At 33.0% G+C, this 72,089-nt stretch overlaps 6 protein-coding genes and 1 long non-coding RNA gene across 7 annotated transcripts in view; 4 read left to right on the top strand and 3 right to left on the bottom strand.

Annotated features, from left to right (window-relative positions):
* Window positions 1-822: 822 nt before the first annotated feature.
* LOC141720303 (cell differentiation protein rcd1-like) lies at window positions 823-5,343 on the top strand. Its single transcript, XM_074522646.1, has 8 exons — window positions 823-1,035; window positions 2,592-2,681; window positions 2,924-2,966; window positions 3,434-3,543; window positions 3,854-3,958; window positions 4,401-4,591; window positions 4,801-4,873; window positions 5,227-5,343. The coding sequence occupies exons 1-8, from the start codon at window positions 823-825 to the stop codon at window positions 5,341-5,343; spliced, it is 942 nt and encodes a 313-aa protein (XP_074378747.1).
* Window positions 5,344-10,000: 4,657 nt separating this feature from the next.
* Window positions 10,001-20,583, bottom strand: LOC141720302 (sorting nexin 2A-like). Its single transcript, XM_074522645.1, has 12 exons — window positions 20,464-20,583; window positions 15,016-15,538; window positions 14,566-14,701; window positions 12,788-12,854; window positions 12,397-12,657; window positions 11,431-11,526; window positions 11,052-11,135; window positions 10,875-10,946; window positions 10,717-10,776; window positions 10,577-10,621; window positions 10,379-10,471; window positions 10,001-10,096 (listed from the first exon to the last, which is right to left on the bottom strand). The coding sequence occupies exons 1-12, from the start codon at window positions 20,581-20,583 to the stop codon at window positions 10,001-10,003; spliced, it is 1,653 nt and encodes a 550-aa protein (XP_074378746.1).
* Window positions 20,584-20,667: 84 nt separating this feature from the next.
* LOC141720300 (cell differentiation protein rcd1-like) lies at window positions 20,668-25,606 on the top strand. The gene is made up of 8 exons (XM_074522644.1): window positions 20,668-20,880; window positions 22,855-22,944; window positions 23,187-23,229; window positions 23,697-23,806; window positions 24,117-24,221; window positions 24,664-24,854; window positions 25,064-25,136; window positions 25,490-25,606. Exons 1-8 carry the CDS (start codon window positions 20,668-20,670, stop codon window positions 25,604-25,606), a joined length of 942 nt encoding a protein of 313 aa, XP_074378745.1.
* Window positions 25,607-27,685: 2,079 nt separating this feature from the next.
* On the bottom strand, window positions 27,686-28,722 carry LOC141721869 (uncharacterized). The gene is made up of 2 exons (XR_012574914.1): window positions 28,066-28,722; window positions 27,686-27,921 (listed from the first exon to the last, which is right to left on the bottom strand). It is a non-coding gene; the product is annotated as an uncharacterized LOC141721869 (long non-coding RNA).
* Window positions 28,723-34,844: 6,122 nt separating this feature from the next.
* LOC141720299 (sorting nexin 2A-like) lies at window positions 34,845-42,777 on the bottom strand. The gene is made up of 12 exons (XM_074522643.1): window positions 42,751-42,777; window positions 39,865-40,387; window positions 39,415-39,550; window positions 37,633-37,699; window positions 37,242-37,502; window positions 36,275-36,370; window positions 35,896-35,979; window positions 35,719-35,790; window positions 35,561-35,620; window positions 35,421-35,465; window positions 35,223-35,315; window positions 34,845-34,940 (listed from the first exon to the last, which is right to left on the bottom strand). The coding sequence occupies exons 1-12, from the start codon at window positions 42,775-42,777 to the stop codon at window positions 34,845-34,847; spliced, it is 1,560 nt and encodes a 519-aa protein (XP_074378744.1).
* Window positions 42,778-44,570: 1,793 nt separating this feature from the next.
* LOC141720298 (cell differentiation protein rcd1-like) lies at window positions 44,571-51,619 on the top strand. The gene is made up of 9 exons (XM_074522642.1): window positions 44,571-44,679; window positions 46,834-47,003; window positions 47,708-47,779; window positions 48,917-48,974; window positions 49,726-49,835; window positions 50,146-50,250; window positions 50,687-50,877; window positions 51,090-51,159; window positions 51,512-51,619. Exons 1-9 carry the CDS (start codon window positions 44,571-44,573, stop codon window positions 51,617-51,619), a joined length of 993 nt encoding a protein of 330 aa, XP_074378743.1.
* Window positions 51,620-70,941: 19,322 nt separating this feature from the next.
* Window positions 70,942-72,089, top strand: part of LOC141720297 (cell differentiation protein rcd1-like) — a 4,926-nt gene continuing 3,778 nt past the window's right edge. Inside the window, exons 1-2 of the mRNA XM_074522641.1 lie at window positions 70,942-71,154; window positions 71,926-71,997. Of these exons, the coding sequence (XP_074378742.1) occupies window positions 70,942-71,154; window positions 71,926-71,997 (285 nt within the window). The remainder of the gene's footprint in view (window positions 71,155-71,925; window positions 71,998-72,089) is intronic.

The following is a 72,089-nucleotide window of genomic DNA, read 5'->3' as shown; positions in this document are numbered from 1 at the left end:
ATCTTGAATTAGAAATTCTCATTAAAATCTGCAAATTTTTAAAACAACATATCATTTAGGTTTCAAATTTTAAAAAAACTTCATTTTTTAAATATTTATACCATGTATAAACTTTATAGCCGTTTCTAAAGTTATTAATTGATTGTTACAAGTTGGTTGGAATAAATTTGATTTTAACGTTAAATTAACTGCAAAATACTGTAGTTTATTTAAGTCACGAATACGATCAAATATCATTACATATCTTGAAATATATGTATGTTGAAATTACATTATTACCATCATGTACGATTTAACTAATATAAGTTATTTAAAAAATCATATTTTCCAATTATTGTTTATTAATTACCGTGATGGTACGAACAATAATTGGTATAAATTTATACATGTATAAGATTGCTCCTAGATTTTAAAATTTTTGTGCAACCTTATTTATATACCATAACAATTTTCTTTTCCCAAACTATCCCAAATTATTTGATGCAAAACATGAAAAATCTTACAAATATTTAATCACAAATTTACAGGTAAAAGGTAAGGATGAGGTATGTAAAGTGTGGGTTTAGGCCCAAAACCATGAACCTCTAACGTCCCCTAGAAATTGTTTTTCCAAATAACCGCAAAAAGGATACGTCCAGCACCCAATCCTAGGTACACAGCAGTGACTCCAGCAAAATGAAAAATCTTATAAATACCGAAAAAATATTCATTCCTACAGCCTCCAATATATTGCCGCATCTTTAGTTCAGTGTTCTTTTCCTACACAACATAACAGCAGCAGCCATCTTGTTCGGTTCATATCTAGGGTTTTTGTCTGAAACAATGTTGAATCTCCCTGACTCTCTTTATCCTGATCCGATACAAGGTGACAACAGTGTTATGTCGAATGGTGGTGCACCTGCTAACAACAATGGTCCCTGTGATGGTGCTAGCAAAGCTATTGATTGGCCTTCTGCTAGTGTAGAGGACTTGGTTGTGTTGCTTCGAGAACCTGAGCATCGCGAAAAGGCCATTTCATCTCTTACTCAGATTAAGGTCCATTATTTTTCTTCATTTATGAAGATTTTTGTTTGTTTTATGTACATTTTTGTTTGTTTTTGTATGTTGTTAGGTGGAAATAAATTGATCTGTAATTGTAAATTCATAAATGATGTTTTTAATACATGATTGGATACATGAATGGAATAATACCCTATTATTCCATTTAGACAGGGGGAGTCAACAAGTGAGGGGGAGAAAGTGCTCAACATACAAGTTAGAAGTTTGCTTGTTAGAAGTTTAAAGTGCAGACTGGACTGCAGAGCCAAATTATTTACACTCTATGTTCTAATGTCTATGGCTGATATAGTATATTTCATTTCTAACATGTGATTTATCAATAGAGAAACAGGGAAGAATTCAAGATTTGGCCCTCCACATTTAGCGGTCAATCAGTACGGTTTTCTTACTCCTATCGGTATGCACAATGACTTGGGTCTACCAAATGCTTTGCATTGATCAAACTAAATGTATTTGTTTTAATAGCTTGCTTAAATTTATATCATGTCGTGAATTCTTTTTATTAACTTCTAATTTTGGTTAACATTAACAATAAAAGTTCCCTGTTTTGATTTGAGTTTCTTCCTCACATCTTAATACTGAAGTGGACTACTAAACCAAAATGGCAGTATCTAGGTTACATTGTTATATTTGATCTTCTCAAGTCCAGTGTCCCCCAGTTATATAGTATTTAATCAATATTTGGTGATTAATGATCCTTATTCTTTCTTGTCTTTTGAAATGATTATACTTGTTTGTGAATCCCTTGATCCTTGTGTCTGATACTATAACATGCACGTCCCCTCATCGGATAGGGGATTCATCCTCAATCCTAATTTTGATTCTTTCCCCACAATTTGTAATCAAAATTTCTGTTAACCGCCTATTTTCTTAAAATTAAGTATCAGTTTTTGTTAGTAAATACAAACGTATTATGCTAGTGTTCATTTTTGCATAAATTAAAATATTTTACCTGTATTTTGTGTTTTAGATCAATAAGTTATGCATTTGATTAAATTTGCTTATAGTTTGTGGTTTTTTTAACCAGATTGAATATATGTAACATCAAATCTAGAGAAAATCTATATTTCTATATGTCGTGTCCCCCGCAGCCGAATTCCCATATTATTATATTTATTTATTAGATTTTTGTCCACGCACCCCAGCACTTCTGCACCCGTATTTGCTTGTCAGTTGCCGAAGAAATCTTTCATTGAACTAATGAGAAGATTTGCGGAGATCTCAAATATTTTGGAAATTTGAAATTTTGAAACCCAAAAATCTGGAAAATAGGCATTGTAAGGAAGTTCTGCAACTTTTATGTAACACGTCTTAGAGAAGTCCTACCCTTAAGATCAAGTTGCATCACATCTGAATCAGAACTTGATACAATTTATGAAATCCGCACATGATGGTCATTGGAATCATTTAAATGATTTACTACTTTGTTTGACAAGCTCAGCCTTGTGGTTTGTATTGGCTATTCTATCTATTCAAATAAGAATGTTGTGTTTTACAGTTGGTGATTAATGGAATTATCTTCTTTATTGCAGGAAGTATTATCTATATACAAGTCATTAACACCTGAGAAACTTACTATGAAAGATTCAAGTAAAGTTTGTGATGTACTTGTTTTGTTTGAGGTCATTTCCGCTACTTTAATTTCCTTTTCTAGTGGTATTAACTTTGTAATGTATTTGCTTTATATGTTCGATTTCCTAATTTTCAAACTTTTTTCTTATCAAATTTATTTTTACTTATCAAATTTATTATCTATATACATCAAATTTATTTTTACTTATGCAGGAGCCATAGCTGGTCCTCTATGTACTAAAAAATTATGTATGCAACTCTAATATCAAAGTGTATTTTCTATTGAATGCAGTGCTTGGCCACTCACCCTCAAACGAAGATGCAGTTCCTTAATGGTATTTTTCTGAACTTTCTGAAAGCTATGTGACTTGTTTCTGCTAATGTATTCAGTATTTACATTAGTCTTCTTCAACATAGTTGGATGTATCCACAGTTATAGCTTCTTCTCACCAAATGATATAAGCTAATTTCATTCTATAACTTTTGCTGATTTCTTGATGTCTGAGATTGCTACTTAAAGACCACACAAGATATTGTCGAACTTGACGTGTTTTGATATATAAATGCATTCACTTTTTATTTCAAGCTGGTATGATTTGTTTATGTGAACACCAAAGAAACAGGACACTGAGGTGAAATCAAGGATTCAGTTGAAGTTACAAGTTTGTTACATAAATTCTGGGATGAGGATTTTGCATAACTTATTCAAATATTGTTATTAACTGATTTTAATAGGATAATTAAGGAGCTAGATAAGGTTAATCGTAGACAGACTTGTATTAACTTACTTCTGTCCTTGCAGTTCAGATACATTGTTACTTGTACCCTTTCTTGGAGACTGAAGAAACGAGCAAGCCATTCCAGTACCTAAGGCTAATGAGCTTGGGGGTCATTGGTGGTCTTCTGAAGGAGGTACAATTCCACTCTAAATCAATACATGATACCTTCAATTTTTTATACTTTTAGCCATTTGAATTATTAAAACAGCTAAGCACCAGTAACCTTGCATGGAAGTATTTTCTCATTGCTAGTTGCTACCCGCCCTTTCAAGTTTCAGCTCTGAATTGAATGCAATGTTGAGATGAATTAGCTTAATCAGAACAATAGTTGAAGAAAATGTCCATTATTTCTTACCAGATTGCATATCAATTTGCTTTAATATGATCTGATATGCCTATAAGGTTCTACTCCAAATATCATCGGAATCTTCTCTACTATGCAGGTAGGCGACCCTTCGACAAAGGTTGCTGTTCACTGTTTGCTTGAATCAGGACTCTTCCCTTTGTGTCTAAAATCCATAGAATATGGAAACGAACTTTCACAATCAGTAAGTGTCCATTAAAATTTGAACTCAACATTCTTTCGCTTCCAAGCATTTTTTACTGCAATATATCACCTTACATGTAATGTAAGACAGTACAGAGTATAAAATCTGGTTACTAAAAATTTCAAATTAATATCCCTTTCTAGTGTTTCTGCTAGGTGTTTATTGAAAAAGGGATTTTTAGTTAATACTCCATGTTTCGTATTAATACATATCAAGTCGACTTGATGAACATCTAATATTTTGGTGTTAGATGAACATTATTACCCAGCCATATATAAATCATAAGGTTTATATTGCATGGCATAGACTTGATCGTCCTAGTAAGAACCTGAGCAAATAATTCTGAAACAATTCCGGTACACCATGAAAATATAAATAGATCGACACCCATAGTTAATTGGCTCTTTAAACTCACTCTGAACACTTGTATATGGCTATACAGACTGCATCTTGGATAATGTCAAGATTAATGATGCAAGAGCAGGGACTACAGTATTGCTGTGAGCCTGCAAACCGGTTGTGTGCAATCATGAAGGTTTTTAATGACGTAATTGAAAAGATGCAGGATGAACCGTCTACTACAGTTTTGAAGAATATTATTCAATGTTATGTCATACTGTCCGATGATCCAAGGTTAGCCAGCAACCTTTGTAAGCATATCTTCCAAGCTGTTGTGTGTTTCTATTCTTATATCGTTCCTATAGTTATTGTATTATTGATTTAGAACTTGTGTAAAAAATGTCTCTGACCAAGCACCGGATAGCTTGAGAGTGGTTTTATGTCCCTTGGGGCGGTCTGGTTGTTGTACTTAACAAACATAATTTGATGTGATTCGAATGCAGCAGGGGTTGTCTCCTCTTGAGAAGCTTCATTCCGCCAATACTGACGACTGCCCCATATATTGAAGCCCTTCGTGTAAGTCCATCCAGATGATCTCTTATATACATGTAAAAATGTGGACTCTATTGTGGCACAAAACAGCAAATTTCACTACCAAAATCCAAGTTTATAAAAAAAAGTATCTATATTACGCATAAATACTGGAGGCACACAGTATTTGCAATTTTGTATGCCTCAGCAACTTCTATGGGCATCTCTAGTTGCACAACAAAACCGACATCAATACTTCTAGATACACGACTCCTCGTTTTGAATATTACATAATTTTTTACATGAGTTTTTGTGGCGAGGACAGAGTCACAAGTACACACACTAATGTATCTTAAATGTTCTTATCTAATATCTAATTTTCTATACATATTATGCAGGCACGCCCTATAACCTTAAAAAATTTACAAGATTTGTTTCAAAAGTTATCGATGGGATGCGGGCCAAATGCAGAAGCCGTTGGTGATGTTGCAGGTTCCTCACATCTTGATCGCTAGCTGATATTTGCTAGCTCTTTCCTTTCGTTATACAAGGGAAATTAAGAATTCTCTTATAGATCTCAGAAACCTTTTAATTTTAGCTATGATGTTAACAATATTTTTTGTAGAACAATTATATCTCCAAGTTGCAAAATAATACATGATAAACAATCATAAAATGCCCTATCCAGATTCATGTGGTTAGCTGATGATATTTTGGTGTTTAGTTTTCTCCTTTTACGCATTTTTTTATTTTCTTTACTCATCTTCTTGAATTACAGGCATGAACTCATTGAATGTCACTATTGATCAACGCTCTCTGTGAACTCTGATGATTAAGATCTTGAAAAAATATTGTTATGTTCAAAGATTAAAAAGATTAGATATAGTACATAAAATATTATTACCATTAATAAATTTCTTTATGATTTATAAACAATATGTTGAGATTTTCTAAACTAAAACCATCTATTGAGGACTTGAGATGTCAAGAAACAAAAATTCGTTTATTTGCATCAAACTTTCGGTCTCAAGCATGTAAAATAGCTGTTACATTTGAGACATCAAGACCTGTGCATCTTTTCCTACCTATCTCTGTCTTCTATTTTTCCAGTTTGCGCAAATACACTAGAATCTTCATTCACATATTGCTGTGTGCGCATCATCAACCTTATAAAAACAAAATTGGCGGCTAACGAGTAGATGGGAAGAAAAATCTCTAGTTTAAATTGTGCAATTTGTTGATATGAACTTCAAGTTTCTACAACTGGAAGCTAAAAAGAAAGACATTGAGCTGTTGATTGTTTATTATGCAGCAGGCTCTGCATAAAATTTTAACTCTGATCATACATACCCGTACAATTGTCTATATGCTCGAAGAAACTATCTGTGTGCTTGGTACTAGACTGAAAACATTGAAAATTGAAGTTAAAATGGCATATATAACAACCAAAAAAATTGCATATTAAACTGTTATAATGCTAAAAATTGCTGCATAAAGTTATTTAATGTATGACATATGTATAATATATTTTACATTATGTTAACATACAGTACATAGGGCAAGAAGTTTTTACAGAGCTGGTAGACAACTGTCTAGCCATCAGTTTAAAAATAACGTAGTTTAGGCATCGGAGTTATCACAAAGTACAAACTATTCTCCCTCCCTCCCTCCCTCTCCATGTCTGTGTGTGTCTGTGTGTTTAAATATATAACACTACATTTCGTTTATTTTGGCCGGGACAGGTTAAAGCTATCTTCCCTTTGACATTGTAGGCAAAAGCAAAATGCCACTATTTCTGTCATGAATGAAAATGAGAAGCTCTCAACTGTCTTAGAATATAGCTTGCTTGTCTTATGAAATAAAGTCCTAAACGTGAATTCTCTTTGAAAATAACTCAACATTCCCTGAACCGAAACGGCTATTGTATAACTGCTAGACACCACACAGTTCATACACTATTGTTCTATTTGGTTGAAGGGAATACAAACAATATATTTGTTAACAAACTTCAATACAAAAGAAAGGTTGTAACTTGTAATTGTAAGAGGGAAGAATATAGAAAAAAGACGAGGATGTACAAATTGTTCATAATGTAACTAGGTAAATATACCCGCCCAGTTCACAGAAACTATTTAAAAATAAAAATAAAAATAAAAAATATTATTTACAGCAATTTTGTTGAAAATTAAGATTCCTAAAACTAAAAGAGTCGCTAAAAATAATGTTATAAAAATATAACATATAATTGGAGAGTTGATGAGTGTACCTAAAATTTTAAGGAGTTATACACATTAGAAGTGGTACAATGGTACTTTATATTTTAATTTTATACTTTTTTTTGTCAGATGTTCCAATGTGACATCTTTTTTCCAACTAACATTTCTTTATCCTTTCAAAAAAAATACTACTTATAATAAGATTATGCATACATCATTTTCATATATATGTTTACTCTTTCATTGCTCTAAATATAATTCATCAAGCACGTATAATTTAACCTATCTAAATAAATGTTGAATAAATTTAGTACTTAAATTACAATAAACATTTTGCATCATCCAGGTGTAAGAGAAGCTAGAACTCCATATATAATCCATATGTGCACATTTTTAGAATTAATTTTGTTTTGCAAATAGCAGATACCAACATGATTGTAGACAAAGAAAAAATTGATCATACTTTAATATTAAAATAATAAAAAATGACTGGATCTGAGCATGTGTTTTGCTAAAAAAAATTATTTAATATATAAAAATCTTATATTGAAATTGAGATGACTAATATTACTTCCCAGTTTTTTTTAGCATAAAACAATTAATTTGAAAATTAGTCAGTCATCCATGTAAGTCATCCATGTAAGTCATCCATGTAATTCAATTATCTAGAATATATTGGAACAACCATGTACCTCAATAACTTGTGAAATTAAAATGTAGTTATAGATGGGGACTTGCATCTCCTCTTTAATGCCCAGGCTACAATTTTATATATACTATCACATTAAATCTTGAAAGAAACTCATAAACATCATAAAAATATACACCGCATTTCTTTGTCAAAATTATCATCCTCAATGTACACAACCATATCAATCAGCAACTCAAAAACCAATGCACTTAAGGGCTAGATGGATTATTAGATGGATTATTATGAGTACCTACGCGAAAGCAGCATTTCAGACCTAAAAGCTCATACTTTCTGACTTCATCATTTTTTTTAGAAAAGAACTCTACCAGCTTGCGATCTCGTTATTTTCCAAAATTCTGGTGTCTCATTATCCTTGAGATGCTCGAATGGATAGCAAACCTGTTTAAATTTCTCTAACCCAAAATGAAAGTCCTGCAATAAATCATAAATAATTAGAATATAGGCGTATTTGTAAGGGGTTAGGGAACATAAGACATTGTCTTCTTTGTTGCAACATGTACATAATTTGGGATGTTATGCAGATCCGCTAGAAGAGAAGTGGGTAACATAACTCATTTATTCTCACTGTTATCCAAATTGAAAATCGAACCTTGTTTCATAGTGGGAGCTTTTGCAAAGCAACAAATTAATGTCAAAGTAAAAGATAATTAATTATGTAAATTTTTGATTTTTTAAAGATTTGGTCATAGGGAAATGGTTGCTAACTTGTAAAAACCTATGATTACAGTGTGAATTTAACCCTACACTTTTGTTACAATTTAATCTCATAAAGTAAACCGGATTAGCAAAAAAGGCTTTGTAAATAAGAGAAAGTCACATATAATGTACACAAGTTCAAACTCTCCATTAGCAGGTAGGAAAACAAATTCATTAGCATTTTATAGCATTCAAGAATGAAAGTATTGGCCAATTCAAGTACATTCAAACAAAAGTTATACTCATTATGTTAAAAGGTTATTACTCGTATTTCTACCGTACATAAAAGATTTTCACATTATTCTATAACTTATATGTACATACCTAAATTTTAGTCATTAGAGTAATCACTACGCCATAAGTGCACATAGGCAACCCCTACTATACAGTTGCATAAGGCCCAAATGGTGTTGCATAAGGTAATAGGCAACACCAGAGGGGGGTTGCCAATGTGGAAGTGGTCGTAGACACCTAATGCAATATTTTGTGCAAAACTTGAAAGTAATGCATCAGGTGGATTTTGCAACAGTAAATCACCTATTGGCAACAACAGAAAGTGTTGCATTAGACCTGACAGGATAGTACACTTGGTCCTACGTGGCAACTGACACATCAGATGCCATGTCAGCAACAGGGGGTCCCCAGAGTCACATCAGCATGCCACGTCAGCACGCCACGTCAGCTGGGTCTCATCCTGCCACGTCAGCATGTGGGGGCCCGCAATATCACGTCAGCAGTGGGGCCCTTTTTCCACATCATATGTGGGGGCCCATATTATTTATGCAACACCATTTTGATGCATATGCAACACTATTTTCATTCAATTGCAACAGTATATACCACATTATGCAACACCATTTTTAAATTGCAACAGTATTATAATCAAATGTAATACAGTGAAAAGCAATATGCAACATCATACTATGGAATATGCAACACTAGAAAACATAAAAATTTGGCTATAATTTGTCTGTTTTTACATGATACCTGCCATAAGTGGCATCCAACAAAAACAACCATATCAGGAATTCAACAAGTTTTAAATATACAAAAAATACTAAAATACATACGCCCAATTCTAAATTTAAAACACCAAAAGTACATCAAATCTTTCTTCAAATGAACAAAGATACCAAAATGAACAAAGATACCAAAGAACTAAGTCACTAAGAAGTTGCGCCTTGAGTGCTTGAATGACTGTAGTACCGTTTTCCTCTTGATCACTGGAAACTGTGGTACATCTTCGAATAAAAACCTTTTAAAAATAGACCCTAAGGCGATGTTGATGCAAGGAAGCTAAATGGAGCTTTTAACCTAGAAAATAAAAATGAATAGAATAAGAATAACAAGATTTGGGCCTTAAACTTAAGTAATGAAAGCAGTTGGACTTAACAGGTCAATCACTCAATATTATGGTATTGATTTGGGCCTTAAACTTTCCATTATTAATTTACTACTTATTTAACACAACGCAATTAAACCCAACCAATAAAGTCAATAATTTCATTTTTAGAATTTATTACGAGCTATGGGCTGTAAATACATGCATCAAAAAATGTACTTCTGCCTAGGAACAGATTGAGCATTTGCCCCAAAAAGACGCAAAACAGATAGTGTACAAAGCGTAAAAGATTTAAGATTTATCTGCCAAGAGAGACTAAAACAAAGAGCTAAATACAACCATAAAAGCAACTGGACTCAAAAGGTAATTTTTTTTGGAGTCAATATAGGCCCCGACATTTCCTTTAACGAAATTACTTGAAACAACTTGCAACTAGACCAAAAAAAATTCATTCTAAATTTATATTTAACAAATCGATAATGTGCTATATAGTCTACATAGACATGCATAAAAAATGTACTTCCAGCCAAGGTTACAGAGAAGCATGTCCCCAAAAAGACGAGAAGCAGATGAAGTAAACTTACAATCCAAGGTTGCTTTGAGGATCTGTAGGGCATCCTCTCCTTGATTACTTTTTCCAATCTCAGTGGTGCGAGGGGAACTAAATCAGCAATTTCCTTTAAAGCAGCATGCACACGACAAAGAATTTGCTCTTTTTTTGCAAGACCACGTGGCTACTGTAATAGCCTAAGGAAAGATAAAGGCGGCACAAAATTTCTTACAAGCATATCCAAGCATAGATGGAGGTATTTTCCGCTCACTGCAGCCTACAATGTAGTAAAAGCAAAACTAATCCTTGACAAGAACAAGCAATGATAATCATTATTGTATAGTGAGTAGCATTACATATCAAAGCAACAACCAACTCAACCAATACATCCATCACATCTGGACCATAGTTCCACAAGCTCATGCCACTTATCTGAAGGTAACAAACTTTCTTTAACAACCAAAAAACTAAAATCCGAAAAAAAGAATGGAAAAAGAAATGAGCAAAAATATTAATGCACTATTACTTACAGAAGAAAGAAGCATTTTGTGGTGATCAGAATCTATGTAAGAAACTGCTCCAGACAGGGCTTTCAAACTTGTCTTTTAAATTATAAAACAACATTAGGTAAGCCTTTACAGAAGTAATAAGAGGACATAAAGTTTACACATTTTAGTGCATATACTTTACAAAAACACTCAACCTACCACAAGCATGGCCACTTCATCTGGTGCTAGGCATTCAGTATGGTGCGGATTCCCGATCAACTCGTGATAACTGTCAGGTTGACCCTGAAAACTTATAAATCACTATTAATCAACCATAAGATTGATCTTCAAACTGAGAATCAATGTCAAATGATTAGAATTTATAACATATAAAAATCCATTATCTACTTAAATGTTTGAAGCTGCAAACGAGCCTGTATGATGATTTTCTCTCCATAGTTCTGCTTAACAGTAGACATAAACTCCGCCAGAAGCTCGGCAAATTCCTTGATGCAGGTGAATGCATACAAAATTAGTTTTTAGTTGTAGACCGCAAGTAATTATATCTATGAATTACAGAAAGGAAGATAAAAAGTACCTGCCCAGTTGCCCTCTTTTGTTTGAGCCCAATAATGAACTCATCATCCAGCAACTTTTGGTTATTTGTGCCGACGTCGATGGTAATAGGTAAGCACTGCAAATACAACACAAATATACAGTTTAGAATAAGAATTAACAATAATGTCAGAGTATAGATAGGAAGCTTCATGTAACCCAGGTTGCCTTGTTATCTAATTGAATAGAACCATGAAAAGTGGTTAAGGGACAGCACGGATATACTCTACGTTCCCATATCGCTAGCAGTAACATCCATAACATACCACCACAGTCTGGTAGCCACAATCAAATAAAAGACCCTAGAACTTATATTCAGTGTTTCTAAATAATGATTACTGGGATTGATTTTGGTGACCCCATTGCTCATGACCGACTTCGCTTCTATTATATACTCAGTGTTGCACATTTATGCTCCTTCTGTGTTAATTACTTTGTATATTTTTGCTAAATACTTCATCCTATTATGTTTTCTTGCTTGCTTCTAAAAATCTGAGGTGCTTAACTCTTCGTTGCTTATAATGCTACATACTAAGCAATAAGTCTGAGTGACTATGTACTGCTAACTATATTTTATTTGGTAAAAAATTAAGTCCTCATTTATAAGAATATCAAGATCCAATTCAACAGAATGAATAATTATTCTATGTTTAATTTGTCAGCATAACTCAAGCAAGGGCAAAGCTTATGCACATTTACTTTATAAAGCAATTGAAGAAATAGTTCTAATATCCACTTAAGGACACACACAATTAACTATTTTTCTTAGTGCAAGACCCTCCTATTGTATTCAGTTTTTCATAATGATTGTTATTGGATGAAGAAAAAACTACTTAAAGTATATATTATCTCAGCTCAAAAACTAGTTAAAGAATTTATGAATAACTGGTGTCACTAAAATTTCTGAAGTGTTCGTGTAATACATGCACTAGAAGGAAGAACATGTTACCTTGATCCGTTCATATTCTCTGACTGCATAGGTTTTAGCTTCCTCTGTTACTCTTACAGTTTCTTTCAACTCATCTATTTTGCGAATTCTAGACCTGTCACCACAAAAATTCTTTGATGAAGCAGCTTCAAGATTTTCAATCCTTACATTCAAGGAGGCCAGTTCGGATAAAAGAGTTTGCACCGTCAACAAAGCATTCGCGCGGTCAGAAAATGCATTGTTAATTGCCAACATCACCCCAAGATAGTCATGAAGCTTATCCTGCAGTATAAGAATAGAGCATCTGTAAATATCTAGCACTTCGAGTGGAACAAGATGCTTGAAAAGATAAAGGATCATGATTAAAGTTAGCAATTCAAGTCTGGGAAAGTACAACAATCCAGTAACTTACCAGATGCTTGACAGTTTGTGCATTCAACTCCCGATAGAGTCTGTTAGCTTTGACAGCAGCAGTAGCTGAAAGAGATATGTCCTAAGTCCAATCTTGTATGAGGATTTAGGAATAACTTTTATGTAATATGTTTTGATTTCATTGATATTAATAAAAGGCTTGTTTTGTTTTTATTGCGAGCTCTATCTATTTAAATGTTTAAATAAGATATACCACAGTTTAGAGTAAAGCTTTTTATGGATTGTGATGAGATCATAATAATGAGACCTAAAAGATGATAATTCTAAACTTAAATAGTTCCTGGTCGTAGAATTATAACTGGTAATTAATAATCCGCAAAGATGCGGTACATACTATGCTTGATTCATTATGAAGGATGTCTGTTCTCATAGACATTTATTGGTGACACTATAGCTAGTATGTAGGTGCTTATTATAGAATAAGTTCACTGAACATGACTCACACAGCTGAACAACTAATGGAGTTCACTCACGTGTCAGCAGTTGTTCACATAGTGATAGTTGTACAAGTATCCTTAGACTTGAGGTCATCATAGTCATCTTGTGTACACTGAACTATGCTTTGGTTTAGTTCTTAGTCTCAAGGGACAATTATAAGGGCTCTACTGGGTATAGGAATTTGTACACGAAGATAGGGTATGATCAATAAAGGATCTACCCCTTCCAGTGTAGGAAGAGAATGTTCAATGCGGATCCACTTATGTTAATCCAGGAATCTCTGGCCAGAGTGAATGAAATTAGAAAGGAGTTTCTAATTTACATTAAATAGAACTAAGCATAGTGAATGGGAAAGCAAGTGATTAAATAAGATAGGCTTGACACAAGTTTTATGCCTTGTATTTAATCGTGATATTGCAGGGTAGAAGGAATTAATTGTACGGTAACTACTCACTGAATAGGTTCTTGGTATTCTAAGCAGTGAATTCGTATTATCCGGATAGTCGCGATATGCTGAGAAGTATCCCTCACGATGTAGAATAAATATGATTAATTTATTAATCATATTTAATGAATTAGAGAATCTATATTAATAATGATATAATAATTTTATTATTATTTATTTCTACAACCGCTTAATATTGAACCTATAGGGTCACACCATAAAAGATAATGATTTAATGGTGGAGGAATTAATTAATAATGGCTGATAATTATTTATTTATGAAATAAATAATTAATTGGCAAATTTAATAATTGATTAAATAAGATTTAATTGATTATAAATTAATTAAGAAAAGATTCTTAATATTATTAGTTAAGAATTTAATTTTTGGAAATTAAATCAAGTGAGAGAATTATTTCTAAAGAATTTAGAAAAAGGATTAATAATTAAAAGGTGTTTTAATTATTAGTGAGAATAATAAAGGGTTAATAATAATAATATTTTATGGAAAAAATTTCAGCTGAAGATTTTGCCTATAAATATACTATTATAAACCCTATTTTTGCCTTAACCAAAAAGATTGACAAAACCCTAATTATCTCCATCTCCTCCTCCTTCATTACATCGTTTTCTTGGTGGATACCGGTGGAGTGCTTCACACTTGAGGAGCATCTGCTAAGGATCTCCGTTTATCGTTCTTGGATCGCTATTAAAGACCTCCATCTTTCCATTAACGTAAAGCTTCTTAAGGTAAACATACTGAACTACGAATTAAATATTATTTTTTCGCATGGATCCTGCGGAGGGTTTCGGTTCTTTTTAAGAGTAAATTTACATTTTCGCTGCGTTTATGTGCTAAAAACCCTTCAGTAGCCACATTTTTCATGTCTGCAGATCTCACCCTTTGAGAGTTGAACATTGCCTCATCCGCCTCAAACTTCGTTAGCTTGACAAAAGCCAACCCCAGTTGCCCCATCGTCTCCCCAATTTCTTGCTGAGCTTTAATTTCATGTCAATAGCATACGTCCCATTTCATTATACATATTATTAGTACCTAAATCAACTACATGACAGTAATAAATATTACAAATTTACATATAACACCGAGGCAAATATCGATATTTCCTTTATTGTATGGAGCTAGGAAATTGATTAACATACATTTAAGCTTAATCAAGTCTGAGATGTCGTAACTCAAAATGCTCTCGCTAGATCAGCATTATCAGACAAATATCAATACATATTTGAATCGAGAAACATTACTAATTATATAAACCGACAAACATAGCACTCAAAATTTATAATTTACATCAAAAGAGTTAAATAGACCTGCTGAGAAGCAATACCAATCTGATTCTCGAAATCCTGCAACTTACCCTTCCTCTTGAAAAATTCCTTATCTTCCTCCACAACCGGTGGCTTAACCGCACCCCAATCATTCGTAACCGACTGCTTCAACTCCTTAAAAATCCTCAACAAATCCCTCCCTCCTTTCGCAGGCAACGCAACCTCATTCACATCCAATGCACTCCCTTGCAAACTCTCCCTCCCAAACAACTGCCAAGGCAACTTCACCGCCCCATCCAACATTCTCGACGCCACATCCGTGGTCCTCACCAACGGCAACTTCCCATTCGACACGTCTTGCTCCTTCTGAGGATCCGAAACCGTGATTCGCACATACTTCGCTCCGGAATGTGAAGTCGAAGTTGCGAACAAATCATGACCGTTGACTCCACTTCCTCCGTTGCTATCTTCTCCATCGAATGATCGAAATATTGCTTCAGCATACGAAGGCGGTTCGAGAAACGTGTTGTACGGATTAGGTTGTTGATTTCTCGATTGTTTCTACACATCTCGGATCGAGATGTGTAGGAGAATATAATAAGAAGGTGAGCGGAGGAGAGGATGGTGGAGGTGAGAAGGGGTCTGAAGATCTGAGTGAAGAGAGGGGTTGAAAGACGAGGCGGCCACTGCTAATGATTTATGTTTGTTAGGGTTTTATATAAAAATGATAAATTTTTAGGGCTTGTCTGTTAACGGGCTGGGCCTTGACTTAATTAAGTCTTTACAATCATAATTTCTTAATTATTTTGATAAATATCTTGTTGCTTTTCTGTAAATTATTTTAATATTATTTTAATTTTCGAGTATCAGCTCAGATTTAGAGAGAAAGAGTGAATTTTTGTTAAGGGGGAAATAACCACCCAATTTTTTGGCCTGGGAAAGTGTGCAGATCTGTGTCTCAACATCATTTAATTATTTTTTTAGTTTTTTATTAAATATTTACAATTTTAAATATTATAAGAAAATTGTATAACTAATGTAAAATATATGTCAAAATAACACGACAATGATAAAATTAATCGGAACAATAATTTGTATAATTGAATTGTCGAACAAGAATTTAAAAAAAAAATAGAAATCATTCGGGACAAGAATCTACATGAACCCGTGTTGACCGTAATTTGACTATTATAAAAACACATAATACAAAATCTAATTTTTTTAAAAAAAATTACACAACTTAAAAATTAGTAGGTAATATCATCCGTATGGTTGGATCGTTGAACAAGAATTTTAAAAAAAATAGAATCACCACTCGGGACAAGACTTGGTTATAGGACCTCGTGTTGACCGTAATTTGACTATTATAAAAACACACGCTATAAAATCTAAATTTAAAAAAAAAATTACACATTTTTAAAATAAGTTGGTATCATCATCCATACGGTTGGATCGTTGAACAAGTATTTTAAAGAAATAGAATAATCACTCGGGACAATACTAGGTAACAGCAACCCGTGTTGACCGTAATTTGACTATTAAAAAAGCACGTGATATAAAATCTAATTTTTTTAAAAAAAAAAATTAAACATCTCTAAAATTAGAAGGTAACATCATCTATACGGTTGGATCATTGAACAAGAATTTCAAGAAAATAGAATCACCACTCGGGACAAGTCTTGGTTATAGGAACCCGTGTTGACCGTAATTTGACTATTATAAAAACATACGATATAAAATTTAATTTTTTTAAAAAATATTTAGACATTTTTAAAATTAGTAGGTATCATCATCCGTACGGTTGGATCGTTGAACAAAAATTTTAAAAAAATAGAATCACCACCCGGAACAAGACTACTTAATGTGAACCCGTGTGCACCGGGGTTTGACTATTAAAAAAGCATGTGATATAAAATTTATTTTTTTAAAAAAAAATTACACATCTCTAAAACTAGTAGGAAACAAAATTTGTACGGTTGGATCAATTAAAAATATTTTAAAAATAATTATAACATAAATATAACAAATAAATTTTAAGAATAGTACAATAACTAATGCAACACTAAATAACCTACTGCAACACCATAAAGCAAATACAACGCCTGAAGTGCCACATCAGCAAGTGGGCCCCACTGTGTGCCACGTCAGCATGCCACGTCAGCATTTTGGGCCCCCATGTGGGTCCCACTAATCCCATGTCGGCATTCCACGTCACCAATGGGCCCCATATGTGGGGCCCAAAATGCTGACGTGGCATGACATGTTAACATGCCACGTTAGCACCCGTGGGTCCCCAGCACGCCACCTCAGATTTATTTTCCACGTCAGCATTTATTAAATAAAAAAAATATCTAATGCAACGCTATGACCTCTACTGTTGCATGCTGCACAACACTAACAGTTATTAGCAATGGTAGCTTCAATGTAATGAAACGCTTTCACCACTATGTTGCAATAAACTGAAAATTTTGTAGATAATGCAACGCTTTTTGTGCAACGCTGGATAAAAATCGTTGCCTATGTGCACTTATGGCGTAGTGAATGTTCATGACCGATAAGATGATGATGCCTAAAACTTTTTTACCTATGGGAGGATTAGCTAAGAATGTGATCGCTATCCAACCTGAAGCTTGATAAATAGACCCTACTTTAATAATCACTTTGTACTTTACATATTTTGTAACTCTGATCCAAGATATAAATTAATCACCTGGTTCCTAGCGTGCAAAAGACTCAGAAAAGCTCATCTTAGTTAAAATTATGTACATGCCTTCAGGAGAACATATTGTAAAGGCTAAAATCTAAATTCCATGAAAAGAGAAGTTGAAAGGAGAAAAAATACGACAAATATAAAAGTAATAGGAAGAAATAAAGGGAGAAAATCATTAATCCTTGAGATGGATGGCATGAGAGATATGTTCACCTCCACTTGAAACTCAAAAAAGCTCATCGTTCATTAATGTTGTAGATCCATGAGAGCACACCTTACACAAGAGATAACAATCCAAAAAAATTAAAGATTATGATACAATAATTGGTGGAATAATATCAAAAATTGCACATGAACTACAACTTTAAGTCTCTCGTTCATTAATGTTTATAACGGGTTTTCAAAAAGTAAAAAAGGCACTGAAGTGGAATATCGATGACAGATCCTTCCCCGTTATGCAAGCACTTTAAATACCTGTTAATAAACCAGGTAAAATTGAATTCCTGAAGAAAAAATAGTTACTGAAACTTCAAGAACTAATATGGCCAAATAATAAAATTATCAACATTGTTCTAGAACACAATTAAGGGATGTCAGTGAGGCTGAAAAGAAATAGCTATTTCAGCAAGATTATCAAGCTATCTTAGACTCTGTTTCTTTTAAAGATGAGGCATTTACTCACCATATTCCAGCTTATCAAGTTCTAGCTGAACAGGACAATGTGGCTTCTGAGAGAATTCTCAACTTGGTGCACACAACTGCTTCTATGCAAAGGGCCAAGGATGCAATCACTACCATGCCCTTCACAGCTGGTGATGAATTTGACTATCTAGCTGGTGGTTCTGAGGAGTTTGGGGATGAAGATGATGATGAAGAAGATTTCATGCACACAGGGGGAGAAGCAGGCCATAGCTCAAGTACAAACACTCCATCTTGGATGTTTAGCAAAGATTGTGATGAGCACCATTTCAAATCAACTCTCTTTCACATCATTCAACAAACTCAGACAGCTCTTCAAGCCACTACAAATTCCAACACCAAGAGACTTTTTCATTTACTTTATTTTCTTCTATTTTCGTTAGTAATTTACTGAAATGTCCCTACTTCCGTTAAAGTTAACGGTTATCTTGGATGGAAAGTCATTAACGGGGTGCAAATAGAAGAGAAATCAATTTTATGGGGTGCAAGTTGGCAGAGAAAATAATGTAGACTGAAATTGCAAAAATAAAAATAAAAGTGGATTACGAACTGCCAATTACTAAAATAAAAAGAACTTATTATTGAATAACACACAAGTCAAAGATTTTTAAAATTGAAATCCAAATTAAATATGTCGATCCATTTATATCAATATATTTGACTTTAACAGCTTGCTTTAAAATATTATAATCCATGATTTTAAAATGAATTGGTAGCGGTTAAAATTTTCGTGAGACTGGGCTGTTGAGTTCTCGTTAATTTTAGGCCTTGTGACCACATGGGTTTTCTAGTCTGGGTTTAACCATCTATCACTAGATCTATATTAGCAAACAAATTAAAAAAAGTGCATTTCAAAAGCAAAAAAAATTGAAAAATAACATTGACGAGTACCCCCGTCCTACCCAATTATTTACATCGGGTTTGAGTACGAAGGTTAAAAAAATTATAAATTAATGATAAAAAGTAATATTCTAAAATTCTCGATTAGACCCATCAATCCACCATTAATCCTATACAAAGTACTACACTAATTGATTTTTGAAATATTTGAATAGAATCCTCACATAATGTGTTGGATTCATCAAATTTTGATTGGAAACTCTGGTTCGAATCTGCGAATTTATTAAACATGTTAGTATAGTTCAAAATTTATATGTGTTAAACCTAAATTTTTTACAGTTGTTTCCAAAATTATTGTAACTATTGATAGCTGAAAATAAATTTATCTTTTACATAAATTTTAAGGCAAAATAATAGATTCCATTTATGTCATGAAATACAATCAAAATGTCATTGAAATCTCACTTTTATGTATTTTGAAAAATTAACTTAAATATTATCATTAACGACTTTACTTCCATAGGTGATTAAGAACATTATAATTTATTAATTACTTTGTTTGAATAAATAATAATTACTACAATTTTCAAATTTTTTCCATATATTAGTATTACTTGGAGATCTTGAATTAGAAATTCTCATTAAAATCTGCAAATTTTTAAAACAACATATCATTTAGGTTTCAAATTTTAAAAAACTTCATTTTTTAAATATTTATACCATGTATAAACTTTATAGCCGTTTCTAAAGTTATTAATTTATTGTTACAAGTTGGTTGGAATAAATTTGATTTTAACGTTAAATTAACTGCAAAATACTGTAGTTTATTTAAGTCACGAATACGATCAAATATCATTACGTATCTTGAAATATATGTATGTTGAAATTACATTATTACCATCATGTACGATTTAACTAATATAAGTTATTTAAAAAATCATATTTTCCAATTATTGTTTATTAATTACCGTGATGGTACAAACAATAATTGGTATAAATTTATACATGTATAAGATTGCTCCTAGATTTTAAAATTTTTGTGCAACCTTATTTATATACCATAACAATTTTCTTTTCCCAAACTATCCCAAATTATTTGATGCAAAACATGAAAAATCTTACAAATATTTAATCACAAATTTACAGGTAAAAGGTAAGGATGAGATATGTAAAGTGTGGGTTTAGGCCCAAAACCATGAACCTCTAACGTCCCCTAGAAATTGTTTTTCCAAATAACCGCAAAAAGGATACGTCCAGCACCCAATCCTAGGTACACAGCAGTGACTCCAGCAAAATGAAAAATCTTATAAATACCGAAAAAATATTCATTCCTACAGCCTCCAATATATTGCCGCATCTTTAGTTCAGTGTTCTTTTCCTACACAACATAACAGCAGCAGCCATCTTGTTCAGTTCATATCTAGGGTTTTTGTCTGAAACAATGTTGAATCTCCCTGACTCTCTTTATCCTGATCCGATACAAGGTGACAACAGTGTTATGTCGAATGGTGGTGCACCTGCTAACAACAATGGTCCCTGTGATGGTGCTAGCAAAGCTATTGATTGGCCTTCTGCTAGTGTAGAGGACTTGGTTGTGTTGCTTCGAGAACCTGAGCATCGCGAAAAGGCCATTTCATCTCTTACTCAGATTAAGGTCCATTATTTTTCTTCATTTATGAAGATTTTTGTTTGTTTTATGTACATTTTTGTTTGTTTTTGTATGCTGTTAGGTGGAAATAAATTGATCTGTAATTGTAAATTCATAAATGATGTTTTTAATACATGATTGGATGCATTTTTTGTGTTTAAGCTTGTTTAACGTGGCTGGTTAGAAATGATTGATGATTAATTATGATTAGAGTTATCTTTTATATTTATGTGTCTTGATTAGAAGTAATTGACAATAGATCTGAGTTTTTAAAGAGTTTAAATTATGCATTCATATGTTGAAATACAAGTTAAATTGTGGCCTTGTCATGATTTTATGATGTCTATGCTGGTCATTTCATTTTCATAAAGTGTGGTTTAATCCACCAGGGATTATGTAAACCAGATATACTCATTCGTTTGATTTCATTCTTTATGTGGTTCATACACAAACATAGATTGATATTTATTTGTAATCAGTCTCATTTATGAAAGTATCTCTTCAATCGGAATGTGCAAATATATATCTTTGTATGCACCAAATGTCACTTTTACGTGGATTCTTTCGATATTTTGTAGTTTTATATTTTATTTAGAACAATAAGTATGTGCAGAGAAATGATGATCTTGACTCGCCTAAATGACTGTATAGTATCATTTAAGTTTGCTTGTTAGAAGTTTAAAGTGCAGTCCAGCCTGCAGAGTCAAATTATTTACACTCTATGTTCTAATGTCTATTGGGTGATATAGTATATTTCATTTCTAACATGTGATTTATCAATACAGAAACAGGGAAGAATTCAAGATTTGGCCCTCCACATTTAGCGGTCAATCAGTACGGTTTTCTTACTCCTATCGGTATGCACAATGACTTGGGTCTACCAAATGCTTTGCATTGATCAAACTAAATGTATTTGTTTTAATAGCTTGCTTAAATTTATATCATGTCGTGAATTCTTTTTATTAACTTCTAATTTTGGTTAACATTAACAATAAAAGTTCCCTGTTTTGATTTGAGTTTCTTCCTCACATCTTAATACTGAAGTGGACTACTAAACCAAAATGGCAGTATCTAGGTTACATTGTTATATTTGATCTTCTCAAGTATATATAGTATTTAATCAATATTTCGTGATTAATGATCCTTATTCTTTCTTGTCTTTTGAAATGATTATACTTGTTTGTGAATCCCTTGATCCTTCTGTCCGATACTATAACATGCACGTCCCCTCATCGGATAGGGGATTCATCCTGAATCCTAATTTTGATTCTTTCCCCATAATTTGTAATCAAAATTTCTGTTAACCGCCTATTTTCGTAAAATTAAGTATCAGTTTTTGTTAGTAAATACAAACGTATTATGCTAGTGTTCATTTTTGCATAAATTAAAATATTTTACCTGTATTTTGTGTTTTAGATCAATAAGTTATGCATTTGATTAAATTTGCTTATAGTTTGTGTTTTTTTTAACCAGATTGAATATATGTAACATGAAATCTAGAGAAAATCTATATTTTTATATGTCGTGTCCCCCGCACCCGAATTCCCATATTATTATATTTATTTATTAGATTTTTGTCCACGCACCCCAGCACTTCTGCACCCGTATCTTTGCTTGTCAGTTGCCGAAGAAATCTTTCATTGAACTAATGAGAAGATTTGTGGAGATCTCAAATATTTTGGAAATTTGAAATTTTGAAACCCAAAAATCTGGAAAATAGGCATTGTAAGGAAGTTCTGCAACTTTTATGTCACACGTCTTAGAGAAGTCCTACCCTTAAGATCAAGTTGCATCACATCTGAATCAGAACTTGATACAATTTATGAAATCCGCACATGATGGTCATTGGAATCATTTAAATGATTTACTACTTTGTTTGACAAGCTCAGCCTTGTGGTTTGTATTGGCTATTCTATCTATTCAAATAAGAATGTTGTGTTTTACAGTTGGTGATTAATGGAATTATCTTCTTTATTGCAGGAAGTATTATCTATATACAAGTCATTAACACCTGAGAAACTTACTATGAAAGATTCAAGTAAAGTTTGTGATGTACTTGTTTTGTTTGAGGTCATTTCCGCTCCTTTAATTTCCTTTTCTAGTGGTATTAACTTTGTAATGTATTTGCTTTATATGTTCGATTTCCTAATTTTCAAACTTTTTTCTTATCAAATTTATTTTTACTTATCAAATTTATTATCTATATACATCAAATTTATTTTTACTTATGCAGGAGCCATAGCTGGTCCTCTATGTACTAAAAAATTATGTATGCAACTCTAATATCAAAGTGTATTTTCTATTGAATGCAGTGCTTGGCCACTCACCCTCAAACGAAGATGCAGTTCCTTAATGGTATTTTTCTGAACTTTCTGAAAGCTATGTGACTTGTTTCTGCTAATGTATTCAGTATTTACATTAGTCTTCTTCAACATAGTTGGATGTATCCACAGTTATAGCTTCTTCTCACCAAATGATATAAGCTAATTTCATTCTATAACTTTTGCTGATTTCTTGATGTCTGAGATTGCTACTTAAAGACCACACAAGATATTGTCGAACTTGACGTGTTTTGATATATAAATGCATTCACTTTTTATTTCAAGCTGGTATGATTTGTTTATGTGAACACCAAAGAAACAGGACACTGAGGTGAAATCAAGGATTCAGTTGAAGTTACAAGTTTGTTACATAAATTCTGGGATGAGGATTTTGCATAACTTATTCAAATATTGTTATTAACTGATTTTAATAGGATAATTAAGGAGCTAGATAAGGTTAATCGTAGACAGACTTGTATTAACTTACTTCTGTCCTTGCAGTTCAGATACATTGTTACTTGTACCCTTTCTTGGAGACTGAAGAAACGAGCAAGCCATTCCAGTACCTAAGGCTAATGAGCTTGGGGGTCATTGGTGGTCTTCTGAAGGAGGTACAATTCCACTCTAAATCAATACATGATACCTTCAATTTTTTATACTTTTAGCCATTTGAATTATTAAAACAGCTAAGCACCAGTAACCTAGCATGGAAGTATTTTCTCATTGCTAGTTGCTACCCGCCCTTTCAAGTTTCAGCTCTGAATTGAATGCAATGTTGAGATGAATTAGATTAATCAGAACAATAGTTGAAGAAAATGTCCATTATTTCTTACCAGATTGCATATCAATTTGCTTTAATATGATCTGATATGCCTATAAGGTTCTACTCCAAATATCATCGGAATCTTCTCTACTATGCAGGTAGGCGACCCTTCGACAAAGGTTGCTGTTCACTGTTTGCTTGAATCAGGACTCTTCCCTTTGTGTCTAAAATCCATAGAATATGGAAACGAACTTTCACAATCAGTAAGTGTCAATTAAAATTTGAACTCAACATTCTTTCGCTTCCAAGCATTTTTTACTGCAATATATCACCTTACATGTAATGTAAGACAGTACAGAGTATAAAATCTGGTTACTAAAAATTTCAAATTAATATCCCTTTCTAGTGTTTCTGCTAGGTGTTTATTGAAAAAGGGATTTTTAGTTAATACTCCATGTTTCGTATTAATACATATCAAGTCGACTTGATGAACATCTAATATTTTGGTGTTAGATGAACATTATTACCCAGCCATATATAAATCATAAGGTTTATATTGCATGGCATAGACTTGATCGTCCTAGTAAGAACCTGAGCAAATAATTCTGAAACAATTCCGGTACACCATCAAAATATAAATAGATCGACACCCATAGTTAATTGGCTCTTTAAACTCACTCTGAACACTTGTATATGGCTATACAGACTGCATCTTGGATAATGTCAAGAATAATGATGCAAGAGCAGGGACTACAGTATTGCTGTGAGCCTGCAAACCGGTTGTGTGCAATCATGAAGGTTTTTAATGACGTAATTGAAAAGATGCAGGATGAACCGTCTACTACAGTTTTGAAGAATATTATTCAATGTTATGTCATACTGTCCGATGATCCAAGGTTAGCCAGCAACCTTTGTAAGCATATCTTCCAAGCTGTTGTGTGTTTCTATTCTTATATCGTTCCTATAGTTATTGTATTATTGATTTAGAACTTGTGTAAAAAATGTCTCTGACCAAGCACCGGATAGCTTGAGAGTGGTTTTATGTCCCTTGGGGCGGTCTGGTTGTTGTACTTAACAAACATAATTTGATGTGATTCGAATGCAGCAGGGGTTGTCTCCTCTTGAGAAGCTTCATTCCGCCAATACTGACGACTGCCCCATATATTGAAGCCCTTCGTGTAAGTCCATCCAGATGATCTCTTATATACATGTAAAAATGTGGACACTATTGTGGCACAAAACAGCAAATTTCACTACCAAAATCCAAGTTTATAAAAAAAAGTATCTATATTACGCATAAATACTGGAGGCACACAGTATTTGCAATTTTGTATGCCTCAGCAACTTCTATGGGCATCTCTAGTTGCACAACAAAACCGACATCAATACTTCTAGATACACGACTCCTCGTTTTGAATATTACATAATTTTTTACATGAGTTTTTGTCGCGAGGACAGAGTCACAAGTACACACACTAATGTATCTTAAATGTTCTTATCTAATATCTAATTTTCTATACATATTATGCAGGCACGCCCTATAACCTTAAAAAATTTACAAGATTTGTTTCAAAAGCTATCGATGGGATGCGGGCCAAATGCAGAAGCCGTTGGTGATGTTGCAGGTTCCTCACATCTTGATCGCTAGCTGATATTTGCTAGCTCTTTCCTTTCGTTATACAAGGGAAATTAAGAATTCTCTTATAGATCTCAGAAACCTTTTAATTTTAGCTATGATGTTAACAATATTTTTTGTAGAACAATTATATCTCCAAGTTGCAAAATAATACATGATAAACAATCATAAAATGCCCTATCCAGATTCATGTGGTTAGCTGATGATATTTTGGTGTTTAGTTTTCTCCTTTTACGCATTTTTTTATTTTCTTTACTCATCTTCTTGAATTACAGGCATGAACTCATTGAATGTCACTATTGATCAACGCTCTCTGTGAACTCTGATGATTAAGATCTTGAAAAAATATTGTTATGTTCAAAGATTAAAAAGATTAGATATAGTACATAAAATATTATTACCATTAATAAATTTCTTTATGATTTATAAACAATATGTTGAGATTTTCTAAACTAAAACCATCTATTGAGGACTTGAGATGTCAAGAAACAAAAATTCGTTTATTTGCATCAAACTTTCGGTCTCAAGCATGTAAAATAGCAGTTACATTTGAGACATCAAGACCTGTGCATCTTTTCCTACCTATCTCTGTCTTCTATTTTTCCAGTTTGCGCAAATACACTAGAATCTTCATTCACATATTGCTGTGTGCGCATCATCAACCTTATAAAAACAAAATTGGCGGCTAACGAGTAGATGGGAAGAAAAATCTCTAGTTTAAATTGTGCAATTTGTTGATATGAACTTCAAGTTTCTACAACTGGAAGCTAAAAAGAAAGACATTGAGCTGTTGATTGTTTATTATGCAGCAGGCTCTGCATAAAATTTTAACTCTGATCATACATACCCGTACAATTGTCTATATGCTCGAAGAAACTATCTGTGTGCTTGGTACTAGACTGAAAACATTGAAAATTGAAGTTAAAATGGCATATATAACAACCAAAAAAATTGCATATTAAACTGTTATAATGCTAAAAATTGCTGCATAAAGTTATTTAATGTATGACATATGTATAATATATTTTACATTATGTTAACATACAGTACATAGGGCAAGAAGTTTTTACAGAGCTGGTAGACAACTGTCTAGCCATCAGTTTAAAAATAACGTAGTTTAGACATCGGAGTTATCACAAAGTACAAACTATTCTCCCTCCCTCCCTCCCTCTCCATGTCTGTGTGTGTCTGTGTGTTTAAATATATAACACTACATTTCGTTTATTTTGGCCGGGACAGGTTAAAGCTATCTTCCCTTTGACATTGTAGGCAAAAGCAAAATGCCACTATTTCTGTCATGAATGAAAATGAGAGGCTCTCAACTGTCTTAGAATATAGCTTGCTTGTCTTATGAAATAAAGTCCTAAACGTGAATTCTCTTTGAAAATAACTCAACATTCCCTGAACCGAAACGGCTATTGTATAACTGCTAGACACCACACAGTTCATACACTATTGTTCTATTTGGTTGAAGGGAATACAAACAATATATTTGTTAACAAACTTCAATACAAAAGAAAGGTTGTAACTTGTAATTGTAAGAGGGAAGAATATAGAAAAAAGACGAGGATGTGCAAATTGTTCATAATGTACACTACAAGAAAAAAGGCTAAATTCGACCGAAAAAAATCGGTCGAATTTAGCTTAATTCAACCGTGCGCGGTCGAGTTTAACTAAATTCGACCGATTTTGAATCGGTTGTAATAAAGGGAGTTGAATTTAGGAGTTCGGTCGTATTTAACTAAATTCGACTGGCTAATTATGACCGAATATTTACGACCGCTTAAATTCAACCGAAAAAATTCGACCGAGGACAATCGAATTTAATTTTTCACCTAAAATTTATAAATCATGCCCAAATAATTAAATATTTTGAAAAAAAATTAAAAATCCCGCCCAAACAATTAAATTTTTCGAAAAAATTTAAAAAACCCGCCAAAATATTAAATTTTACCGTATATGATCGAAAATTAATTTAAACGTAAATTCAACCGAATTCGATCAATTTAAACTAACAACAGATTTTTGAAAAAACGGCAAAATGCTGCTCAATTCCATTTTATAATTTCAACCTAACCAAACTAGAACATCTTGGAACGTATCATTTCAACAACCGGAATTCTACATAATATTATCTGCAACTAATACAATACAAATTTAAAAAACAGTGTCAACAAACAAATTTAATGGCTCAAAAAATCCGATAATTACTATTACAATATACTAAAACCTATCTCTATTTTTCAGCCAAGCATTGCATCAAACTTCTTGTGTGCGCTGACGATTCTGGTGAATCTGCATCCTTGACGCTGCTAGTACTCCCGCAGCTACACACATCAGACAAAACAGATCTAATTATAATTACTCATTCACCGCTACTCAAACCACCAAGTTTAATGAAGGAAGAGCTTAACATTCTCAAAGTGAAAATATTAATCTCTTTGAAACCTTATTTCTAACAAGATCATAACCTTACAGACTCATCACAAATCTCTTCAGTGTGGTTAAAGCAAATCATTCATCATAGAGCATCTTCAAATATCAATACTATAACATAATCCTCTCTATTATTAACAAGAAATTATTAAAATTTATATATACTATTGAACTGAAAACAAGATAGAAAAATGTTGAACCTACGAGAAAATGCCAAAAATCCAGAGAGATAAAGAGGAAGATGCAAGTCCATAGGGCCTGTATGTTTGATTTAGCATCTTTATATGATTGTTTAAGCATAATTCCTTCTGTTTATTGTATCGAAACAGAGGAATTTGCACGAGATGCTTTAACTTTTAGATTTGAAATTAAAAAAGAAGAAAATATAAAAACTGAAAACTAAGAAGAGATCTTGTGCGGCTGAGGAAAGGTATGGATGATATTTGTAGAGTTGGTTTAGGGTTTTAAGTGGATGTTTGTTAGAGACTTGGACTAAACTGTGGGTAAAGTGAGCCCAAATCCGTTAAGTGAGCAGACCTCAGTACATCACCATTTTAAAGTATTGGGCTGACTAAATTAAAAATTGAAGAACACTAAATAAAAATTTAATAGAAAATACAGAATACTAAATATAGTTACAGAACGTGTAAAATTTTTACTGGACATGTAATAAAAGATACTAAATATATAAATTTTTGGTGTAGAAAACTAGATAATACAAAAAATAATTGACCATAATACAAAAATAATTATAATCTAGTGTGTAAAAATAATTATGTAGAAAACTAGTAAATAATTTTTTGTTTTCCGAAAAGCACTTGTAAAGAATATATCACACACAAAAATAGTTAAAGAACATTAAAATATATATTTACAGAACACATATTAGCACAAAAAATTTAAAGAACACTCCTTATGAAAATATAAATATTTAAAATAAAAAGAACACGCATAAAAAAATATATAAAAAGTACATGATAAAACTATACATAAGCACTAAAAAAGTTTAGGTGTAAACGTGCCATTAAAGGTGATGAATGTGTGGCCTATCATAATTAGTTACTTAGTTACCGAGTAATATCAGTTACCTATTGAATCTGACCCTACAAAATAATATGTAAATATTTTAACTTCGTTAATCTATATTATATTTAATTATTATTTTTTATAATTTATATTAATAAATTATTAAAATAATAAAATTACAAATGTTATAATCAGTATGTGTATCGCATGGGTTATAGGCTATATATTTATATATATATATATATATATTAGTAATATAACCAAACTTTCAGCTCAAAATAATTTTATTTAATTTGCCATTTTAATAGTCAGACATTAGTTTACCAGCAAAGTTAATTAGTGTTAGTCCTCAATTGGTGTTTCGATTTTTTTAAAATATTTTTCAGGGATCTCACTATGTGGATGTCAATAAATATATATATATTGGTGATATAACCAAAGTTTCAGATCAAAATAATTTTATTTGATTTGCCATTTTAATAGTCAAACATCAGTTTGACTATTACAACTAATTAGTGTTTAGTCATGAATTGGTGTTTCGATTTTTTCAAAAATATTTTTCATAGATCCAGCCATATGGATGTCAATAGATATATATAGTAGTGATATAACCAAAATTTTAGATTAAAATAATTTTATTTGGTTTGCCATTTTAACAATCAAAAACTAGTTTGACTAGTACACCTATCTAGTTTTTAGTCCGAATTGGTGTTTCGATTTTTTAAAAATATTTTCAGGGATCCAACCGTATGGATGTTAGTAAATATATATTAATGATATAACCAAAGTTTCAGATCAAAATAATTTTATTTGGTTTGTCATTTTAACAATCAAGTATCAGTTTTACTAGTACAATTAACTAGTGTTTAGTCATGAATTGGTGTTTCAATTTTTTTCAAAAATATTTGTCATCGATCCAACTGTATGGATGTGAATAGATATATATGTTAGTGATATAAGCAAAATTTCATATCAAAATAATATTATTTGGTTTACCATTTTAACAGTCAAACATGAGTTTGACTAGTACAACTAACTAGTGTTTAGTCATTAATTGGTGTTTCAATTTTTTAAAAAATATTTTTCATCGATCCAGCCGTATGGATGTCAATAGATATATATAGTAGTGATATAACCAAAATTTTAGATCAAAATAATTTGGTTTGGTTTGCAATTATAACAGTCAAACATTAGTTTGACTAGTACACCTAACTAGTTTTTAGTCCCAATAGGTGTTTCGATTTTTACAAATATTTTCAGGGATCCAACCGTATGGATGTCAATATATATATATATATATATATATATATATATATATATATATATATATATATATATATATATATAAGTGATATAACCAAAGTTTCAGATCAAAATAATTTTATTTGGTTTGTCATTTTAACAATCTAATATCAGTTTGACTAGTACAACTAACTAGTGTTTAGTCATGAATTGGTGTTTCGATTTTTTCAAAATTATTTTTCATCAATACAACCATATGGATGTCAATGGATATATATAGTAGTGATATAACCAAAATTTTAGATCAAAATAAATAGTTTGACTAGTACTCTTAACTAGTTTTTAGTCTGAATAGGTGTTTTGATTTTTACAAATATTTTCAGGGATCCAACCGTATAAATATATATATATATATATATATTAGTGATATAACCAAAGTTTCAGATCAAAATAATTTTATTTGGTTTGTCATTTTAACACTCTAATATCAGTTTGACTAATACAACTAACTAGTGTGTAGTCATGAATTGGTGTTTCGATTTTTTCAAAAATATTTTTCATCGATCCAACCGTATGGATGTCAGTGGATATATATATATATATATATATATATATATATATATATAAATATATTAGTGATATAACCAAAATTTAAGATCCAAATAATTTTATTTGGTTTGTCATTTTAACAGTCAAACATTAGTTTGAGTAGTACAACGAGTTTTTAGTCTGAATTGGTGTTTCAATTTTTATTAAAAATTATTTTTGAGGGATCCAACCATATGGATGTCAATAAATAAATAAATATATATATATATATATATTGGTGATATAACCAAAGTTTCGGATCAAAATAATTTTATTTGATTTATCAGTTTAAAAGTCAAGCATTTGTTTGACTAGTACAACTAACTAGCATCAATTTTATTTTTTAAACAAATAAATTTAACTAATTTTTTTTATTTGGATAACTTTTATTCTCTCCCATATTCATAATTTCAAAATAGTTACTAACATTTAAATAAATTTTTTTATTAAAAAATATAATTTTTTAAAAATCATAAATACAACTGAATTCCATTGAAATATAACTTCGAAAAGGGCGGGAAATTTCCCTCACTTTGTTTTTGAAAATTTTAAAAGTGTGGGTAAATTTCCTGCCATTTTTAAATATAAAATTTGACTAAAATCGGTTGAATTTAGGAGTGCCAAATAAATAGTTTTGGGGGAAATTCCCTTCATTTTTTTTTATTGGGGCTAAATTCGACCGAAATTCTTTTTGGTCGAATTTAGGGGCAAAATTCGACCGGTTTAATTTCGACCATTTTAATTTCAACCGTTTTCAGTTAAAACTGATTATAAATACGACTGTTTAAATACGACCATTTAAAATCGACCGAGGCCGGTCGAATTTAGCCCTGTCCAAAGAATTCGACCGCATGCGATCGAATTTAATCCCGATCGAATTTAAATCAGTTGTATTTAACCTTGTTTTCTTGTAGTGGTAACTAGGTAAATATACCCGCCCAGTTCACAGAAACTATTTAAAAAAAAAAATAAAAAATATTATTTACAGCAATTTTGTTGAAAATTAAGATTCCTAAAACTAAAAGAGCCGCTAAAAATAATGTTATAAAAATATAACATATAATTGGAGAGTTGATGAGTGTACCTAAAATTTTAAGGAGTTATACACATTAGAAGTGGTACAATGGTACTTTATATTTTAATTTTATACTTTTTTGTGTCAGATGTTCCAATCTGACATCTTTTTTCCAACTAACATTTCTTTATCCTTTCAAAAAAAATACTACTTATAATAAGATTATGCATACATCATTTTCATATATATGTTTACTCTTTCATTGCTCTAAATATAATTTATCAAGCACGTATAATTTAACCTATCTAAATAAATGTTGAATAAATTTAGTACTTAAATTACAATAGATATTTTGCATCATCCAGGTGTAATAAGAGAAGCTAGAACTCCATATATAATCCATATGTGCACATTTTTAGAATTAATTTTGTTTTGCAAATAGCAGATACCAACATGATTGTAGACAAAGAAAAAATTGATCATACTTTAATATTAAAATAATAAAAAATGACTGGATCTGAGCATGTGTTTTGCTAAAAAAATTATTTAATATATAAAAATTTTATATTGAAATTGAGATGACTAATATTACTTCCCAGTTTTTTTAGCATAAAACAATTAATTTGAAAATTAGTCAGTCATCCATGTAAGTCATCCATGTAATTCAATTATCTAGAATATATTGGAACAACCATGTACGTCAATAACTTGTGAAATTAAAATGTAGTTATAGATGGGGACTTACATCTCCTCTTTAATGCCCATGCTACAATTTTATATATACTATCACATTAAATCTTGAAAGAAACTCATAAACATCATAAAAATATACACCGCATTTCTTTGTCAAAATTATCATCGTCAATGTACACAACCATATCAATCAGCAACTCAAAAACCAATGCACTTAAGGGCTAGATGGATTATTAGATGGATTATTATGAGTACCTACCTGAAAGCAGCATTTCAGACCTAAAAGCTCATACTTTCTGACTTCATCATTTTTTTTAGAAAAGAACTCTACCAACTTGCGATCTCGTTATTTTCCAAAATTCTGGTGTCTCATTATCCTTGAGATGCTCGAATGGATAGCAAACCTGTTTAAATTTCTCTAACCCAAAATGAAAGTCCTGTAATAAATCATAAATAATTAGAATATAGGCGTATTTGTAAGGGGTTAGGGAACATAAGACATTGTCATCTTTGTTGCAACATGTACATAATTTGGGATGTTATGCAGATCCGCTAGAAGAGAAGTGGGTAACACAACTCATTTGTTCTCACTGCTATCCAAATTGAAAATCGAAAGTTGTTTCATAGTGGGAGCTTTTGCAAAGCAACAAATTAATGTCAAAGTAAAAGATAATTAATTATGTAAATCTTGATATTTTAAAGATTTGGTCATAGGGAAATGGTTGCTAACTTGTAAAAACCTATGATTAGAGTGTGAATTTAACCCTACACTTTTATTGCAATTTAATCTCATAAAGTAAACCGGATTAGCAAAAAAGGCTTTGTAAATAAGAGAAAGTCACATGCAATGTACACAAGTTCAAACTCTCCATTAGCAGGTAGAAAAACAAATTCATTAGCATTTTATAGCATTCAAGAATGAAAGTATTGGCCAATTCAAGTACATTCAAACAAAAGTTATACTCATTATGTTAAAAGGTTATTACTCGTATTTCTACCGTACATAAAAGATTTTCACATTATTCTATAACCTATATGTACATACCTAAATTTTAGTCATTAGAGTAATCACTACGCCATAAGTGCACATAGACAACCCCTACTATATAGTTGCATAAGGCCCAAATGGTGTTGCATAAGATAATAGGCAACACCAGAGGGGGGTTGCCAATGTGGAAGTGGTCGTAGACACCTAATGAATATTTTGTGCAAAACTTGAAAGTAATGCATCAGGTGGATTTTGTAACAGTAAATCACCTATTGGAAACAACAGAAAGTGTTGCATTAGACCTGACAGGATAGTACATTTGGTCCTACGTGGGAACTGACACATCAGATGCCATGTCAGCAACAGGGGGTCCCCAGAGTCACATCAGCATGCCACGTCAGCACGCCATGTCAGCTGGGTCTCATCCTGCCACGTCAGCATGTGGGGGCCCGCAATGTCACGTCAGCAGTGGGGCCCTTTTTCAACATCATATGTGGGGGCCCATATTATTTATGCAACACCATTTTGATGCATATGCAACACTATTTTCATTCAATTGCAACAGTATATACCACATTATGCAACACCATTTTTAAATTGCAACAGTATTATAATCAAATGTAATACAGTGAAAAGCAATATGCAACATCATACTATGGAATATGCAACACTAGAAAACATAAAAATTTGGCCATAATTTGTCTGTTTTTACATGATACCTGCCATAAGTGGCATCCAACAAAAACAACCATATCAGGAATTCAACAAGTTTTAAACATACAAAAAATACTAAAATACATACGCCCAATTCTAAATTTAAAACACCAAAAGTACATCAAATCTTTCTTCAAATGAACAAAGATACCAAAGAACTAAGTCACTAAGAAGTTGCGCCTTGAGTGCCTTGAATGACTGTAGTACCGTTTTCCTCTTGATCACTGGAAACCGTGGTACATCTTCGAATAAAAACCTTTTAAAAATAGACCCTAAGGCGATGTTGATGCAAGGAAGCTAAATGGAGCTCTAGCCTAGAAAATAAAAATGAATAGAATAAGAATAACAAGATTTGGGCCTTAAACTTAAGTAATGAAAGCAGTTGGACTTAACAGGTCAATCACTCAATATTATGGTATTGATTTGGGCCTTAAACTTTCCATTATTAATTTACTACTTATTTAACACAACGCAATTAAACCCAACCAATAAAGTCAATAATTTCATTTTTAGAATTTATTACGAGCTATGGGCTGTAAATACATGCATCAAAAAATGTACTTCTGCCTAGGAACAGATTGAGCATTTGCCCCAAAAAGACGCAAAACAGATAGTGTACAAAGCGTAAAAGATTTATGATTTATCTGCCAAGAGAGACTAAAACAAAGAGCTAAATACAACCATAAAAGCAACTGGACTCAAAAGGTAATTTTTTTTGGAGTCAATATAGGCCCCGACATTTCCTTTAACGAAATTACTTGAAACAACTTGCAACTAGACCAAAAAAAATTCATTCTAAATTTATATTTAACAAATCGATAATGTGCTATATAGTCTACATAGACATGCATAAAAAATGTACTTCCAGCCAAGGTTACAGAGAAGCATGTCCCCAAAACGACGAGAAGCAGATGAAGTAAACTTACAATCCAAGGTTGCTTTGAGGATCTGTAGGGCATCCTCTCCTTGATTACTTTTTCCAATCTCAGTGGTGCGAGGGGAACTAAATCAGCAATTTCCTTTAAAGCAGCATGCACACGATAAAGAATTTGCTCTTTTTTTGCAAGACCATGTGGCTACTGTAATAGCCTAAGGAAAGATAAAGGCGGCACAAAATTTCTTACAAGCATATCCAAGCATAGATGGAGGTATTTTCCGCTCACTGCAGCCTACAATGTAGTAAAAGCAAAACTAATCCTTGATAAGAACAAGCAATGATAATCATTATTGTATAGTGAGTAGCATTACATATCAAAGCAACAACCAACTCAACCAATACATCCATCACATCTGGACCATAGTTCCACAAGCTCATGCCACTTATCTGAAGGTAACAAACTTTCTTTAACAACCAAAAAACTAAAATCCGAAAAAAATAATGGAAAAAGAAATGAGCAAAAATATTAATGCACTATTACTTACAGAAGAAAGAAGCATTTTGTGGTGATCAGAATCTATGTAAGAAACTGCTCCAGACAGGGCTTTCAAACTTGTCTTTTAAATTATAAAACAACATTAGGTAAGCCTTTACAGAAGTAATAAGAGGACATAAAGTTTACACATTTTAGTGCATATACTTTACAAAAACACTCAACCTACCACAAGCATGGCCACTTCATCTGGTGCTAGGCGTTCAGTATGGTGCGGATTCCCGACCAACTCGTGATAACTGTCAGGTTGACCCTGAAAACTTATAAATCACTATTAATCAACCATAAGATTGATCTTCAAACTGAGAATCAATGTCAAATGATTATAATTTATAACATATAAAAATCTATTATCTACTTAAATGTTTGAAACTGCAAACAAGCCTGTATGATGATTTTCTCTCCATAGTTCTGCTTAACAGTAGACATAAACTCCGCCAGAAGCTCGGCAAATTCCTTGATGCAGGTGAATGCATACAAAATTAGTTTTTAGTTGTAGACCGCAAGTAATTATATCTATGAATTACAGAAAGGAAGATAAAAAGTACCTGCCTAGTTGCCCTCTTTTGTTTGAGCCCAATAATTAACTCATCATCCAGCAACTTTTGGTTATTTGTGCCGACGTCGATGGTAATAGGTAAGCACTGCAAATACAACACAAATATACAGTTTAGAATAAAAATTAACAATAATGTCATGGTATAGATAGGAAGCTTCATGTAACCCAGGTTGCCTTGTTATCTAATTAAATAGAACCATGGAAAGTGGTTAAGGGACAGCACGGATATACTCTACGTTCCCATGTCGCTAGCAGTAACATCCATAACATACCACCACAGTCTGGTAGCCACAAGCAAATAAAAGACCCTAGAACTTATATTCAGTGTTTCTAAATAATGATTACTGGGATTGATTTTGGTGACCCCATTGCTCATGACCGACTTCGCTTCTATTATATACTCAGTGTTGCACATTTATGCTCCTTCTGTGTTAATTACTTTGTATATTTTTGCTAAATACTTCATCCTATTATGTTTTCTTGCTTGCTTCTAAAAATCTGAGGTGCTTAACTCTTCGTTGCTTATTATGCTACATACTAAGCAATAAGTCTGAGTGACTATGTACTGCTACCTATATTTTATTTGGTAAAAAATTAAGTCCTCATTTATAAGAATATCAAGATCCAATTCAACAGAATGAATAATTATTCTATGTTTAATTTGTCAGCATAACTCAAGCAAGGGCAAAGCTTATGCACATTTACTTTATAAAGCAATTGAAGAAATGGTTCTAATATCCACTTAAGGACACACACAATTAACTATTTTTCTTAGTGCAAGACCCTCCTATTGTATTCAGTTTTTTATAATGATTGTTATTGGACGAAGAAAAAACTACTTAAAGAATATATTATCTCCAGCTCAAAAACTAGTTAAAGAATTTATGGATAACTGGTGTCACTAAAATTTCTGAAGTGTTCGGGTAATACATGCACTAGAAGGAAGAACATGTTACCTTGATCCGTTCATATTCTCTGACTGCACAGGTTTTAGCTTCCTCTGTTACTCTTACAGTTTCTTTCAACTCATCTATTTTGCGAATTCTAGACCTGTCACCACAAAAAATCTTTGATGAAGCAGCTTCAAGATTTTCAATCCTTACATTCAAGGAGGCCAGTTCGGATAAAAGAGTTTGCACCGTCAACAAAGCATTCGCGCGGTCAGAAAATGCATTGTTAATTGCCAACATCACCCCAAGATAGTCATGAAGCTTATCCTGCAGTATAAGAATTGAGCATCTGTAAATATCTAGCACTTCGGGTGGAACAAGATGCTTGAAAAGATAAAGGATCATGATTAAAGTTAGCAATTCAAGTCTGGGAAAGTACAACAATCCAGTAACTTACCAGATGCTTGACAGTTTGTGCATTCAACTCCCGATAGAGTCTGCTAGTATTGACAGCAGCAGTAGCTGAAAGTGATATGTCCTAAGTCCAATCATGTATGAGGATTTAGGAATAACTTTTATGTAATCTGTTTTGATTTCATTGATATTAATAAAAGGCTTATTTTGTTTTTATTGCGGGCTTTATCTATTTAAATATTTAAATAAGATATACCACAGTTTAGAGTAAAGCTTTTTATGGATTGTGATGAGATCATAATAATGACACCTAAAAGATGATAACTCTAAACTTAAATAGTTCCTGGTCGTAGAATTATAACTGGTAATTAATAATCCGCAAAGATGCGATACATACTATGCTTGCTTCATTATGAAGGATGTCTGTTCTCATAGCTAGTATGTAGGTGCTTATTATAGAATAAGTTCACTGAACATGACTCACACAGCTGAACAACTAATTGAGTTCACTCACGTGTCAGCAGTTGTTCACATAGTGATAGTTGTACAAGTATCCTTAGACTTGAGGTCATCATAGTCATCTTGTGTACAGTGAACTATGCTTTGGTTTAGTTCTTAGTCTCAAGGGACAATTGTAAGGGTTCTACTGGGTATAGAAATTTGTACACGAGGATAGGGTATGATCAATAAAGGATCTACCCTTCCAGTGTAGGAAGAGAATGTTCAATGCTGATCCACTTATGTTAATCCAGGAATCTCTAGCCAGAGTGAATGAAATTAGAAAGGAGTTTCTAATTTACATTAAATAGAACTAAGCATAGTGAATGGGAAAGCAAGTGATTAAATAAGATAGGCTTGACACAAGTTTTATGCCTTGTATTTAATCGTGATATTGCAGCGTCGAAGGAATTAATTGTACGGTAACTACTCTCTGAATAGGTTCTTGGTATTCTAAGCAGTGAATTCGTATTATCCGGATAGTCGCGATATGCTGAGAAGTATCCCTCACGATGTAGAATAAATATGATTAATTTATTAATCATATTTAATGAATTAGAGAATCTATATAAATAATGATAAAATAATTTTATTATTATTTATTTCTACTACCGCTTAATATTGAACCTATAGGGTCACACCATAAAAGATAATGATTTAATGGTGGAGGAATTAATTAATAATGGCTGATAATTATTTATTTATGAAATAAATAATTAATTGGCAAATTTAGTAATTGATTAAATGAGATTTAATTGATTCTAAATTAGTTAAGAAAAGATTCTTAATATTATTAATTAAGAAAAGATTCTTAATATTATTAATTAAGAATTTAATTTTTAGAAATTAAATCAAGTGAGAGAATTATTTCTAAAGAATTTAGAAAAAGGACTAATAATTAAAAGGTGTTTTAATTATTACTGAGAATAATAAAAGGTTAATAATAATAATATTTTATGGAAAAAAATTTAGCTGAAAATTTTGCCTATAAATATACTATTATAAACCCTATTTTTGCCTTAACCAAAAAGATTGACAAAACCCTAATTATCTCCATCTCCTCCTCCTTCATTACATCGTTTTCTTGATGGATACCGGTGGAGTGCTTCACACTTGAGGAGCATCTGCTAAGGATCTCCGTTCATCGTTCTTGGATCGCTATTAAAGACCTCCATCTTTCCATTAACGTAAAGCTTTTTAAGGTAAACATACTGAACTACGAATTAAATATTATTTTTTCGCATGGATCCTGCGGAGGGTTTCGGTTCTTTTTAAAAGTAAATTTACGTTTTCGCTGCGTTTATGTGCTAAAAACCCTTCAGTAGCCACATTTTTCATGTCTGCAGATCTCACCCTTTGAGAGTTGATCATTGCCTCATCCGCCTCAAACTTCGTTAGCTTGACAAAAGCCAACCCCAGTTGCCCCATCGTCTTCCCAATTTCTTGCTGAGCTTTAATTTCATGTCAATAGCATACGTCCCATTTCATTATACATATTATTAGTACCTAAATCAACTACATTACAGTAATAAATATTACAAATTTACATATAACACCGAGGCAAATATCGATATTTCCTTTATTGTATGGAGCTAGGAAATTGATTAACATACATTTAAGCTTAATCAAGTCTGAGATGTCGCAACTCAAAATGGTCTCGCTAGATCAGCATTATCAGACAAATATCAATACATATTTGAATCGAGAAACATTACTAATTATATAAACCGACAAACATAGCACCCAAAATTTATAATTTACATCAAAAGAGTTCAATAGACCTGCTGAGAAGCAATACCAATCTGATTCTCGAAATCCTGCAACTTACCCTTCCTCTTGAAAAATTCCTTATCTTCCTCCACAACCGGTGGCTTAACCGCACCCCAATCATTCGTAACCGACTGCTTCAACTCCTTAAAAATCCTCAACAAATCCCTCCCTCCTTTCGCAGGCAACGCAACCTCATTCACATCCAATGCACTCCCTTGCAAACTCTCCCTCCCAAACAACTGCCAAGGCAACTTCACCGCCCCATCCAACATTCTCGACGCCACATCCATGGTCCTCACCAACGGCAACTTCCCATTCGACACGTCTTGCTCCTTCTGAGGATCCGAAACCGTGATTCGCACATACTTCGCTCCGGAATGTGAAGTCGAAGTTGCGAACAAATCATGACCGTTGACTCCACTTCCTCCGTTGCTATCTTCTCCATCGAACGATCGAAATATTGCTTCAGCATACGAAGGCGGTTCGAGAAACGTGTTGTACGGATTAGGTTGTTGATTTCTCGATTGTTTCTACACATCTCGGATCGAGATGTGTAGGAGAATATAATAAGAAGGTGAGCGGAGGAGAGGATGGTGGAGGTGAGAAGGGGTCTGAAGATCTGAGTGAAGAGAGGGGTTGAAAGACGAGGCGGCCACTGCTAATGATTTATGTTTGTTAGGGTTTTATATAAAAATGATAAATTTTTAGGGCTTGTCTGTTAACGGGCTGGGCCTTGACTTAATTAAGTCTTTACAATCATAATTTCTTAATTATTTTGATAAATATCTTGTTGCTTTTCTGTAAATTATTTTAATATTATTTTAATTTTCGAGTTTCAGCTCAGATTTAGAGAGAAAGAGTGAATTTTTGTTAAGGGGAAATAACCGCCCAATTTTTTGGCCTGGGAAAGTGTGCAGATCTGTGTCTCAACATCATTTAATTATTTTTTTAGTTTTTTATTAAATATTTACAATTTTAAATATTATAAGAAAATTGTATAACTAATGTAAAATATATGTCAAAATAACATGACAATGATAAAATTAATCGGAACAATTATTTGTATAATTGAATTGTCGAACAAGAATTTAAAAAAAAATAGAAATCATTCGGGACAAGAATTTACATGGAACCCGTGTTGACCGTAATTTGACTATTATAAAAACACATAATACAAAATCTAATTTTTTTAAAAAAAATTACACAACTTAAAAATTAGTAGGTAATATCATCCGTATGGTTGGATCGTTGAACAAGAATTTTTAAAAAATAGAATCACCACTCGGGACAACACTTGGTTATAGGAACTCGTGTTGACCGTAATTTGACTATTATAAAAACACACGCTATAAAATCTAAATTTTAAAAAAAAAATTACACATTTTTAAAATAAGTAGGTATCATCATCCATACGGTTGGATCATTGAACAAGTATTTTAAAGAAATAGAATAATCACTCGGGACAATACTAGGTAACAGCAACCCGTGTTGACCGTAATTTGACTATTAAAAAAGCACGTGATATAAAATCTAAATTTTTTTAAAAAAAAAAAATTTAACATCTCTAAAATTAGAAGGTAACATCATCTATACGGTTGGATCATTGAACAAGAATTTCAAGAAAATAGAATCACCACTCGGGACAAGTCTTGGTTATAGGAACCCGTGTTGACCGTAATTTGACTATTATAAAAAAATACGATATAAAATTTAATTTTTTTAAAAAATATTTAGACATTTTTAAAATTAGTAGGTATCATCATCCGTACGGTTGGATCGTTGAACAAAAATTTTAAAAAAATAGAATCACCACCCGGAACAAGACTACGTAATGTGAACCCGTGTGCACCGGGGTTTGACTATTAAAAAAGCATGTGATATAAAATTTATTTTTTTTAAAAAAAAATTACACATCTCTAAAACTAGTAAGAAACAAAATTTGTACGGTTGGATCAATTAAAAATATTTTAAAAAAAATTATAACATAAATATAACAAATAAATTTTAAGAATAGTACAATAACTAACGCAACACTAAATAACCTACTGCAACACCATAAAGCAAATACAACGCCTGAAGTGCCACATCAGCAAGTGGGCCCCACTGTGTGCCACGTCAGCATGCCACGTCAGCATTTTGGGCCCCCATGTGGGTCCCACTAATCCCATGTCAGCATTCCACATTACCAATGGGCCCCATATGTGGGGCCCAAAATGCTGACGTGGCATGACACGTTAACATGCCACGTTAGCACCCGTGGGTCCCCAGCACGCCACCTCAGATTTATTTTCCACGTTAGCATTTATTAAATAAAAAAAATATCTAATGCAACGCTATGACCTCTACTGTTGCATGCTGCACAACACTAACAGTTATTAGCAATGGTAGCTTCAATGTAATGAAACGCTTTCACCACTATGTTGCAATAAACTGAAAATTTTGTAGATAATGCAACGCTTTTTCTGCAACGCTGGATAAAAATCGTTGCCTATGTGCACTTATGGCGTAGTGAATGTTCATGACCGATAAGATGATGATGCCTAAAACTTTTTTACGTATGGGAGGATTAGCTAAGAATGCGATCGTTATCCAACCTGAAGCTTGATAAATAGACCCTACTTTAATAATCACTTTGTACTTTACATATTTTGTAACTCTGATCCAAGATATAAATCAATCACCTGGTTCCTAGCGTGCAAAAGACTCAGAAAAGCTCATCTTAGTTAAAATTATGTACATGCCTTCAAGAGAACATATTGTAAAGGCTAAAATCTAAATTCCATGAAAAGAGAAGATGAAAGGAGAAAAAATACGACAAATATAAAAGTAATAGGAAGAAATAAAGGGAGAAAATCATTAATCCTTGAGATGGATGGCATGAGAGATATTTCACCTCCACTTGAAACTCAAAAAAGCTCATCGTTCATTAATGTTGTAGATCCATGAGAGCACACCTTACACAAGAGATAACAATCCAAAAAAATTAAAGATTATGATACGATTATTGGTGGAATAATATCAAAAATTGCACATGAACTACAACTTTAAGTCTCTCGTTCATTAATGTTTATAACGGGTTTTCAAAAAGTAAAAAAGGCACTGAAGTGGAATATCGATGACAGATCCTTCCCCGTTATGCAAGCACTTTAAATACCTGTTAATAAACCAGGTAAAATTGAATTCCTGAAGAAAAAATAGTTACTGAAACTTCAAGAACTAATATGGCCAAATAATAAAATTATCAACATTGTTCTAGAACACAATTAAGGGATGTCAATGAGGCTGAAAAGAAATAGCTATTTCAGCAAGATTATCAAGCTGTCTTAGACTCTGTTTCTTTTAAAGCTGAGACATTTACTCACCATGTGGCTTCTGAGAGAATTCTCAACTTGGTGCACACAACTGCTTCTATGCAAAGGGCCAAGGATGCAATCACTACCATGCCCTTCACAGCTGGTGATGAATTTGACTATCTAGCTGGTGGTTCTGAGGAGTTTGGGGATGAAGATGATGATGAAGAAGATTTCATGCACACAGGAGGAGAAGCAGGCCATAGCTCAACTACAAACACTCCATCTTGGATGTTTAGCAAAGACTGTGATGAGCACCATTTCAAATCAACTCTCTTTCACATCATTCAACAAACTCAGACAGCTCTTCAAGCCACTACAAATTCCAACACCAAGAGACTTTTTCATTTACTTTATTTTCTTCTATTTTCGTTAGTAATTTACTGAAATGTCCCTACTTCCGTTAAAGTTAACGGTTATCTTGGATGGAAAGTCATTAACGGGGTGCAAATAGAAGAGAAATTAATTTTATGGGGTGCAAGTTGACAGAGAAAATAATGTAGACCGAAATCGCAAAAATAAAAATAAAAGTGGATTACGAACTGCCAATTACTAAAATAAAAAGAACTTATTATTGAATAACACACAAGTCAAAGATTTGTTAGATGATTTGTTGCCATTTCTTTCTGATTCTACTAAGAATACTATGCAAAATCTCACCAATCACCACAGATTCTACAGTAGTTTCTACTCCAAACTCTGTCATTTCCACTATCTCGATGAATATTGTTCATCCGTTGACCAGTGATGGTATCTCGACGGATGTGCTTAACAGCAATTATCCATTGACACTTTCAACTACTACTTCGACGGATGTTTCTCATCCGTTGACAATCACTGCACAAATTGAAATCTCAACTGTTGTCACAAGTGCAGATGATTTAGTAGTTGTACAATCACTCTTAGGATTGAGGAAAGGGAGTGAACATAGTGAGAGGCTGAATTGCTCTCAGGCAAAAGGAGAGGAAAAGAGTGAAAATATGCAAGGTATTTCTTCTAGTTGGCAAAAGTGAGTGAGTGGAGTCCCACCTTAGTAGGTGAAGGTGAAGGTGTGAGGGTGGGAAGCCAAGGGGAGCCCTTGATGTAAGAAAAGAGAGATTATGATAGAAAAGCAGGTACAGAAGAATGGGAAGATCCCATTGTTAGTGAGTTAAGGGATGTCAATGAGGCTGAAAAGAAATAGCTATTTCAGCAAGATTATCAAGCTGTCTTAGACTCTGTTTCTTATAAAGCTGAGGCATTTACTCATCATGTTCCAGCTTATCAAGTTCTAGTTGAACAGGACAATGTGGCTTCTGAGAGAATTCTCAACTTCGTGCACACAACTGCTTCTATGCAAAGGGCCAATGATGCAATCACTACCATGTCCTTCACAGCTGGTGATGAATTTGACTATCCAGCTGGTGGTTCGGAGGAGTTTGGGGATGAAGATGATGATGAAGAAGATTTCATGCACACAGGGGGAGAAGCAGGCCATAGCTCAAGTACAAACACTCCATCTTGGATGTTTAGCAAAGATTGTGATGAGCACCATTTCAAATCAACTCTCTTTCACATCATTCAACAAACTCAGACAGCTCTTCAAGCCACTACAAATTCCAACACCAAGAGACTTTTTCATTTACTTTATTTTCTTCTATTTTTGTTAGTAATTTATTGAAATGTCCCTACTTCCGTTAAAGTTAACGGTTATCTTGGATGGAAAGTCATTAACGGGGTGCAAATAGAAGAGAAATAAATTTTATGGGGTGCAAGTTGGCAGAGAAAATAATGTAGACTGAAATCGCAAAAATAAAAATAAAAGTGGATTACGAACTCCCAATTACTAAAATAAAAAGAACTTATTATTGAATAACACACAAGTCAAAGATTTTTAAAATTGAAATCCAAATTAAATATGTCGATCCATTTATATCAATATATTTGACTTTAACAGCTTGCTTTAAAATATTATAATCCATGATTTTAAAATGAATTGGTAGCGGTTAAAATTTTCTTGAGACTGGGCTGTTGAGTTCTCGTTAATTTTAGGCCTTGTGACCACATGGGTTTTCTAGTCTGGGTTTAACCATCTATCACTAGATCCTATATTAGCAAACAAATTAAAAAAAGTGCATTTCAAAAGCAAAAAAAATTGAAAAATAACATTGACGAGTACCCCCGTCCTACCCAATTATTTACATCGGGTTTGAGTACGAAGGTTAAAAAAATTATAAATTAATGATAAAAAGTAATATTCTAAAATTCTCGATTAGACCCATCAATCCACCATTATTCCTATACAAAGTACTACACTAATTGATTTTTGAAATATTTGAATAGAATCCTCACATAATGTGTTGGATTCATCAAATTTTGATTGGAAACTCTGGTTCGAATCTGCGAATTTATTAAACATGTTAGTATAGTTCAAAATTTATATCTGTTAAACCTAAATTTTTTACAGTTGTTTCCAAAATTATTGTAACTATTGATAGCTGAAAATAAATTTATCTTTTACATAAATTTAAGGCAAAATAATAGATTCCATTTATGTCATGAAATACAATCAAAATGTCATTGAAATCTCACTTTTATGTATTTTGAAAAATTAATGTAAATATTATCATTAACGACTTTACTTCCATAGGTGATTAAGAACATTATAATTTATTAATTACTTTGTTTGAATAAATAATAATTACTACAATTTTCAAATTTTTTCCATATATTAGTATTACTTGGAGATCTTGAATTAGAAATTCTCATTAAAATCTGCAAATTTTTAAAACAACATATCATTTAGGTTTCAAATTTTAAAAAAACTTCATTTTTTAAATATTTATACCATGCATAAACTTTATAGCCGTTTCTAAAGTTATTAATTGATTGTTACAAGTTGGTTGGAATAAATTTGATTTTAACGTTAAATTAACTGCAAAATACTGGAGTTTATTTAAGTCACGAATACGATCAAATATCATTACGTATCTTGAAATATATGTCTGTTGAAATTATATTATTACCATCATGTACGATTTAACTTATATAAGTTATTTAAAAAATCATATTTTCCAATTATTGTTTATTAATTACCCTGCTGGTACAAACAACAATTGGTATAAATTTATACATGTATAAGATTGCTCCTAGATTTTAAAATTTTTGTGCAACCTTATTTATATAGCATAACAATTTTCTTTTCCCAAACTACCCCAAATTATTTGATGCAAAACATAAAAATCTTACAAATATTTAATCACAAATTTACAGGTAAAAGGTAAGGATGAGGTATGTAAAGTGTGGGTTTAGGCCCAATACCATGAACCGCTAACGTCCCCTAGAAATTGTTTTTCCTGTGACCACGTGTAATAAAACAATTGGTCAGTTTCCAAATAACTGCAAAAAGGATACGTCCAGCACCCAATCCTAGGTACACAGCAGTGACTCTAGCAAAATGAAAAATCTTATAAATACCGGAAAAAATATTCATTCCTACAGCCTCCAATATATTGCCGCATCTTTAGTTCAGTGTTCTTTTCCTACACAACATAACAGCAGCAGCCATCTTGTTCAGTTCATATCTAGGGTTTTTGTCTGAAACAATGTTGAATCTCCCTGACTCTCTTATCCTGATCCGATACAAGGTGACAACAGTGTTATGTCGAATGGTGGTGCACCTGCTAACAACAATGGTCCCTGTGATGGTGCTAGCAAAGCTATTGATTGGCCTTCTGCTAGTGTAGAGGACTTGGTTGTGTTGCTTCGAGAACCTGAGCATCGCGAAAAGGCCATTTCATCTCTTACTCAGATTAAGGTCCATCATTTTTCTTCATTTATGAAGATTTTTGTTTGTTTTATGTACATTTTTGTTTGTTTGTGTATGTTGTTAGGTGGAAATAAATTGATCTGTAATTGTAAATTCATAAATGATGTTTTTAATACATGATTGGATGCATTTTTTGTGTTTAAGCTTGTTTAAGAAATGATTGATGATTAATTATGATTAGAGTTATCTTTTATGCATTCATATGTTGAAATACAAGTAAAATTGTGGCCTTGTCATGATTTTATGATGTCTATGCTGGTCATTTCATTTTCATAAAGTCTCGTTTAATCGACCAGGGATTATGTAAACCAGATATACTCATTCGTTTGACTTCATTCTTTATGTGGTTCATACACAAACATAGATCGATATTTATTTGTAATCAGTCTGATTTATGAAAGTATGTCTTCAGTCGGAATGTGCAAATATATATCATTGTATGCACTAAATATCACTTTTACGTGGATTCTTTCGATATTTTGTAGTTTTACATTTTATTTAGAACAATAAGTATGTGCAGAGAAATGATGATCTTGACTCACCTAAATGCCTGTATAGTATCATTTAAGTTTGCTTGTTAGAAGTTTAAAGTGCACTCCAGCCTGCAGAGTCAAATTATTTACACTCTATGTTCTAATGTCTATTGGGTGATATAGTATATTTCATTTCTAACATGTGATTTATCAATACAGAAACATGGAAGAATTCAAGATTTGGCCCTCCACATTTGGCGGTCAATCAGTACCGTTTTCTTACTCCTATCGGTATGCACAATGACTTGGGTCTACCAAATGCTTTGCATTGATCAAACTAAATGTATTTGTTTTAATAGCTTGCTTAAGTTTATATCATGTCGTCAATTCTTTTTATTAACTTCTAATTTTGGTTAACATTAATAATAAAAGTTCCCTGTTTTGATTTGAGTTTCTTCCTCAGATCTTAATACTGAAGTGGACTACTAAACCAAAATGGCAGTATCTAGGTTACATTGTTATATTTGATCTTCTCAAGTCCGGAGTCCCCCAGTTATATAGTATTTAATCAATATTTGGTGATTAATGATCCTTATTCTTTCTTGTCTTTTGAAATGATTATACTTGTTTGTGAATCCCTTGATCCTTGTGTCGGATACTATGACATGCACATGCCCTCATCGGAGAGGGGATTGATCCTGAATCCTAATTTTGATTCTTTCCCCACAATTTGTAATCAAAATTTCTGTTAACCGTCTACTTTCCTAAAATTAAGTATCAGTTTTTGTTAGTAAATACAAACGTATTATGCTAGTGTTCATTTTTGCATAAATTAAAATATTTTACCTGTATTTTGTGTTTTAGATCAATAAATTATGCATTTGATTAAATTTGCTTATAGTTTGTGGTTTTTTTAAGAAGATTGAATATATGTAACATGAAATCTAGAGAAAATCTATATTTCTATATGTCGTGTCCCCCACACCCGAATTTCCATATTATTATATTTATTTATTAGATTTTTGTCCACGTACCCCAGCACTTCTGCACCCGTATCCTTGTTTGTCAGTTGCCGAAGAAATCTTTCATTGAACTAATGAGAAGATTTGCGGAGATCTCAAATACTTTGGAAATTTGAAATTTTGAAACCCAAAAATCTGGAAAATAGGCATTGTAAGGAAGTTCTGCAACTTTTATGTCACACGTCTTAGAGAAGTCCTACCCTTAAGATCAAGTTGCATCACATCTGAATCAGAACTTGATACAATTTATGAAATCCGCACATGATGGTCATTGGAATCATTTAAATGATTTACTACTTTGTTTGACAAGCTCAGCTTTGTGGTTTATATTGGCTATTCTATCTATTCAAATGAGAATGTTGTGTTTTACAGTTGGTGATTAATGGAATTATCTTCTTTATTGCAGGAAGTATTATCTATATACAAGTCATTAACACCTGAGAAACTTAATATGAAAGATTCAAGTAAAGTTTGTGATGTACTTGTTTTGTTTGAGGTCATTTCCGCTCCTTTAATTTCCTTTTCTAGTGGTATTAACTTTGTAATGTATTTGCTTTATATGTTCGATTTCCTAATTTTCAAACCTTTTTCTTATCAAATTTATTTTTACTTATCAAATTTATTATCTATATACATCAAATTTATTTTTACTTATGCAGGAGCCATAGCTGGTACTCTATGTACTTAAAAATTATGTATGCAACTCTAATATCAAAGTGTATTTTCTATTGAATGCAGTTCCTTAATGGTATTTTTATGCACTTTCTGAAAGCTATGTGACTTGTTTCTGTTAATGTATTCAGTATTTATATTAGTCTTCTTCAACATAGTTGGATGTATCCAGAGTTATAGCTTCTTCTCACCAAATGATATAAGCTAATTTTATTCTATAACTTTTGCTGATTTCTTGATGTCTGATATTGCTACTTAAAGACCACACAAGATATTGTCGAACTTGACGTGTTTTGATATATAAATGCATTCACTTTTTATTTCAAGCTGGTATCATTTGTTTATGTGAACACCAAAGAAACAGGACACTGAGGTGAAATCAAGGATTCAGTTGAAGTTACAAGTTTGTTACATATATTCTGGGATGAGGATTTTGCATAACTTATTCAAATATTGTTATTAACTGATTTTAATAGGATAATTAAGGAGCTAGATAAGGTTAATCGTAGACAGACTTGTATTAACTTACTTCTGTCCTTGCAGTTCAGATACATTGTTACTTGTACCCTTTCTTGGAGACTGAAGAAACGAGCAAGCCATTCCAGTACCTAAGGCTAATGAGCTTGGGGGTCATTGGTGGTCTTCTGAAGGAGGTACAATTCCACTCTAAATCAATACATGATACCTTCAATTTTTTATACTTTTAGCCATTTGAATTATTAAAACAGCTAAGCACCAGTAACCTTGCATGGAAGTATTTTCTCATTGCTAGTTGCTACCCGCCCTTTCAAGTTTCAGCTCTGAATTGAATGCAATGTTGAGATGAATTAGCTTAATCAGAACAATAGTTGAAGAAAATGTCCATTATTTCTTACCAGATTGCATATCAATTTGCTTTAATATGATCTGATATGCCTATAAGGTTCTACTCCAAATATCATCCGAATCTTCTCTACTATGCAGGTAGGCGACCCTTCGACAAAGGTTGCTGTTCACTGTTTGCTTGAATCAGGACTCTTCCCTTTGTGTCTAAAATCCATAGAATATGGAAACGAACTTTCACAATCAGTAAGTGTCCATTAAAATTTGAACTCAACATTCTTTTGCTTCCAAGCATTTTTTACTGCAATATATCACCTTACATGTAAGACAGTACAGAGTATGTAATTTGGTTACTAAAAATTTCAAATTAATCTCCCTTTCTAGTGTTTCTGCTAGGTGTTTATTGAAAAAGGGATTTTTAGTTAATACTCCATGTTTCGTATTAATACATATCAAGTCGACTTGATGAACATCTAATATTTTCGTGTTGATGAACATTATTACCCAGCCATATATAAATCATAAGGTTTATATTGCATGGCATAGACTTGATCGTCCTAGTAAGAACCTGAACAAATAATTCTGAAACAATTCCGGTACACCATCAAAATATAAATAGATCGACACCCATAGTTAATTGGCTCTTTAAACTCACTCTGAACACTTGTATATGGCTATACAGACTGCATCTTGGATAATGTCAAGAATAATGATGCAAGAGCAGGGACTACAGTATTGCTGTGAGCCTGCAAACCGGTTGTGTGCAATCATGAAGGTTTTTAATGACGTAATTGAAAAGATGCAGGATGAACCGTCTTCTTTAGTTTTGAAGAATATTATTCAATGTTATGTCATACTGTCCAATGATCCAAGGTTAGCCAGCAACCTTTGTAAGCATATCTTCCAAGCTGTTGTGTGTTTCTATTGTTATATCGTTCCTATAGTTATTGTCTTATTGATTTAGAACTTGTGTAAAAAATGTCTCTGACCAAGCACCGGATAGCTTGAGAGTGGTTTTATGTCCCTTGGGGTGGTCTGGTTGTTGTACTTAACAAACATAATTTGATGTGATTCGAATGCAACAGGGGTTGTCTCCTCCTGAGAAGCTTCATTCCGCCAATACTGACGACTGCCCCATATATTGAAGCCCTTCGTGTAAGTCCATCCAGATGATCTCCTATATACATGTAAAAATGTGGACTCTATTCTGGCACAAAACAGCAAATTTTACTACCAAAATCCAAGTTTAGAAAAAAAAATTCTCTATTACGCATAAATACTGGAGGCACACAGTATTTGCAATTGTGTATGCCTCAGAAACTTCTATGGGCATCCCTAGTTGCACAACAAAACCGACATCAGTACTTCTAGATACACTACTCCTCGTTTTGAATATGACATAATTTTCTACATGAGTTTTTGTCCCGAGGAAAGTGTCACAAGTACACACACTAATGTATCTTAAATGTTCTTATCTAATATCTAATTTTCTATACATATTATGCAGGCACGCCCTGTAACCTTAAAAAATTTGCAAAATTTGTTTCAAAAGCTATCGATGGGATGGGGGCCAAATGCAGAAGCCGTTGCACGTTCCTCACATCTTGATCGCTAATATAGTTGATATTTGCTAGCTCTTTCCTTTCGTTATACAAGGGAAATTAGGAATTCCCTCATAGATCTCATAAACCTTTTAATTTAGCTATCATGTTAACAATATTTTTTGTAGAACAATTATATCTCCAAGTTGCAAAATAATACATGATAAACAATCATAAAATGCCCCTATCCAGCTGATTCATGTGGTTAGCTGATGATATTTTGGTGTTTATTTTTCTCCTTTTACGCATTTTTTTTATTTGCTTTAGTCATCTTCTTGAATTACAGGCATGAACTCATTGAGTGTCACTATTGATCAACGCTCTCTCTGAACTCTGAAGATTGAGATCATGAAAAAATATTGTTATGTTCAAAGATTAAAAAGAATAGATATAGTACATAAAATATTATTACCATTAATAAATTTCTTTATGATTTATAAACAATATGTTGAGATTTTTCTAAACTAAAACCATCTATTAAGGACTTGAGGTGTCAAGAAATAAAAATTCGTTTATTTGCATCAAGCTTTCAGTCTCAAGCATGTAAATAGCAGTTACATTTGAGATATCAAGACCTGTGCATCTTTTTCTACAAAAAGTAAATAACAGACACACACTTGATTTACTGAAATGGACTGAAATAAAACTACTTGAATTAGAAGTGCATACAGATTACATATAATCAAAAATTAACAGCTATCCAAGACTCCTACAAACTAGGAACTACACTGCTACTTTTCCTCCACTAGACTCCAACAACTCGCCACCTCCTGATGACTTATTCTTCTGAGCGATATACACGCTGCTTATTCATTACATGAAGTGGACTTGGACTACGTTTAGATTACTAAGCCCAGCAAAGCCCAACATACTCTCCCTTAATCTAAACGTATTCATGGACGATCAGTAAAGCCCAGCTCCTGCTGTATCTTTGACACCGAGTAACTTCCTCATTTTCTCAAACTTCCCCACTGATAACGCCTTTGAGAGAATGTCTGCACGTTGCTCATCAGTTTTAACATGCTTAACGATTATCAATCCTTGCTCCACGCATTCTCTTATAAAGTGGTATCGAATATCTATGTGTTTGCTCCTTCCATGGAACACTGGGTTTTTCGCCAAGTCGATAGCTGATCTGTTGTCAATGTACAAAGTCACAGGACCAATCTTCACATTACAAATTTGATTGAGAACCCTCTGCAACCATATTCCCTGGCATGCTGCAGCCGTGCAGCCATAAATTCTGTCTCACAAGAGGATAGGGTGACACATCGTTGCTTCTGAGAGATCCATGTGATAAGACTTTCATCTAAATAAAACGTCACTCCACCTGTACTTTTCCGGTCATCAACATTCTCGGCTAGATCACTGTCGGAGAATCCTGATAACAGATAATTACCCTGGCCTTGAGTATATGTTAAACCAAAATTTAAAGTTCCCTTCACATATCGCAAGATCCTCTTTTTGCATTAAGATGTGTCACTGTTGGACGTTCCATGAACCTGCTAATCACGCCAACTGAATAAGCCAAATCAGGACGAGTGTGCACTAAATAACGTAGACCCCCAACAATAGACTTGAATTCTGTTGGGTTTACTGGTTCGCCATGTTCATCTTTAGTCAGCTGTAGCTTGAATTCCATCGGCTACTTCACTGCATTACAATCTCGCATACCAGATTCTCGAGCAACTTCTTAGCATACGCAGTTTTCTTAATCTGAATAAAGGCTTGTCCCTGTTCGACTTCCAAACTGAGATAATATGAAAGCTTGCCCAAGTCTGTCATATCAAACTCCTTGCTCATTTGGTCATTGAATCGCATGATGTTTGCAACACTGGTACCGGTAATGAGGATATCATCTACGTAGACTCCAATGATCAATGAATCTCTCCCTTCCTTTCGAGTATATACAGCATGCTCGAAAGGACATTTGACAAAACCTAGACGTTGTAAACATTTATTCAGTTGTGCATACAATGCTCGAGGGGCTTAGCGAAGCCCATACAATGCGTTGAGTAGTCGATACACTTTGTTTTCTTGCCTGACTTTCACGAAACCTCGAGGTTGTGAGACATATACTTCCTCCTGCAGTTCCCCATTCAAGAAAGCGGAATTGACATCGAGGTGATGGACTTCCCAGTTGCATTTGGCTGCTAAAGCAAGAAGTAATCGCACAGTCTCCATTCTTGTTACTGGGGCGAATACTTTTTTATAATCAATACCGAATTTTTGAACGTAGCCCTTTGCAACCAAACGGGCCTTATGTTTGATTACCTCTCCATTTATATCCTTCTTGAGCTTATAGACCCATTTCAAATCAATGGCGTTGTGGCCTTGTGGTAGGTCTGTTAGCACCCAGGTGTCATTCTTTTCAATGGCTTCAATCTCACTTTGCATTGCATCTCGCCATGATTTTTCTTTAACTGCTTGATCATACGTGACTGGGTCATCAACTCCCAACAGTAGCAGCTCATCTGCTAGTTCCACTATTTCAGTATTATCATATATATCGTGTAATGATCTGTATCTCAGGGGTGCAGTGCTTTCAGTACTGGTGGCAGAATTCACGTTGCCTAAAACTCGAGCCTGTACTTTCGGAGGTAGGTGTTGCTATTTTATCTGAAAGACTCGAGTTTGGAGACTCTGGTGTATTGTTATCGAATGAAGTGTGGCTGGAGTTTCGAGTGATTTCATTACTGCTAGATTCTTCGTCAATTAGCTCTGTGTCTACCTAATGTGAAAGCACCAGTGTTATGTGCAGCACCCTCTGTTGTCGAGTCATCCCATGGCCACCCCTATTTTTCATCAAACACTACGTCCCGACTTACATTTATTTTTCCTGTAGAAGGGTCGTAAAGGCGATATGCCTTTGTGCCAGGTTCTCTCCCCAAATGCACCATTTGTTTGCTCTGATCATCTAACTTGGAAACTTGTACGCTGGGCACTTTCACGTGGGCAACACGGCCAAAAACTCGTAGGTAGTCGACAAATGGTTTTTTCTGAAACCAGGCCTCATATGGTATCTTTCTCAGTCAAGCTTCTAGTGGAAAGTCTGTTCAATACATATACCAGCATGTCGCACAATCCTCTCCCCATATGATTGAAGGAACATTCATTTCTTTCAACTATACTTCGAGCCATAGCAACCACAGTTCTGTTGCAGTCTCTCAACAACTCCATTTTGTTGAGGAGAGTATGGTGCGGTATAATGACGTATAACCCCAGCTTCTTCACAGAATTTAGTAAAAGCACTTGAGCAAAATTCTCCTCCTCGGTCAGTACATAGCACTTTGATTCCCTGGGAAATGTGGTTTTTTCAACTGAGGCCTTGAATTTATTGAACACTGTAAGTGCCTCATCTTTGGTTTTGATCATATAAACCCACATCATGCGAGTAAAGTCATCTACAGGCAATAGGAAATATCTATTTCCAGCTGGGGTAGGAGGGGAAATGGGACCACAAATATCTCCATGTACTAGTGCTAAGGGAACTTGTGCAGAGAAATTTGATTCAGAAGGGAAAGGCTTACGTGTTTATTTTGAGAGAAGACATCCATTGCACAATTCTTTTGGTATTTTCAGCACCGGTAGCCCATTCACCATTCCAGCTTTTGACATGTCCGCCATTGCCTGGTAATTTACATGACCAAAACGTAGATGCCATAGTCTTGTACTCTCTTCTGTCTTGGTGAGTAGGCACGTCTTTTCCTTTACTTCTGATATATATATTTTATATAGTCTGTTCGAGGAGCGTTGAACGCTCATTAACAGTCTATGCTTTGTGTCATGGACTCGCAGCTGATCACCATCAATAACTACTTTGTTGCCCTCCTCAGATAGCTGCCCGAGGCTAATTATGTTGCTTCAAAGATTGGGAATGAAGTACATATTTTTAAGTTCCTTCTCTTCACCATTTTTGCAGTGTATCTTTATCGATCTAACCCCCTTTATGTGCACCGTGGAACCGTCTCCGAATTTGACTTAGCCAGTCACTCCCTCGTCTAACTTAAGCAAACTTTTCGCGGTGCCCAGTCATATGATTACTTGCACCGTTGTCTAAATACCACATGTTTGCTTCGATCTTAGCCTCAATTTCTTTACCCACGTCAGTCACGGCTCGTGAGTCACCAACGTGCAGCATCACCGTTTCCCTTGTGTTCTGCTCAATCTCTGCTACTAGTAAGGCTGGCTGATGATATTTTGGTGTTTAGTTTTCTCCTTTTACGCATTTTTTTATTTTCTTTACTCATCTTCTTGAATTACAGGCATGAACTCATTGAGTGTCACTGTTGATCAACGCTCTCTCTGAACTCTGATGATTGAGATCATGAAAAAATATTGTTATGTTCAAAGATTAAAAAGATTAGATATAGTACATAAAATATTATTACCATTAATAAATTTCTTTATGATTTATAAACAATATGTTGAGATTTTCTAAACTAAAACCATCTATTGAGGACTTGAGATGTCAAGAAACAAAAATTCGTTTATTTGCATCAAACTTTGGGTCTCAAGCATGTAAAATAGCAGTTACATTTGAGACATCAAGACCTGTGCATCTTTTCCTGCCTATCTATGTCTTCTATTTTTTCAGTTTGCGCAAATACACTAGAATCTTCATTCACATATTGCTGTGTGCCCATCATCAACCTTATAAAAACAAAATTGGCGGCTAACGAGTAGATGGGAAGAAAAATCTCTAGTTTAAATTGTGCAATTTGTTGATATGAACTTCAAGTTTCTACAACTGGAAGCTAAAAAGAAAGACACTGAGCTGTTGATTGTTTATTATGCAGCAGGCTCTGCATAAAATTTTAACTCTGATCATACATACCCGTACAATTGTCTATATGCTCGAAGAAACTATCTGTGTGCTTGGTACTAGACTGAAAACATTGAAAATTGAAGTTAAAATGGCATATATAACAACCAAAAAAATTGACATATTAAACTGTTATAATGCTAAAAATTGCTGCATAAAGTTATTTAATGTATGACATATGTATAATATATTTTACATTATGTTAACATACAGTACATAGGACAAGAAGTTTTTACAGAGGTGGTAAACAACTGTCTAGCCAACAGTTTAAAAATAACGTAGTTTAGGCATCGGAGTTATCACAAAGTACAAACTATTCTCCCTCCCTCCCTCCCTCTCCATGTCTGTGTGTGTCTGTGTGTTTAAATATATAACACTACATTTCGTTTATTTTGGCCGGGACAGGTTAAAGCTATCTTCCCTTTGACATTGTAGGCAAAAGCAAAATGCCACTATTTCTGTCATGAATGAAAATGAGAAGCTCTCAACTGTCTTAGAATATAGCTTGCTTGTCTTATGAAATAAAGTCCTAAACGTGAATTCTCTTTGAAAAAAACTCAACATTCCCTAAACCGAAACGGCTATTGTATAACTGCTAGACACCACACAATATATTTGTAATTGTAAGAGGGAAGAATATTGAAAAAGACGAGGATGTGCAAATTTTTCATAATGTAACTAGGTAAATATACCCGCCCAGTTCAGAGAAACTAGTTAAAAATAAAAATAAAAAATATTATTTGCAGCAATTTTGTTGAAAATTAAGATTCCTAAAACTAAAAGAGTTGCTAAAAATAATGTTATAAAAATATAACATATAATTGGAGAGTTGATAAGTGTACCTAAAATTTTAAGGAGTTATACACATTAGAAGTGGTACAATGGTACTTTATATTTTAATTTTATACTTTTTTTGTCAAATGTTCCAATCTGATACTTGATAAATTCTTAAAACATGCCTTCTTTCAATTTAAATCGATACATCTTTTTTCCAACTAACATTTCTTTATCCTTTCAAAAAAAATACTACTTATAATAAGATTATGCATACATCATTTTTATATATATGTTTACTCTTTCATTGCTCTAAATACAATTTATCAAGCAGGTATAATTTAACCTATCTAAATAAATGTTGAATAAATTTAGTACTTAAATTACAATAGACATTTTGCATCATCCAAGTGTAATAAGAGAAGCTTGAACTCCATATATAATCCATCTGTGCACATTTTTAGAATTAATTTTGTTTTGCAAATAGCAGATACGAACATGATTGTAGACAAAGAAAAAATTGATCATACTTTAATATTAAAATAATAAAAAATGACTGGATCTGAGCATGTGTTTTGCTAAAAAAAATTATTTAATATATAAAAATCTTATATTGAAATTGAGATGACTAATATTACTTCCCAGTTTTTTTAGCATAAAACAATTAATTTGAAAATTAGTCAGTCATCCATGTAAGTCATCCATGTAATTCAATTATCTAGAATATATTGGAACAACCTATGTACGTCAATAACTTGTGAAATTAAAATGTAGTTATAGATGGGGACTTACATCTCCTCTTTAATGCCCAGGCTACAATTTTATATATACTATCACATTAAATCTTGAAAGAAACTCATATACATCATAAAAATATACACAGCATTTCTTTGTCAAAATTATCATGGTCAATGTACATAACCATATCAATAAGCAACTCAAAAACCAATGCACTTAAGGGCTAGATGGATATTAGATGGATTATTATGAGTACCTACCTGAAAGCACCATTTGAGACCTAAAAGCTCATACTTTCTGACTTCATCATTTTTTTTAGAAAAGAACTCTACCAACTTGCGATCTAGTTATTTTCCAAATTTCTGGTGTCTCATTATCCTTGAGATGCTCGAATGGATAGCAAACCTATTTAAATTTCTCGAACCCGAAAATGAAAGTCCTGCAATAAATCATAAACAATTAGAATATAAGGCGTATTTGTAAGGGGTTATGGAACATAAGACATTGCCTTCTTTGTTGCAACATGTACATAATTTGGGATGTTATGCAGATCCGCTAGAAGAGAAGTGGGTAACACAACTCATTTATTCTCACTGTTATCCAAATTGAAAATCGAACCTTGTTTCATAGTGGGAGCTTTTGCAAAGCAACAAATTAATGTCAAAGTAAAAGATAATTAATTATGTAAATTCTTGATTTTTTAAAGATTTGGTCATAGGGAAATGGTTGCTAACTTGTAAAAACCTATGATTAGAGTGTGAATTTAACCCTACACTTTTGTTACAATTTAATCTCATAAACTAAACCGGATTAGCAAAAAAGGCTTTGTAAAAAAGAGAAAGTCACATGCAATGTACACAAGTTCAAACTCTCCATTAGCAGGTAGGAAAATAAATTCATTAGCATTTTATAGCATTCAAGAATGAAAGTATTGGCCAATTCAAGTACATTCAAACAAAAGTTATACTCATTATGTTAAAAGGTTATTACTCGTATTTCTACCGTACATAAAAGATTTTCACATTATTCTATAACCTATATGTATGTACCTAAATTTTAGTCATTAGAGTAATCACTACGCCATAAGTGCACATAGGCAACCCCTACTATACAGTTGCATAAGGCCCAAATGGTGTTGCATAAGGTAATAGGCAACACCATAGGGGGGTTGCCAATGTGGAAGTGGTCGAAGACACCTAATGCAACATTTTGGGCAACACTTGAAAGTAATGCATCAGGTAGATTTTGCAACAGTAAATCACCTATTGGCAACAACATAAAGTGTTGCATTAGACCTGCAAGGATAGTACACTTGGTCCTACGTGGCAACTGACACATCAGATGCCATGTCAGCAACAAGGGGTCCCTAGAGTCACATCAGCATGCCACGTCAACATGCCACGTCAGCTGGGTCTCATCCTGCCACGTTAGCATGTGGGGGCCCGCAATGCCACGTCAGCAGTGGGGCCCTTTTTCCACATCATATGTGGGGCCCATATTGTTTATGCAACACCATTTTGATGCATATGCAACACTATTTTCATTCAATTGCAACAGTATATACCACATTATGCAACACCATTTTTAAATTGCAACAGTATTATAATCAAATGTAATACAGTGAAAAGCAATATGCAACATCATACTATGGAATATGCAACACTAGAAAACATAAAAATTTGGGCATAATTTGTCTGTTTTTACATGATACCTGCCATAAGTGGCATCCAACAAAAACAACCATATCAGGAATCCAACAAGTTTTAAACATACAAAAAATACTAAAATACATACGCCCAATTCTAAATTTAAAACACCAAAAGTACATCAAATCTTTCTTCAAATGAACAAAGATACCAAAGAACTAAGTCACTAAGAAGTTGCGCCTTGAGTGCCTTGAATGACTGTAGTACCGTTTTCCTCTTGATCACTGGAAACCGTGGTACATCTTTGAATAAAAACCTTTTAAAAATAGACCCTAAGGCGATGCTGATGCAAGGAAGCTAAATGGAGCTTTAGCCTAGAAAATAAAAATGAATAGAATAAGAATAACAAGATTTGGGCCTTAAACTTAAGTAATGAAAGCAGTTTGACTTAACAGGTCAATCACTCAATATTATGGTATTGATTTGGGCCTTAAACTTTCCATTATTAATTTACTACCTATTTAACACAATGCAATTAAACCCAACCAATAAAGTCAATAATTTCATTTTTAGAATTTATTACGAGCTATGGGCTATAAATACATGCATCAAAAAATGTACTTCTGTCTAGGAACAGATTGAGCATTTGCCCCAAAAAGACGCAAAACAAATAGTGTACAAAGCGTAAAATATTTATGATTTATCTGCCAAGAGAGACTAAAACAAAGAGCTAAATACAACCATAAAAGCAACTGGACTCAAAAGGTAATTTTTTTTGGAGTCAATATAGGCCCCGACATTTCCTTTAATCAAATTACTTGAAACAACTTACAGCTAGACCAAAAAAAATTCATTCTAAATTTATATTTAATAAATCGATAATGTGCTATATAGTCTACATAGACATACATAAAAAATGTACTTCCAGCCAAGGTTACAGAGAAGCATGTCCCCAAAAAGACGAGAAGCAGATGAAGTAAACTTACAATCCAAGGTTGCTTTGAGGATCTGTGGGGCATCTTCTCCTTGATTACTTTTTCCAATCTCAGTGGTGCGAGGGGAACTAAATCAGCAATTTCCTTTAAAGCAGCATGCACACGACAAAGAACTTGCTCTTTTTTTGCAAGACCACGTGGCTACTGTTATAGCCTAAGGAAAGATAAAGGCGGCACAAAATTTCTTATAAGCATATCCAAGCATAGATGGAGGTATTTTCCGCTCACTGCAGCCTACAATGTAGTAAAAGCAAAACTAATCCTTGATAAGAACAAGCAATGATAATCATTATTGTATAGTGAGTAGCATTACATATCAAAGCAACAACCAACTCAACCAATACATCCATCACATCTGGACCATAGTTCCATAAGCTCATGCCACTTATCTGAAGGTAACAAACTTTCTTTAACAACCAAAAAACTAAAATCCGAAAAAAATAATGGAAAAAGAAATGAGCCAAAATATTAATGCACTATTACTTACAGAAGAAAGAAGCATTTTGTGGTGATCAGAATCTATGTAAGAAACTGCTCCAGACAGGGCTTTCAAACTTGTCTTTTAAATTATAAAACAACATTAGGTAAGCCTTTACAGAAGTAATAAGAGGACATAAAGTTTACACATTTTAGTGCATATACTTTACAAAAACACTCAACCTACCACAAGCATGGCCACTTCATCTGGTGCTAGGCATTCAGTATGGTGCGGAATCCCGATCAACTCGTGATAATTGTCAGGTTGACCCTGAAAACTTATAAATCACTATTAATCACTATTAATCAACCATAAGATTGATCTTCAAACTGAGAATCAATGTCAACTGATTACAATTTATAACATATAAAAATCCATTATCTACTTAAATGTTTGAAACTGCAAACAAGCCTGTATGAGGATTTTCTCTCCATAGTTCTGCTTAACAGTAGACATAAACTCCTCCAGAAGCTCGGCAAATTCCTTGATGCAGGTGAATGCATACAAAATCAGTTTTTAGTTGTAGACCACAAGTAATTATATCTATAAATTACAGAAAAGAAAATAAAAAGTACCTGCCCAGTTGCCCTCTTTTGTTTGAGACCAATAATGAACTCATCATCCAACAACTTTTGGTTATTTGTACCGATGTCGATTGTAATAGGAAAGCACTGCAAATACAACACAAATATACAGTTTAGAATAAGAATTAACAATAATGTCATAGTATAGATAGGAAGCTTCATGTAACCCAGGTTGCCTTGTTATCTAATTGAATAGAACCATGAAAAGTGGTTAAGGGACTGCACGGATATACTCTACGTTCCTATGTCGCTTGCAGTAACATCCATAATATACCACCACAGTCTGGTAGCCACAATCAAATAATAGACCCTAGAACTTATATTCAGTATTTCTAAATAATGATTACTGGGATTAATTTTGGTGACCCCATTGCTCATGACCGACTTCGCTTCTATTATATACTTAGTGTTGCACATTTATGCTCCTTCTGGGTTAATTACTTTGCATACTTTTGCTAAATACTTCATCCTATTATATTTTCTTGCTTGCTTCTAAAAATCTGAGGTGCTTAACTCTTCATTGCTTATTATGCTACGTACTAAGCAATAAGTCTGAATGACTATGTACTGCTAAATATATTTTGTTTGGTAAAAAAATAAGTCCTCATTTATAAGAATATCAAGATCCAATTCAACAGAATGAATAATTATTTTATCTTTAATTTGTCAGCATAACTCAAGCAAGGGCAAAGCTTATGCACATTTACTTTATAAAGCAATTGAAGAAATAGTTCTAATATCCACTTAAGGACACACACAATTAACTATTTTACTTAGTGCAAGACCCTCCTATTGTATTCAGTTTTTCATAATGATTGTTATTGGATGAATAAAAAACTACTTAAAGAATATATTATCTCAGCTCAAAAACTAGTTAAAGAATATATGGATAACTGGTGTCACTAAAATTTCTGAAGTGTTCGGGTAATACATGCACTAGAAGGAAGAACATGTTACCTTGATCCGTTCATATTCTCTGACTGCACAGGTTTTAGCTTCCTCTGTTACTCTTACAGTTCTTTCAACTCATCTATTTTGCGAATTCTAGACCTGTCACCACAAAAAATCTTTGATGAAGCAGCTTCAAGCTTTTCAATCCTTACATTCAAGGAGGCCAGTTCGGAAAAAAGAGTTTGCACCGTCAACAAAGCATTCGCGCGGTCAGAAAATGCATTGTTAATTGCCAACATCACCCCAAGATAGTCATGAAGCTTATCATGTATTATAAGAATAGATCATCTGTAAATATCTAGCACTTCGAGGGGAACAAGATGCTTGAAAAGATAAAGGATCATGACTAAAGTTAGCAATTCAAGTCTGGGAAAGTACAACAATCCACTAACTTACCAGATGCTTGACAGTTTGTGCATTCAACTCCCGATAGAGTCTGCTAGCTTTGACAACAACAGTAGCTGAAAGAGATATGTCCTAAGTCCAATCATGTATGAGGATTTAGGAATAACTTTTATGTAATCTGTTTTAATTTCATTGATATTAATAAAAGGCTTGTTTTGTTTTTATTGCGGGCTCTATCTATTTAAATGTTTAAATAAGATATACCATAGTTTAGAGTAAAGCTTTTTATGGATTGTGATGAGATCATAATAATGAGACCTAAAAGATGATAACTCTAAACTTAAATAGTTCCTGGTCGTAGAATTACTAACTGGTAATTAATAATCCGCAAAGATGCGGTACATACTATGCTTGCTTCATTATGAAGGATGTCTGTTCTCATAGACATTTGTTGGTGACACTATAGCTAGTATGTAGGTGCTTATTATAGAATAATTTCACTGAACATGACTCACACAGCTGAACAACTGATGGAGTTCACTCACGTGTCAGCAGTTGTTCACATAGTAATAGCTGTACAAGTATCCTTAGACTTGAGTTCATCATAGTTATCTTGTGTACACTGAACTATGCTTTGGTTTAGTTCTTAGTCTCAATTATAAGGGCTCTACTGGGTATAGGAATTTGTACACGAAGATAGTGTATGATCAATAAAGGATCTACCCCTTCCAGTGTAGGAAGAGAATGTTCAATGCTGATCCACTTATGTTAGTTCAAGAATCTCTGGCCAGAGTGAATGAAATTAGAAAGGAGTTTCTAATTTACATTAAATAGAACTAAGCATAGTGAATGGGAAAGCAAGTGATTAAATAAGATAGGCTTGACACAAGTTTCATGCCTTGTATTTAATCGTGATATTGGAGTGTAGAAGGAATTAATTGTACGGTAACTACTCACTGAATAGGTTCTTGGTATTCTAAGCAGTGAATTCGTATTATCCAGATAGTCGCGATATGCTGAGAAGTATCCCTCACGATGTAGAATAAATATGATTAATTTATTAATCATATTTAATGAATTAGAGAATTTATATAAATAATGATAAAATAGTTTTATTATTATTTATTTATACTACCCGCTTAATATTGAACCTATAGGGTCACACCATAAAAGAGAATGATTTAATGGTGGAGGAATTAATTAATAATGCCTGATAATTATTTACTTATGAAATAAATAATTAATTGGAAAATTTAATAATTGATTAAATGAGATTTAATTGATTATAAATTAATTAAGAAAAGATTCTTAATATTATTAATTAAGAATTTAATTTTTGGAAATTAAATCAAGTGAGAGAATTATTTCTAAAGAATTTAGAAAAAGGATTAATAATTAAAAGGTGTTTTAATTATTAGTGAGAATACTAAAGGGTTAATAATAATAATATTTTATGGAAAAAATTTCAGCTGAAAATTTTGCCTATAAATATACTATTATAAACCCTATTTTTGCCTTAACCAAAAAGATTCACAAATCCCTAATTCTCTCCATCTCCTCCTCCTTCATTACATCGTTTTCTTGGTGGATACCGGTGGAGTGCTTCACACTTGAGGAGCAGCTGCTAAGCATCTCCGTTCATCTTTCTTGGATCGCTATTAAAGACCTCCATCTTTCCATTAAGGTAAAGCTTCTTAAGGTAAACATACTGAACTACGAATTAAATATTATTTTTTCGCATGGATCCTGTGGAGGGTTTCGGTTCTTTTTAAGATTAAATTTACGTTTTCGCTGCGTTTATGTGCTAAAAACGCTTCAGTAGCCACATTTTTCATGTCTGCAGATCTCACCCTTTGAGAGTTGAACATTGCCTCATCCGCCTCAAACTTCGTTAGCTTGACAAAAGCCAACCCCAGTTGTCCCATCGTCTCCCCAATTTCTTGTTGAGCTTTAATTTCATGTCAATAGCATACTTCCCATTTCATTATACATATTATTAGTACCTAAATCAACTACATGACAGTAATAAATATTACAAATTTACATATAACACCGAGGAAAATATCGATATTTTCTTTATTGTATGGAGCTAGGAAATTGATTAACATACATTTAAGCTCAATCAAGTCTGAGATGTCGCAACTCAAAATGGTCTCGCTAGATCAGCATTATCAGACAAATATCAATACATATTTGAATCGAGAAACATTACTAATTATATAAACCGACAAACATAGCACTCAAAATTTATAATTTACATCAAAAGAGTTCAACAGACCTGCTGAGAAGCATTACCAATCTGATTCTCGAAATCCTGCAACTTACCCTTCCTTACCAAAAATTCCTTATCTTCCTCCACAACCGGTGGCTTAACCGCACCCCAATCATTCGTAACCGACTACTTCAACTCCTTAAAAATCCTCAACAAATCCCTCCCTCCTTTCACAGGCAACGTAACCTCATTCACATCCAATGCACTCCCTTGCAAACTCTCCCTCCCAAACAACTGCCAAGGCAACTTCACCGCCCCATCCAATATTCTCGACGCCACATTCGTGGTCCTCACCAACGGCAACTTCCCATTCGACACGTCTTGCTCCTTCTGAGGATCTGAAACCGTGATTCGCACATACTTCGCTCCGGAATGTGAAGTCGAAGTTGCGAACAAATGATGACCGTTGACTTCACTTCCTCTGTTACTATCTTCTCCATCGAACGATCAAAATATTGCTTCAGCATACGAAGGCGGTTCGAGAAACGTGTTGTATGGATTAGGTTGTTGATTTCTCGATTGTTTCTACACATCTCGGATCGAGATGTGTAGGAGAATATAATAAGAAGGTGAGCGGAGGAGAGGATGGTGGAGGTGAGAAGGGGTGTGAAGATCTGAGTGAAGAGAGGGGTTGAAAGACGAGGCGGCCACTGCTAATGATTTATGTTTGTTAGGGTTTTATATAAAAATGATAAATTTTTAGGGCTTGTCTGTTAATGGGCTGGGCCTTGACTTAATTAAGTCTTTACAATCATAATTTCTTAATTATTTTGATAAATATCTTGTTGCTTTTCTGTAAATTATTTTAATATTATTTTAATTTTCGAGTATCAGCTCAGATTTAGAGAGAAAGAGTGAATTTTTGTTAAGGGGGAAATAGCCGCCCAATTTTTTGGCCTGGGAAAGTGTGAAGATCTGTGTCTCAACATCATTTAATTATTTTTTTAGTTTTTTATTAAATATTTACAATTTTAAATATTATAAGAAAATTGTATAACTAATGTAAAATATATATCAAAATAACACGACAATGATAAAATTAATCGGAACAATTATTTGTATAATTGAATTGTCGAACAAGAATTTTAAAAAAAAATAGAAATCATTCGGGATAAGAATCTACACGGAACCCGTGTTGACCGTAATTTGACTATTATAAAAAACATGATATAAAATATAATTTTTTTAAAAAAAATTACACAATTTAAAAATTAGTAGGTAATATCATCCGTACGGTTGGATCGTTGAACAAGAATTTAAAAAAATAGAATCACCACTCGGGACAAGACTTGGTTATAGGAACTCGTGTTGACCGTAATTTGACTATTATAAAAACACACGCTATAAAATCTAAATTTTAAAAAAAAATTACACATTTTTAAAATAAGTAGGTATCATCATCCATACGGTTGGATCGTTGAACAAGAATTTTAAAAAAATAGAATAATCACTCGGGACAATACTAGGTAACAACAACCCGTGTTGACCGTAATTTGACTATTAAAAAAGCACGTGATATAAAATCTAAATTTTAAAAAAAAAAAAATTAAACATCTCTAAAATTAGAATGTAACATCATCTGTACGGTTGGATCATTGAACAAGAATTTCAAGAAAATAGAATCACCACTCGGGACAAGTCTTGGTTATAGGAACCCGTGTTGACCGTAATTTGACTATTATAAAAACATACAATATAAAATTTAATTTTTTTAAAAAACATTTAGACATCTCTAAAATTAGTAGGTATCATCATCCGTACCGTTGGATCGTTGAACAAAATTTTAAAAAAAAATAGAATCACCACCCGGAACAAGACTACGTAATGTGAACCCGTGTGCACCGGGGTTTGACTATTAAAAAAGCAAGTGATATAAAATTTATTTTTTTTAAAAAAAATTACACATATCTAAAACTAGTAGGAAACAAAATTTGTACGGTTGGATCAATTAAAAATTATTTTAAAAAAATTATAACATGAATATAACAAATAAATTTTAAGAATAGTACAATAACTAACGCAACACTAAATAACCTACTGCAACACCAGAAAGCAAATGCAATGTCTGAAGTGCCACGTCAGCAAGTGGGCCCCACTGTGTGCCACGTCAACATGCCACGTCAGCATTTTGGGCCCCCATGTGGGTCCCACTAATCCCATGTCAGCATGCTGACGTGGCATGCCACGTCAGCATTCCACGTCACCAATGGGCCCCATATGTGGGGCCCAAAATGCTGACGTGGCATGACACGTCAACATGCCACGTTAGCACCCGTGGGTCCCCAGTACGCCACCTCAGATTTATTTTCCACATCAGCATTTATTAAATAAAAAAATATCTAATGCAACGCTATGACCTCTACTGTTGCTTGCTACGCAACACTAACAATTATTAGCAATGGTAGCTTCAATGTAATGAAACGCTTTCACCACTGTGTTGCAATAAACTGGAAATTTTGTAGATAATGCAACGCTTTTTGTGCAACGCTGGATAAAAATCGTTGCCTATGTGCACTTATGGCGTAGTGAATGTTCATGACCGATAAGATGATGATGCCTAAAACTTTTTTACCTATGGGAGGATTAGCTAAGAATGCGATCGCTATCCAACCTGAAGCTTGATAAATAGACCCTACTTTAATAATCACTTTGTACTTTACATATTTTGTAACTCTGATCCAAGATATAAATCAATCACCTGGTTCCTAGCGTGCAAAAGACTCAGAAAAGCTCATCTTAGTTAAAATTATGTACATGCCTTCAGGAGAACATATTGTAAAGGCTAAAATCTAAATTCCATGAAAAGAGAAGATGAAAGGAGAAAAATACGACAAATATAAAAGTAATAGGAAGAAATAAAGGGAGAAAATCATTAATCCTTGAGATGGATGGCATGAGAGATATGTTCACCTCCACTTGAAACTCAAAAAAGCTCATCGTTCATTAATGTTGTAGATCCATGAGAGCACACCTTACACAAGAGATAACAATCCAAAAAAATTAAAGATTATGATACGATAATTGGTGGAATAATATCAAAAATTGCACATGAACTACAACTTTAAGTCTCTCGTTCATTAATGTTTATAACGGGTTTTCAAAAAGTAAAAAAGGCACTGAAGTGGAATATCGATGACAGATCCTTCCCCGTTATGCAAGCACTTTATATACCTGTTAATAAACCAGGTAAAATTGAATTCCTGAAGAAAAAATAGTTACTGAAACTTCAAGAACTAATATGGCCAAATAATAAAATTATCAACATTGTTCTAGAACACAATTAAGGGATGTCAATGAGGCTGAAAAGAAATAGCTATTTCAGCAAGATTATCAAGCTGTCTTAGACTCTGTTTCTTTTAAAGCTGAGGCATTTACTCACCATGTTCCAGCTTATCAAGTTCTAGCTGAACAGGACAATGTGGCTTCTGAGAGAATTCTCAACTTCGTGCACACAACTGCTTCTATGCAAAGGGCCAAGGATGCAATCACTACCATGCCCTTCACAGCTGGTGATGAATTTGACTATCCAGCTCAGCTGGTGGTTCGGAGGAGTTTGGGGATGAAGATGATGATGAAGAAGATTTCATGCACACAGGGGGAGAAGCAGGCCATAGCTCAAGTACAAACACTCCATCTTGGATGTTTAGCAAAGACTGTGATGAGCACCATTTCAAATCAACTCTCTTTCACATCATTCAACAAACTCAGACAGCTCTTCAAGCCACTACAAATTCCAACACCAAGAGACTTCTACATTTACTTTATTTTCTTCTATTTTCGTTAGTAATTTACTGAAATGTCCCTACTTCCGTTAAATTTAACGGTTATCTTGGATGGAAAGTCATTAACGGGGTGCAAATAGAAGAGAAACTAATTTTATGGGGTGCAAGTTGACAGAGAAAATAATGTAGACTGAAATCGCAAAAATAAAAATAAAAGTGGATTACGAACTGCCAATTACTAAAATAAAAAGAACTTATTATTGAATAACACACAAGTCAAAGATTTTTAAAATTGAAATCCAAATTAAATATGTCGATTCATTTATATCAATATATTTGATTTTAACAGCTTGCTTTAAAATATTATAATCCATGATTTTAAAGCGAATTGGTAGCGGTTAAAATTTTCGTGAGACTGGGCTGTTGAGTTCTCGTTAATTTTAGGTCTTGTGACCACATGGGTTTTTTAGTCTGGGTTTTACCATCTATCACTAGATCTATATTAGCAAACAAATTAAAAAAAGTGCATTTCAAAAGCAAAAAAAAATTAAAAAATAACATTGACGAGTACCCCCGTCCTACCCAATTATTTACATCGGGTTTGAGTATGAAGGTTAAAAAAATTGTAAATTAATGATAAAAAGTAATATTCTAAAATTCTCGATTAGACCCATCAATCCACCATTAATCCTATACAAAGTACTACACTAATTGATTTTTGAAATATTTGAATAGAATCCTCACATAATGTGTTGGATTCATCAAATTTTGATTGGAAACTCTGGTTCAAATCTGCGAATTTATTAAACATGTTAGTATAGTTCAAAATTTATATCCGTTAAACCTAAATTTTTTACAGTTGTTTCAAAAATTATTGTAAATATTGATAGCTGAAATTAACTGGAATAAATTTATCTTTTTCATAAATTTTAAGGCAAAATAATAGATTCCATTTATGTAATGAAATACAATCAAAATGTCATTGAAATCGCACTTTTATGTATTTTGAAAAATTAACGTAAATATTATCATTGACAATTTTACTTCCATAGGTGATTAAGAACATTATAATTTATTAATTACTTTGCTTGAATAAATAATAATTACTACAATTTTTAAATTATTTCCATATATTAGTATTACTTGGGGATCTTGAATTAGAAATTCTCATTAAAATCTGCAAATTTTTAAAACAACATTTCATTTAGGTTTCAAATTTTAAAAAACTTCTTTTTTTAAATATTTATACCATGTATAAACTTTATAGCCGTTTCTACACTTATTAATTGATTGTTACAAGTTGGTTGGAAAAAAATTGATTTTAACGTTAAATTAACTGCAAAATACTGGAGTTTATTTAAGTAACGAATACGATCAAATATCATTATGTATCTTGAAATATATGTCTGTTGATATTACATTATTACCATCATGTACGATTTAACTTATATAAGTTATTTAAAAAATCATATTTTCCAATTATTGTTTATTAATTACCGTGATGGTACAAACAACAATTGGTATAAATTTATACATGTATAAGATTGCTCATAGATTTTAAAATTTTTGTGCAACCTTATTTATATAGCATAACAAAATTTTTTTCCCAAACTACCCCAAATTATTTGATGCAAAACATGAAAAATCTTACAAATATTTAATCACAAATTTACAGGTAAAAGGTAAGAATGAGGTATGTAAAGTGTGGGTTTAGGTCCAATACCATGAACCGCTAACGTCCCCTAGAAATTGTTTTTCCTGTGACCACGTGTAATAAAACAATTGGTCAGTTTCCAAATAACTGCAAAAAGGATACGTCCAGCACCCAATCCTAGGTACACAGCAGTGACTCTAGCAAAATGAAAAATCTTATAAATACCGAAAAAATATTCATTCCTACAGCCTCCAATATATTGCCGCATCTTTAGTTCAGTGTTCTTTTCCTACACAACATAACAGCAGCAGCCATCTTGTTCAGTTCATATCTAGGGTTTTTGTCTGAAACAATGTTGAATCTCCCTGACTCTCTTTATCCTGATCCGATACAAGGTGACAACACTGTTATGTCGAATGGTGGTGCACCTGCTAACAACAATGGTCCCTGTGATGGTGCTAGCAAAGCTATTGATTGGCCTTCTGCTAGTGTAGAGGACTTGGTTGTGTTGCTTCGAGAACCTGAGCATCGCGAAAAGGCCATTTCATCTCTTACTCAGATTAAGGTCCATCATTTTTCTTCATTTATGAAGATTTTTGTTTGTTTTATGTACATTTTTGTTTGTTTGTGTATGTTGTTAGGTGGAAAAAATTGATCTGTAATTGTAAATTCATAAATGATGTTTTTAATACATGATTGGATGCATTTTTTGTGTTTAAGCTTATTTAACGTGGCTGGTTAGAAATGATTGATGATTAATTATGATTAGAGTTATCTTTTATATTTGTGTGTCTTGATTAGAAGTAATTGACAATAGATCTGAGTTTTTAAAGAGTTTAAATTATGCATTCATATGTTGAAATACAAGTTAAATTGTGGCCTTGTCATGATTTTATGATGTCTATGCTGGTCATTTCATTTTCATAAAGTCTGGTTTAATCGACCAGGGATTATGTAAACCAGATATCGTTTGATTTCATTCTTTATGTGGTTCATACACAAACATAGATCGATATTTATTTGTAATCAGTCTGATTTATGAAAGTATCTCTTCAATCGGAATGTGCAAATATATATCTTTGTATGCACGAAATGTCACTTTTACGTGGATTCTTTCGATATTTTGTAGTTTTACATTTTATTTAGAACAATAAGTATGTGCAGAGAAATGATGATCTTGACTCGCCTAAATGACTGTATAGTATCATTTAAGTTTGCTTGTTAGAAGTTTAAAGTGCAGTCCAGCCTGCAGAGTCAAATTATTTACACTCTATGTTCTAATGTCTATTGGGTGATATAGTATATTTCATTTCTAACATGTGATTTATCAATACAGAAACAGGGAAGAATTCAAGATTTGGCCCTCCACATTTGGCGGTCAATCAGTACGGTTTTCTTACTCCTATCGGTATGCACAATGACTTGGGTCTACCAAATGCTTTGCATTGATCAAACTAAATGTATTTGTTTTAATAGCTTGCTTAAGTTTATATCATGTCG

The sequence above is a fragment of the Apium graveolens genome, chromosome 4 (genome assembly GCF_009905375.1).
Source record: "Apium graveolens cultivar Ventura chromosome 4, ASM990537v1, whole genome shotgun sequence".
Lineage (NCBI taxonomy): Eukaryota > Viridiplantae > Streptophyta > Magnoliopsida > Apiales > Apiaceae > Apium > Apium graveolens.
The sequence above is the reverse complement of the archived record's forward strand: the minus strand, read 5'-3'. Positions and strand labels throughout refer to the sequence as shown.

What these genes read in the sequence shown, in the direction of transcription:
- LOC141720299 (XM_074522643.1), bottom strand. Translation starts at nt 42,777, where the DNA reads ATGAGCTTTTTTGAGTTTCAAGTGGAG. An exon ending in ATGAAGTGGCCATGCTTGTG is followed by an intron (nt 35,791 to 35,895) that starts GTAGGTTGAGTG and finishes ATAATTTAAAAG; the next exon opens with ACAAGTTTGAAAGCCCTGTC. An exon ending in ACAAAATGCTTCTTTCTTCT is followed by an intron (nt 35,621 to 35,718) that starts GTAAGTAATAGT and finishes TGTTACCTTCAG; the next exon opens with ATAAGTGGCATGAGCTTGTG.
- LOC141720303 (XM_074522646.1), top strand. Translation starts at nt 823, where the DNA reads ATGTTGAATCTCCCTGACTCTCTTTATCCTGATCCGATACAAGGTGAC. An exon ending in CATCTCTTACTCAGATTAAG is followed by an intron (nt 1,036 to 2,591) that starts GTCCATTATTTT and finishes TCTTTATTGCAG; the next exon opens with GAAGTATTATCTATATACAA. An exon ending in GAAGATGCAGTTCCTTAATG is followed by an intron (nt 2,967 to 3,433) that starts GTATTTTTCTGA and finishes CTGTCCTTGCAG; the next exon opens with TTCAGATACATTGTTACTTG.
- LOC141720300 (XM_074522644.1), top strand. Translation starts at nt 20,668, where the DNA reads ATGTTGAATCTCCCTGACTCTCTTTATCCTGATCCGATACAAGGTGAC. An exon ending in CATCTCTTACTCAGATTAAG is followed by an intron (nt 20,881 to 22,854) that starts GTCCATTATTTT and finishes TCTTTATTGCAG; the next exon opens with GAAGTATTATCTATATACAA. An exon ending in GAAGATGCAGTTCCTTAATG is followed by an intron (nt 23,230 to 23,696) that starts GTATTTTTCTGA and finishes CTGTCCTTGCAG; the next exon opens with TTCAGATACATTGTTACTTG.
- LOC141720302 (XM_074522645.1), bottom strand. Translation starts at nt 20,583, where the DNA reads ATGCGGCAATATATTGGAGGCTGTAGGAATGAATATTTTTTCGGTATT. An exon ending in GAGAATATGAACGGATCAAG is followed by an intron (nt 11,527 to 12,396) that starts GTAACATGTTCT and finishes TTGTATTTGCAG; the next exon opens with TGCTTACCTATTACCATCGA. An exon ending in ATGAAGTGGCCATGCTTGTG is followed by an intron (nt 10,947 to 11,051) that starts GTAGGTTGAGTG and finishes ATAATTTAAAAG; the next exon opens with ACAAGTTTGAAAGCCCTGTC.
- LOC141720298 (XM_074522642.1), top strand. Translation starts at nt 44,571, where the DNA reads ATGTCCTTCACAGCTGGTGATGAATTTGACTATCCAGCTGGTGGTTCG. An exon ending in GCACACAGGGGGAGAAGCAG is followed by an intron (nt 44,680 to 46,833) that starts GCCATAGCTCAA and finishes ATCCGATACAAG; the next exon opens with GTGACAACAGTGTTATGTCG. An exon ending in ATACTGTCCAATGATCCAAG is followed by an intron (nt 50,878 to 51,089) that starts GTTAGCCAGCAA and finishes CGAATGCAACAG; the next exon opens with GGGTTGTCTCCTCCTGAGAA.